Genomic DNA, 72,089 nt, shown 5'->3' with positions numbered 1-72,089 from the left:
AAAAATAATTTATTAACCGATTTAATAAAATGTCCAATTATATTATGACACTTGTACACATCTTTAAAAAAAAGATATTTTTTGTATCTTTATTAAAATGGTGTCTTTGTCAATATTGAACAAAAATACTAGTTTTCTTTTCATACGAAAAATAAATTTCGTCATAATAATAACCGATATAAAAATAAATTTCTTGATCACACATTCACACCACAATTTAAGAACCCTTGAGCCTTGATCACTTGCCAACATAATAATCATCTACATTTTCCGATCCAAATAATTTAATAATTTTATTGATTTGTTAAAGTTGATTTTCTTGAAATTTTTTTGCGCGTTGTATATATTTACCGAAAAGCTTTTTCCATTTTTTCCCAATAAAGTTGTAATCACATATTCTGTAAAGCAACATTAATATATTTACATATGGTTAGTTAATGTAATCACAGAGTCTTTCTATTTAAGTATTCTTAACCAGAAGGGAAAAAAAGAAAAAAAATATCATATATATATAATTCATATTCTAATATGCACGTGATCAGTGGCGGAGCTTAGTTCAGACAAGGGGGCTATGACCTCCCAAACTTTTTATAAAAAATTTAGTAGTATTTTTTCAAAAGATAAAAAATAGTCCAATTGACTTAAATACTTTATTATGACTTAAAGTATCTAATAAATTCAATAAACAACACTTTCTCTATCTTTAAGTTCAAATATAAAAAATTAGATATTTTTATTTATTTAATTTAATATTATTTTATATTTTATTATTTATTTAATTTAATTTTTTATATGATAAAAAATAATAAAATATTTAATAAATATTAATATTATTGTATTTGTATAAATTGATAAAAAAATTTAATAAATATTATAAAATTTTAATATTTGTCTTTCTAACTTCTTCTTTACATATTTTACAGGATATATATTCAAATTTTTATATAAAATAATAATAAAAAATCAAAGAATTGATACATTTTTTAAGAGGAAGACTAATATTTAAGAAGGAGAACATATAACTTTTACAATATCAACACCTGTAGATAGTTCTTCTACTTTAATGAATCACGAAAAAAGTGAGATATAACCTTCAAAAGTTACATATGATGACTTTAACCTTAATTTTTTGGAACGAGATCTTAAAAAACGGCTTTAAATTTAATAATATCACCCAAATTAAACGAACTTATCTTAAATAGAATCTATATTAAAAATATTTTGACAATTATTTTCTATCTGATCATCCCAAAATTTTGTTCCAAGTTCTGCCCATGCACGTGATATTAATTAAATCAAAAGATGATAGTATGATACGATAGAGATGAAGATGATAAAGAGATATAGTCCCAATTATTGTAGACACTTTTGTCGATTTTTGCAATATAGGTAGCACGTGGACTCTGTTTGGATGACCTTTTCAGGTTTTATAAATTAACATGCATGCTCTTCTAATTCATACAAGAGTCAAATAGGTTTTTAATAAATTTTATGTTAAATATTTTTTAAAAAAAATTATTATATAAAGGTTTTTAAATTATATAAAAATAAAAGATATAAATTCTTTTATCATATTTTTAAAAATATATTTATTTAAATAAAAATAATAAATCTAATTAAAATATAAATTTATATGTCTTATTCTTATAAAATTAAAAAAATTTAATATAATAATTTTTTTTTAAAAAACAAAAATATTTGATGTAAAATTTTTTAAAAATTTATTTAAATATATACTCTACCAACTAACTACTTTTAATTTTGATTTGCAGTTAAAGCAGGAAAAATTACTGCGGGTTGAATCCATGACCAACTCTAATTTTTAATATTTTATTTTTTAAGGTATATATGTAACATACTTATTATAAGGAATAACCAAATAAAGAGCAATTTAACTAATTGAACGAATGAAATTTTTTTCTGACTTTTATCTTTTTTTTTTTAGATAATTCACATTCTATCAATTAAAAAATATAATTTGTCTCCTATTTTTTCTTTCTAGCTATTAGACACATAAATCTTTTTGTAAAATTTTTTGGCAAATTTTAACAGAATTTAATGACATGTCAAATTAATTTTTTATGTTAGATTTAATAATGACAACTATGTTACTGAGATATTGAAGACTGTTCTGCATTATTTATGTTTTTTTTTTTTTTCTCTTAAGGTTAGCTTCTTTTAGGTTTAGTAATAGAAATTTTACACAATACATCGTCATTTTGATTATAAGATAGGAATTTAAGTATCCTAAATACATAGTAATCATCTATAGGACTGATAATTTATACCTTATCACAGGTACTCAATTTAGTCCAATCTGTTTAGATAGAGTAGGCTATCTAACTCGTTACGGATAAGATAGAGGTCGGTCTAGATATACTTGCGGGTAGCATAGGGTACGAGTTTAGGATGTATCCTATCCTACTCTACCAACACCTCATATATAACACATATTTTATAAAAATTAGGTATATAATAAAAGAAGTGAGAATTGAACCTACAACTCTCTACTGTAATAAGTTAAATAAGTGAGTAACTACTAAACTAGTTAATTAATTTAGTAATTTAGAACATTAATTTTTAATTTTTATTTTATTAATATGTATGAAATTTGGAATGATTGAATTTTATATTTACTTTGAAAAATTGATATTTTTGCGAGTAGAGTAGGATAGGATAGTGTTTAGAACTTTAGGATGCGAGTAGGGTTAGGGTTGAGAGAGGTAGGGTTAAAATAGGGCCCAAACTCTATCCTACCCTACCCATTACCAGCCCTAACCATCTAGGTCATATATGTATTAGTTTAGAAATCTAATGTAAGATGTCATTAAATTTTATTAAGATTTATTAAAGAATCTCACAAAAAAATTCATGTGTCTAACGAAAAAATAAATAAAAAATAAATTATTATTTTTTATTCAATAAAATACAAATTATCTAAAATGAAAAAAAAATTTAGTAACTAGGGATGGATTTATATACATGGTATGTAGTGGAGGTAAGTGTCTCCACTACAATTTAAAATTTTTTTGAGCAGTATATGATAATAATATTTATTTTTGTCTCTATTAAATTATTAAATTTGATCCCACAATAATTTTTTACTCAACTTTTGGTACTTAATAGTCAATTTAAGAATTTTATATTAAATATTTATTAGAATGATCAATTCTCAATTTAAATGAGATTTGTGTTTTTTCTTAGAAATGAACGCAAAAGATATTATTTATCTTTTTTTAAAATTAGTTTTAGTTTTCTCTATAGCAACTATATTAATCGAAAGAATTTTTCCAACAATGAATATCACTAAGAGTTGGCTTTTGATTGTATGAGAAGTGAATTTCTAAATAATTGTTTAGTGATATATATATATATATATATATATATATATATAAAGACATTTTGATTATATTGTTAAAAAAATTACTCAATTTTTTAAAAAAAATGAAACCTAAAAATAGAATTATAAATTATATATTATTATTTAAATTATTATTTTAGTATTTTAATTTGTAAATTATATATTTTGAAGACTAATCGTGTTTAACAATAACAAAATATAATTATAAAAATAATTATGATATATGTACATAAAAATAACTATTCGTATATAATACATATTGAAAATGAATTAAAAAAATAAATATATTTATATACAAATACATAATGGTTAATGAATAATTTTATAGATAATTTTTATGCAATATAATATTTTTATTATAAAAATTATTAGAGTTTATTTATCTTGTGTCCTAAAGACACATATTAAGATTACAAATTGAGAATATTTTTATTAAAAATACAAAAGATTTAAATTTTTAATGTATTTATTTTACAGTTATTAAATGAAAAAATTTAAAATCTTCTATTAATAATAAGCTTGTTATGTGTTCTTAGAACACATATTAGCTAAACCCAAATTATTTTTATGTTATATATATTTTGTTTTCATTGTCAAAATTTTTTAAATTCGTCACTGTTAACCATCTACGTCATATATGTATTAATTCAAAAATTTAATGTGACATGTCATTAATTTTATCAAAACTTATTAAAAAATCTCATAAAAAATTCATGTGTCTAACAAAAAAATAAAAAAAACAAAAAATAAATTATCATTTTTTAATCAATAAAATATGAGTTGTCTAAAATAAAAAAAATAGTCCGAAAAGAAATTTTACTCTTAATTGAAATCACTATTTCATTTTTTTAATAAAGAAAACCACCGTTGTTTTTTCATACGTTTATTGCGTGCATATACATTCAACTACTATCATTTCTTTTTGTTGCTAAATGTAAAAATGCATTAATATATGATTATATATATAGTTGTGAAATAGTAATATATTAATAATATAGTTAAATTACATTTTAATATATATATATAAGGGTATTACATTATGGCAAATACTCAGGTATTTTTTATATGTTTTTTCTTTATTCGTATTATTAAACTTAGCTAAATTGATAAATATATTTAAATGCTAAATCAATTTTAACATTATTTTCATAGTAATATCAGTTAATTATTAATTTAATTATTTTATATAATCATTAATTTTGTTAAGACATGTAGTTGGAGGTGCTTATTAGCTAATTTTTTTTGTTATGGAAGTAGAAGTGGTGATATACTTTAACATTGTAATTTTTGGTGTTTTTTAAAACTGTGGAAGTACACAAATTGGAGGGTCTGATTTCTGTACTTCCCACAAATCGGACGGTCCGATTTGTGTACATCTAATAAATCAGACGGTTCGATTTCTGCTTCTCTAATTAAACGATTCCACATTTGAGTATAACACCCCAACAATCCACATTTTAAAAAAACACCACTACCACTCCAATATTAAAAATAAAAAATTTGTGCTTATTCGGCCAGCAATTTCAAGTTGACACTTTTTTATTTTACATATTGGGGACTCGTTGGTGTATAACAACGTTATGGGCGTCCATGGTGCTTCACGCAGATGTGACGACTGCGATGAAGAAATCGGACGGACCGATTTCTTCAAGGTAATCGGACGGTCTGTTTTCGGGGCTGGAAGGGTACACAAATCGGACGGTCCGATTTGTGCCCTCCAGCCAGGTGTCACGCATGCAAGTGTCCCCCATCAGAAAGTAGCAACACTTTGGTGATTTCCCTACGCCCCCCTCCCCATTCTCTTTCACTTTCAGCAATGAAACTCTCTTCTCCTCCAACCCCACAAGAAGAGCTTTCATGGCCCTCCATTCATAAAACTGTAAAGAAAAAAATTTTGGACTACTCCTTGACAATGCCCAGAAGAAGAAGAGTAAAAGATGTTAATCGCCGGAGCTCCATATTGCTAATTATCTTGATCATCCTAACTATGTAAGTTTTTATTTTATTTTAAAAAATTTTATTTTAGTTAGAATAATAGTTATTATTATGTTAGAGATTAATAGTTTATTATGATGATAATGTTAGAAATTAGTGTAATAATAGTATTTGACTATTTTAATCTGATTAAAATAATTTTAGAGATTATTAGTAGTAATGTTAGATTATAATGCAGAAATTAGGGGATTAGTGTAATAATATTATTTAGAAGGAAGGATTATAGTATATTATGATAATATAATATAATAAATTAATTATTGTTATTAGTAAGATAATTAAAATAATGATAATAATAATAATAATAATATTGTTATTACTGAATTAATGTTAATTAATAATAAATAAAAGAATTAATGTTAATTAATTATTATTACCGAATTTATTGGAATAATAATAATAATAACTGATACTGATGGTTTAATTATTTTATTAGAATACGGCACTAATAGATAAATCAACGTGTGATAATGATGATAGTAAATAATTTAAGTAGTATTAATTGTTAGTAATAAATAACTTTTTTGTAGTAATAATATTTATTTATGATGATTAAGTATTCGTAGGATAGTAAAATAGATATTATGATTTAAAAATTATTAAATTAACTATTTTTGTTATAAGTATAACTTAAATATTTAATAAATGATTAATGATATTTTGATTTATTGTTGTATGTATGTTGTTAGAATATAATTGAATAGTTAATTTAGTATTAGTATATAATATAATAGTTATTTATTTAATAGTTATTTTTATTGGTTGTGGTTGTGGATACGTTTTACTGGTTATTTGTTAATGAAAGTTTGAGTTGATAAATTTAATTTGTTAATTATTTAATATTATATTTGTGTTTAGGGTTCTCGAATGTTGCAATGTGACCACTACATGCCGCTGGATCGGTACAATCCAATAGTGGAGGGGTATCTACGGGACACAGGCTTTTATCATGTTTCACAGATTGGAGTTGTCCAATGTCAGTCAGCATTGGTTAATGCTCTGGTCGAGAGATGGCGCCCTGAGACCCACACGTTTCACTTTCCGGTTGGTGAGTGTGCCGTGACACTGGAGGATGTGGCGTTAATTCTTGGTCTTCCGACAAATGGTTTGCCAGTTACGGGACCGACACTGAGCAGTTATGAGGCTTTAGAGACTGAATGCTTGGACCAGTTTGGTGTTGCACCTATGAAGGCAGACTGTAGGGGAAGTTTCATCAAGTTGGTTTGGTTTCGAGCATTGAAAGATTGGTTAGAGTTGGTTGATGATATCCAGATTCAGAGGTACGTGAAGTGCCACATAATATTATTGTTTGGGACCGTTATCTTTGGAGATAAGTCTGCAGCAGGGGTACACTGGAAGTTTCTTCCGTTACTCCGTAACTTTGCCGGGATCATACAGTTCAGCTGGGGATCGGCCTGCCTGGCACACCTGTATAGATCGTTGTGTAGAGCAACTCGGGTCGACTGTAAGGAGATTGATGGTCCGCTGACACTGTTGCTTGCCTGGGCTTGGACCCGTCTACCATTCATTGCGCCGATTCCAAGCAATCCTCGAATCTTTCCGATTGCAAATAGGTAAATTTAATTAGTAAACGCTTTTAAATAGTGTATTTTAAATTGTCTCCATAAATGTAAGTTAGCGACTCGCTTGATGTTAGGTGGCGTAACTGGGAACGTCAGAATCGGCCTTACAGATTTCGTACCCTTGAGAACTATAGGAGAGATCTGGATGTTCTGCAAGAAGGATAGGTTTGTTGTAATAAATAAGTAGTTCTTTTCGTTTATCCGTGTTATTATTATATGTGTAATCCTCGGTTACTTGCATAATGTGTGCAGTTTGTTTGGGAGCCTTATGCAATTGGAAGGACCGATCCGGACGTGATTCCTCCTAACATCCGCCAGCATTCTGCTATTTGGAGTGCCACAGTTCCACTTATATCTTTTGAATGTATTGAGTTGCATGCATCTGATAGACTGAGGAGGCAATTTGGCTTGACTCAGGGCATTCCTAATCAGGAGCGAGACCTAGGTGAAGCACACAGTGAAGTTCTGACAGGTTCGAAGAATCAAAATTGGTCTGGAACCCACTCATTCTGGGTTATGCATTGGATGAACCGGTATAGTCATATTCTTGTCGATGACACGGTGCCCTCACAGCATCAGGCAGATATCTACTTTCATTGGTACCGAGGTAGATTTGGTTTACACTTGCATCTGTCACAGATTGAACCACAAGAGAATCAGCCCGGTGATCCTATGCATAATCAGGAGGACCAAGAAGTACAATCACCGCCACCACCATCCCCACCGCAACCACCACCGCCTCCCTCACAAACACAGGCACAACAAGAGCCTGAGCAGTTCACTCCATACATTCCTGACACGCATTCTGCGGATTACTTGACTCCACCAGTATATCAGCAGTACTGGAGTGTCCCGCACCAAGAATCAGGTGAACAGGGTTCTTTTAGCCAGCTACTTGGGTTCATGGCTCCTGTGCCAGGTTACTCATATCCAGCTTACAGAGACATTCCCATCGACCAGATGGCCCAACCGAGTGGGATTTCTCCAGGTAGATTGTCATTGGATACGAGACCTCGACAGCTCACTTCTTTTGGTACTTCTGGTACTGCAGGTAAAACGATTTGTTGGTCATTGATTATTTGACTTGCTTGTTGATTATTGAATTAGTTGTTTGTTAAATTAGTTGATTTAATTAGTTGGTCATTGATTATTTGACTTGATTATTGATTAATCGAGTTGATTATTCAATTAGTTGTTTGTTAAATTAGTTGGTTATTGATTATTTGAGTCGATTAGTTGATTTAATTAGTCGGTCATTGATTATTTGACTTGATTATTGATTATTCGTGTTGATTATTGAATTAGTTGTTTGTTGAATTAGTTGGTTATTGATGGTTTGAGTTGATTTTGATTTGATTAGTTGGTTATCGAATGTTTTCATAGGTACAACTACTAGCGAAAAAGGAAAAGGATACAACCTTAGAGCTAACCCCCCTCGGCAGAGCGCTAGTCGGTATACCCCATCCGCTTTTAAGAAGGTTGCAAAGAAATGCAAGAAATTAGTCAAAGATGTAAAATGGGCGATGAGAAAATGATGTTGGACTTACTTATGTATCTTGTCGTGGACTTATTTATCTAGCATGTGTTGGACTTATTTATGTATCATGTCTTGGACTTATTTATGTAGCATGTTGGACTTACTTATGTAGAATGTATTGGACTTATTCATGGAACTGGTTCAATTTTCTAGAATGTTTGAGATTTGGAAATGGTTGAGAACAGGTTTGAGAAATATTTGGATGGGACCCGAATAGGGTGGCAAAGTCCGAGTTTTAGAGGAGATGCTGCCGAAATTTTATAAAATTGAAAGTTTCGTTTGAAGTAAATATTTAAAAAGATTTGGTTTTAAACATGATGTATTTTGAGATTGATTTATTTAAAAGAAGGAATTATGTCTTGAATTGGAATTGTTAATCACGTCATACAAAAACGTCACATACGAAAGTCATAAAATATATAAAATATTCAAAGTCATACACTAAATCGAGTGTCCATCTACTGCGGATTAGTTGGACCACCACGTTGACGACATCTACTACGGCTATGGCCCTCGGCCCCGCATTGTTTACATCGCCTAGGACCACGCAACATCCGAGTGTCCATCTCATTCAAGAAACGGGTCATCCTTGGCCGACCTTTGGATACCCGTCTAAGGAATGGATTACCTACGAATCGAGGTCCATGATAAACAGGCCATGTTGTTGGATTCCCGAGTGGCCTAAACCTAGCCTTGTACACTCGTTGAACCTGGTCCATCTTGTAAACATCATGTACATACAGTTGCCAATCAAGACGTTGGTTTGCACAACAAGCAAACACATGTCGACACGGAAGCCGGTCAACTTGGAACTCACCACAGTCACACCGTTGTTGACGGAGGTCCACTGCATACTCCACACCACTAGGACACTCACGCACTTCGAATACCTCATTCTGTCGGTCAAAGCAACTCACTTGGATGTTACCTGCTGCCCACTGATTTGCATGTAGTTTGGAGGTTACAAGCTCAGAGAACACATGTCCTGCATTAATTCGAGTCTCAGCCTCGACTCTTTTTCGGGTGAACAATTCATTAAGCCTGTAAAATGTTGTCTTAACAAGTGCAGTGACTAGAAGATTGCGAGCCCCTTTCAGTACCGAGTTGATGCATTCTACTAGATTGGTTGTCATATGACCCCATCGATATCCCCCATCAAATGCTAAAGCGTACTGCTCATGCAGAATTCGATCCAACCAGTTGGTATAAGCCTCACCCCGCTCACGTAAACGCTGATAACGCGTCTCGTACTCGCGAACTGTTCGCAAGTAACCTGTCACATAAAAAAGGACCCACCATAAAAAACGTTCATCATAATAACTGAGTTCAGGAGTAAATGTAATCGTAACTATCATACCGATGTTGACGATAAGCTTCTGCAGATACGGAGCCTTGAATTTCCTCAGAAAGTTGGACTCTATGTGTCTGATGCAAAACATGTGGAATACTCTGGGAGGAGACCAAGCTCCGTGACAACGAGCAATAGCAGACCTAATGGAATCGTGTCGATCGGAGATAAAACCCACACCATCACGTGTCACAACATGCTGTCACAAGTTACTCAGAAAAAAGTGCCAAGCCTTAGATGTCTCTCCCTCAACTATCGCAAATGCAATCGGCACGATGTTGTTGTTGCCATCCTGTGAGACTGCAACCAACAAACAACTCTTGTATTTTCCATACAAATGAGTTCCGTCTACCTGCACTATTGGCTTGCAATGTCTGAAGGCTCTAATACAAGGGTAATAACTTCAGAAGACTCGGTGTAGCACACGAATATTAGGAACCAAGTCATCTCCCTGGTACACAGGCATTGTTTCAAAATGAACAACTGCAGATGGCTCCTTATGACACATGGCCTCAAACCATATCGGCAAGGCTTCGTACGAAGCTTCCCACCATCCGAAAATTGACTCCACTGCCTTCTGTTTTGCCAACCATGCTTTGCGATAACTAATGGTGTAGTTAAACTTTGACTATACATCCGCAATCACTGATTTCACCCTAATAGACGGGTCAGCTTCTACCAATGGCTTTATTGCTTCTGCAACTGTGTTGGAATCCAGCTTCGAATGATCTTGAGAAATGGTGGCCCTAGTATAGGTGTGACTACCATTGTACCTCCTTATCTCCCAACAGAACTTTCTGGACATTTTGCTCACCCTAATTAGCCAATCACATCCTGCACCATACTGGGTGCATTTAGCATAGAATGTCGTCGGTTCTGACTCATGCATCCGATAATCTACACCTCTGCGGATTGTATAATCTTTCATCGCCTTAATCACTGCGTCCCTAGAACTGAATTCCATTCCCACGGTAAATTCACCATCTGGCATAAGGGGAAGCTCTGCGGCAACAACATCACAAATTTTAGACTTGTCAGAACTAATAATGTAATAAACTAATAAGCACAGAACAATGGAAAACGTACTTCTCAAAACCGAACCGGTGATCGAACCGGTCAGATCACTGGTTTAACTGATCTACCCGGTCTTATGTAATTAAAAAATAAAGCATAGTAAAAAATATTCACTAACAATTCAACAATTTTCGTTGCCTTCTGCGGTCTCACCATGAGACCGGACCGGTTAAGATTCAGTTTACCAGTTTGTCGGACGAACCAACCAGTCCGGTCGAACCGGTTTGTCAGTTGAACCGGTCGGTCCAGTCGAACCATCAAGTCCCGTCCTAATGCCCTGCCCGGTCGGACCGGCCGGTCTGGTCTAGATGGCCGGTCCGGTAAAACCGATCATTTTGGTCGAACAAGCCGGTCCGGTCGAACCAGCCAGTCCGGCCCAAATGGCGCAGAAATCATACTATCACAAATCTTAATTTAAATTAACGGCGCACCTGCATTTACATATTCAGGAAACTCCGGTGCATGCATGGCCTCCAAATCCAACGACCGCATGAAACTCGGCTCCACAAATGGCTACTGACTTGCTAGTGCATTTGCCACATCCGCCACATCTGCCACCATAGCCTCGTCAGCTTGATCTTCGTCTACACCCAGATCAACGACCTCGTAGTTACTTTCGAACTCTTCTTCACTATCACTGTTATAATCTTCCAATTCAATATCTCAGTCCGCTGCAGATTGCTCGAACTTGATATACAGTTCAATAAACGTCATTCGCGACCGACTTTCAAGATACACTGAAAATATTTCTTGCATGCTCGCTTCATCGGTCACGTATTTTGTTTGAAATTGCACGAACCCACCAAAGACAGATATAGGATATCTGTACAGAATACACGACACTCTCCTAGATATTTGAGAATCCATCCTCTCACAAATGACCTCTTTTAATTCTTCAAATGACAGTGTGAATGGAATAATAATATCTAACGGATTATCACACACAAATTTCACTCCTTCTGATGTTTGTAATAAAATATGGCCATGATAATACACTTTTAATCTTACTCTATCATCCATGATAATAGAGAAGAAGAGATCTACAAATAAAGAAGAAGAGATTTGCAGAGAAGAGATTTAGAGAGTTGTAGCACCGAAGAAGAGGAATGAAATGAGCTGCTCAGATTGGGTGGGTACATCTATATATATATATATCACACTCAAATCGGACCATCCAACCGCAAGTGTGGCCATTTGAATTTTTTAGAACTAAAAAATCGGACGGTCCAATTAGTAGACAGCCCGCCCAAAAATTTTTTTAAACCCAGAAATCGCTGGGTCCGATTTGGGTTAGCTAGAGTTTTTCTGAAATCAGCCTTTAAATCGATAGGTCCGATTTCCTTGGGCAAAAAAAAAAAAAAACCCTATGCATGCTATAATTCGTATGGTCCAATTTCCATGCATGCAACATCACCACGCACAAATCGGACAGTCTGATTTATGCCCCTCACCCCCTGCATGAAATCAGACTGTCCGATTTCTCTCCGTTAGCTAACCGCTGTCACACACTAGTTAAACACCTCTCAGCGCCATAAACGGGTGTTACACAAACCCTTGGTTCATATCCAAAAAAATTAGCCTCAAGTTGATGGGGCCTTTCCATTGCATTTTTTTTTCCCATGGAAGGGCCTTTTATGTTAGCGCAACCTGTAAAAAACTCGTCTCCTTTATTAAAGTTTTAGCTAAGGAGGCACCTATTGGTTTAGCGCCTACTAATAAGCACTTAATGTTATTTAAATTATTTTTTTTCAAATGAATGAAAATAAAAAACTAAAAAAAATATTTTATGGTTAATCTTATGTATTTCTATTATAATTAATTATTATTAACATTAAACTAAAAAAAAAGTTAGGTAACACTTAAACAAAAAATGAGTAGCATTTTAATAATAAGTCTTGAAAACAATGACATGTTGGTAAAAAAAATCATTTAAACCAGGTATAAGTTAAAAAGCAAGGTTATTCTTTTTATTTATTGATAATTATTCATCAAATTAAAGATGAAATATGATTAAGTGGACATTCCACAATGTAAAGAAAATAAAATGGGATATAGAACAATATAAATCCACTAGAATTTGGGGGCAATAAATAAGTAATAGAATGCAAGCACTAGCATATATAAACCATGTTCTCCCTCTTTTAATTTCTCCTTATCCCCACACAAACCCCATATCTCAATTCCCTTTCTGATAAGGATCTAAGCCATTCATTAATAATGGCTGCAGAACATGTTCTTGAGTTGTTAGATACCTATTGGTTTCAAACAACAGTTCTATCAAGTTTATCCAAAAAAACAGATATTCCAACATCATCACACAACCACCAAGATCATGTTTTGGAACAACTTTGTTTAGATCCAAAAAAGCTTCTTAGAGTTCCAACACTTCAAGTGAGGTCCTTCAGTGACCAAAACTTATTATTAGGTGATGCTTCTTTCTCTGATGATTCTCCGTCACTGGATTCTGTCCTCCTCGCACCACAGAAACTAAGGCCAATTCTCTCTGGCAAGGAAGTGGGTGAAGAATTTTCAATGGAGGAGGACAAAATCAGTGCCAAAATCCATGCAGATGAAGAAGAACATAACAAAGAAGAAGCTTCTACAAGGAAGAAGAAACAAGAAGGTCAAAGAATAAGAAGAAGAAGATTCAACAGAGGGAAAAGTAGTAAGAGCCTTTCAGACCTTGAGTTCAAGGAGCTAAAAGGGTTCATGGACTTGGGTTTTGTGTTCTCTGAAAAAGACAAGGACCCAACTTTGGTTTCTCTCATACCAGGGTTGCAAAGGCTCGGAAGATCAAAAGAAGAGGATAATAATAATGGAGAAGAAGAAGAAGGTGTTGGTGTTGGTGTTGGTTTAGAGAAGCAAAAAACTGATGAAACTGTGATATGTAGGCCTTATCTATCTGAGGCTTGGGGTGTATTAGACAAAAGGAACAAGCTTGTGAAGAATCCATTGTTGAATTGGAGGGTGCCAACACTGGAGAATGAGATTGATATGAAGGATAATCTTAGGTTCTGGGCTCACACAGTTGCATCCATTGTAAGATAACAATAAACAAGGATGTTTCTGTTTTTTTTTTTTTTTTTTTTTTTGGTATTTTCGGTCAATGTTCTAAGTACAATGTTGTTGTTTTCCTTGGAAAGTCTTCAACTGTATAAAAATTTTGATTTGATCTCACTATCACAGCTAGAGTCATGGATGTACATTATCAAATTATCATGTTTATGTACCTAAGAAAGAGTTTCTTTTTTCTTAGTGCAGTTTTGTCAATTTGTCTGCAAAGTTTAGCAGAGAAAGAGAGGAGGTACTTCTGCAATGAGAGATAAGCTTTCATCATTGTTTTGGTATATGGCCCATTTTTCCATGATGTTGATAGGGCAATAATTGAGACAATTTTCTTATTGAGAAGAATTCCATTAAGTCTATTTTATATGTAAATAATTTTCTAATATATACAACTTTTCCAAATAACTCATAACAGGGGATGGCCGTGCAATGACTTGTTTGGAAGAATTATTCAAACTAATTGTAGAAATAATATCTATGTATATTTTAATATAAAATTAGGAATTTTTTAACAAAAAATATTGTTTTGATATACAATTTTTATACATTATACTCACACTTATTTTTTCATTTCTTTTTAAGATCTTACAAAATATTCATTGTAATGTTTTAAATTCTTAATCTTAAGTTTTAATAAAAAAAAAAAAGAAACTGGTGAGTATTAGTTTAAATAAAAAATAAAAAAATAAAAATATTAATTATTTAACATTTTTCTTAAATTAGATTAGATGTTAATAAATACTCCACTTTTAATGTTTAAAAAGCACTCCTCATAAGAATCTTGATTTGTTTAATCTTGGTGCATTAACATACTTTTTCTTTCTATCTTCCAATTATTTTGTTACTCTTCCCATAATAATTGAACATTACAATGTAATTGGCTTATAGTAGTGTGGTTGACAAGGAGTTTTCTAAACCAACCAAAATTAGTAAAATAATGTTATATTTAGTGAATTACAAGAAAGTGTGGGCCTAATTGATAGAGACAAGAAGAGAAATAGGGCCACCAAGTAATTATTTTATTTATACACACTTGAGTGGGGGTACCACTTTTCTAGCATAGTAGTGTTTGTATTAGCAAAAAAGTTAATTAAGACCAATGGCAATGGGAATCACACTTTAATCAAAGATGAAGAAAAGTAGCCAATGGGGGGTTGGGATCACCTACACACACCACTTTCCATCCACTCATGCAGCTCCACTGCCCAATGGCCGAATGGGGTCTCAACTCTCAAGTCTCAATACTCAATGCTTTAGGCAATAACTGATTTTTAGAACATGTGAAGCATTATAAATTTAGGGTTTAACTAATTTATACACTAAGAACGTATATTAAAATCATAAAGTGCAAGTATAATACTCAAATTATATTGGTCCTAAAATTACTCAGTTATATAAATATATTATTATATTTTTTTTATTTTTTAAATTTATTAGCATTTTAGAATAAAAAACTAAAGAGCACCTCTAAATTTTCATTACACATTTTTTTTATTGTTTGAATACACAAAATACATAAGGTATATGTGCCTTTATATAGATAATACTTCATACTAATAATTCATGACTCTATTAGCTTTTTAATACATATATTTGTTCAACTTTACTTTTAATTAGGGGTGTTTATGGGCTAGATTGGGTCGGGTTTAAGTAGAACCAGACCCAATCCTAAAAGAATAACGGGTCAACTTTGATCCGACCTAAAATGACCCAAAAAAATCGAGTTAAACCGAGTCGATTCGATAAAACATTAGTATGTACAAATTTGTAAATTTTCTATATTAAAATAATAAAATTTTATTTTAAAAAAATAAATTTAACAAATATTATATCAAAATAAATTATTTCAAAACAAACTAATACCGTATAACATAAAAAATATTAATTCAATTATAAAAGTATAATATAACATTACTAATTAACTTAAATATATATTTTTTATTGTAAAAAGCAACTTCAGGTCGAGTCGGGTGACCCGGGAAAAAAAAAAAAAAAACCTGAATCCAACCCGAAAATAGAAAACAGGTAAAAAATGAAAACCCAAACTTGACAAAATATATCTCGGGTCTGGGCCAAGTTTCGGACCGAGACAGGTCTTGAACACCCTTACTTTTAACTTTGACTATTTAAATAAGTAACTTTTACATCTTTATTAGTTGGCATCTTGTAATTTCTAGCACAACTACTATAAATATCTTAAAAATTCTTTAAACTTAGTCATCAACTTGAAGCTTCCAATGCAATTCATGATTCTTCTAGTATGGATGTGATGAGTACAACTTGTTATATATATAGATGTTTCATGATTCTTCTAACTTGATTTGTAGCCTCTAACTTTGACTAAGAAATAAAGTTTAACTTGTGATTCTTGTAGCTTCTAGTTTCATTACTTGTAATTTTATAGCTTATATTTTCATGATAGTTCTAGTATGGTGTAAGTTGATTTAGTTTTTACTAATATTACCTCCCTTAAATCAAGCTTGTAAAATTAATCATTTCAAGCATATTTTTCAACTTATAAAATAACTCGATCTTTAACGGCTTTGTAAATATATCTGCTACTTATTTTTCAGTTGGACAGTATTCGATCACAACTTCTTTCTCCTTTACCAACTCTCTGATTTTATGAACCCGAATATCAATATTGCTTAGATCTTCCATGTAATACTGGATTTTTGCAAAGTGCAATAGCTGACTTATTATCACACAATATCATTGTTGGAGTACTTTGTTTCTCATTCAATTCCTCAAGAATTTTTCTTAGCCAAACCACTTGCATTGCACAACTTGTTGCTGCTATATATTCTGCTTCTACTGTAGATAGCGCTATTACTGATTTTTCTTCGATGACCATGAAATTGCACCAGAACCAAGATGAAATACAAGTTTCGAAGTATTTTTTCTTGTTTCTATATCTCCGACCCAATCACTATCAGTGTAACCGACAAGATTCACTTCATTAGTATTTTCATAAAAAATACTATCACTTAAAGTACCTTTATATCGAAGAATCTATTTTGCCGCTTGCAAATGATTGGTACAAGACTCCTCCATAAATCTACTAAGCAAACCAACTCCAAACATAATATCTGGTCTGGTCGCAGTTAAGTACCTCAAACTTCCAATCAAGCTTTTATAATATGTAGGATTTACTGCTCTTCCTTTATCTTCTCTCAACAACTTGAACTTCTCTTTGACCGCAGTAGGAATTGGTTTTGAGTGCTCTATTTGAAATTTCTTCAAAATATCATTTGCATATTTCTTTTGAGAAATAAAAATTCCATCATCATTTTGAATTACTTCAATACCAAGAAAGTAAGACATTAAGCCCATATCCGTCATTTCAAAGTGCTTTATCATAGCCTCCCTAAATTCTACAATTATCTTCAAATTGTTGCCAGTAAAAATTAAATCGTTAATATAAAGACACACGATCAAGATATCTCCAAATTCAATGAACTTGATATAAAAGCGTATGCTCAAATGGACATCTTTTGAAACCATGCTGAGTGAAATAAGAATCAATCTTCTTGTACCACGTTCTTGGTGCTTGCTTTAACCCATACAAAACTTTCTTCAACCTGTAAACTTTATTTTTTTCTCTAGGAACTTCATATTCCTGCAGGTTGCTCAACATATACTTCTTCTTCTAAAGTACCATTTAGAAATGCCAACTTAACATCCATTTGATGTATTTTTCACTTATTTTGAGTTGAGAGTAAAATAATCATACGAATAGTGTCTAATCTAGCAACAGGAGAAAATACTTCAAAGTAATTGATACATAGCTTTTGTTTGTATCCTTTAGCAACTAATCTTGCTTTGAAACGATGAATTTTACCATTGGATTTGTACTTAGTTTTGTAAACCCACTTTACTCCAATCGGCTTCTTATCTGCTGGTAAATCTGTCAGTTCCCATGTGTCATTCTTCTCAATGGAATGAATATCCTCATTCATTGCTTTCTTCCAACTATTGTCTCTAGAGGCTTCTTCAAAGTTCAACGTCTCACAATCTAAAAATAGAGCAAAATTTATGATTTTTCATCGAACGGATCGTTGTCATTGCCAACTTCATAATCTGCTAATCTAGTAGGTAGTCTATGCTCTCTTTGAGGGTCTTCTAGATGATTCTGGTTGTTCAGTTGTGTCCGATTGTCTTTCTTCTTCATCATCACGTGTTTGAAATTACAATCGGCTGCTTTTCTGTCTTTGTGTCCCAGTCCCACATGCCTTTCTCACCAAACGTCATGTCTCTATTGATGATTACTTTCTTTGATTCTGGATTATACAGCTTGTATACTTTTAAGTCTGTGCTATAACCGATAAAGATACACTTCTATAGTCACGGTAAAAAACCGTGACCATAGCTAGTAAAAAGGTGACCATAGATCTATGGTCACGGTTTTTTACCGTGGCCTATTCTGTCGTGGCCATAGGTCTATGGTCACGATTACAATTTTTAAATTCTGACACTTTAGGCCACGTTTTTTTACCGTGACCATAGGTTAATCTATGGTCATGCGTAAAAACTGTGACCATAGCCTTAAACCCTAAACCCTAAACCCTCTATGGTCACCCCTCCTTAAAATCGTAACCATAGCCTTATCTATAGTCACCCCTTCTTAAACCGTGAACATAGCTTTATCTATGGTCACTCCTCCTTAAAACCATGACCATAGCCTCTATGGTCACCCCTCCTAAAACCGTGACCATTGCCTTATCTATGGTCACGGTTTTCACCGTGACCATAGCCTCGGTCACGGTTTTCACCGTGACCATAGCCTATTTTGTTTTATGAGATTTTTTTTAAAAGCATAATCACATCCCAAAATGATGATAATTACAAAATAAATCTAAAAATAAAAAATGATAATTGACAATTAAGATAAGTTGTGATTAAAGTAACCAACTAACATATCAATATAGTTGATACTGATTTTCTGCTTCAAAAAGTATACACATGTAGATCTACTAAAATCATTAATAAAAGTGATAAAGTACCTGTTACTACTGTTGCTTGGAATTTCTACAGAACAGAAATCTGAATGCACAATTTCAAGTAATCTTCTGGTTCTCAATGACTTTCTTGTCGAGAGTGGATCTCTGTGCTTCTTTTCTAATTGACAAATCTCACAAACACAATTGAGAATATGAACCCGTAGTAGATCAGAAACAAGTCTTTTTCTTGACAGATAGTTTAGGCTAGAAAAATGAAAATGCCTAAACTGCATATGCCACAACCAGTTATCATCAAGTATCACAGAACTCATGCAAGAGGAATTAACATGTTGAATTTTTAGTGAAAACATTCTCTTTGAAGTTATCTTTGCTTTATCTATGAACCTTCCGTTGTTGTTAAACACAATGCAATATCCACGATAAGTTATCATCTTATATCCCTTCTCAAATAATTGTCCCATACTCAGTAAATTGTAATTAAGTTCAGGAGCATAGAAAACATCATAAATATAACTCAGAGAACCATCATTCAATCTAATTAGTATGTGCCCTTTTTCTTTGACAGGAATCTTTGTACTATTACCAAACTCCAATAATAGTTTAAAACTGAATCATCTAATAAAAAAATAACTCCTTTTTACCCGATATATGATTACTACAGGCATTATTCAAGTACCATATATTTTCATCTTTAGCACATGAATTACTTGTAAAAAATAAAGTCTAAGTACCCGAATTATCATCAGTATTTTGATACTGATTTTCTACGTGTGCTTGATTGTCATTCACCATTTTAAATATGCAATCTGTTGCTTTGTGTCCATACTTTTCACAATGAAAGTAGTTGAAGTTGGTTCTTTCCTGATAAAAATTGTCTCGACCTCTTTCTTGATTGGCATGTCTGAAATTTGTTCCACCTCTTCCTTAATTAGGCAATGTAAAATTATTATAATTTTCTTGGTTGTAATTTCTGCGACCTCTTTCTCTGAAACTTTTTTTTACTCTACTTTGAAAATTGAAACTACGACCTCGTCCTTCTTGTGTACGGCTTGATTCTGTAACATTGTTTAAATTCACTCGTCTTTTCAGAACTTTTTCGGTTGATTTTTCTGACTTCTCTAATATTTTGCTGATGTGGCTTTCCATAGTTCCTTGCAACTCTACAATCGTCAGGGTATCCATATCGTGTGACTCTAATATTGTAGTCACCACATGGTCATACTTCATCGGCATGGTGCGACGAATTTTCTCCACCACTTTGTTATTGGGCATATCTTCTCCATAGACTCTCATCTTATTGACAAGATCTGTAACATGAGTAAAATATTTCTCAATAGTTTTTGAGCTAGACATCTCGTACCTTTCATATTCTCTTCTGAAAGATTGTAGCTTTGCTTTTTGAGCTTTATCTATGCCTTTGTATGACAGCTTCAATGTATTCCATGCTTATTTTGTACTTTTGGTATTTGCTATTTTGCCAAACATTGTATAATCTACAGTTTGATGAATTTGAGAAGCGCCAATTGATCTCTCCTTTGTTGGGCAGCATCTGCTCCTTCTTGCAAATCCGGTTCAATAAAATTTCACAAGTTCTGGGCCTTCAAATGGGTAGACATCAAAGTCTCCCAATAACTATAATCAAGTTTTTCATCTAACTTGGGACCAGACCATACAATATTAAAAGTGTTTGTAATACCGATTCTATGAATAAACAACTATGTGAGAACTCTCTCACACCTTACAAACTTTCAAACACCAGGCGCTGGATTAACCAGATCTGATACCAAATGTAAGTATAATACCCACACTATATTAGTCCCAGGATCACTCACTCACATAAATAACGCTATGATATTTTTTTATCCCTGAGACTCACTAACACTCATAGAATAAAAAACCAAGGAGCACCTCTCAATTCTCATAACACATTTTTCATTGTTTGGAACACACAAAATACATAAGGCATATGTGATTTTATATAGACATGCTTCATACTAATAATTCATGACTCTGCTAACTTCTTCATACAGATACTTCTCTAATTTTATTTTTAACTTTGACTATTCAAATAAGTAACTTTTACATCTTTATTAGTTGGCATCTTGTAATTTCTAGCACAACTATTATAAATATCTTAAAAATTCTTCAAGTTTAGTAATAAACTTGATGCTTCTAATACAATTCATGATTCTTTTAGTATGGAGGTGATGAGTGCAACTTGTTATATATATATAAATGTTTTATGATTCTTTCAATTTGATTTGTAGCCTCCAATTTTGACTAACAGATAAAGTTTAACTTGTGATTCTTGTAGCTTCTAATTTCATCATTTATAATTCTTGTAGCTTCTAATTTTATGATAGTTCTAATATGGTGTAAGTTGATTTAGTTTTTATTAGCATAAAGTAAATTCTTTTTATTAAAATATAAAAAAATAAATATTTATTATATTTATTTTGTATTATTAAAAAAATTTAAAATTTTTTATTAATAATAATTTTATTATGTGTCTTTAAAATTTTAGGACAAATATTAGTTAAATCTATAAATAATAATTAGATAGATTGGGATGGTAAAATCTATTTATCTAACATTTTAAGTACATTATATAATAATAATTTATTTTTTTGGACTTAGTCTAGCTTATAAATTAAATTTTTAGTATATTCAATATGAAAATTATTGAACAAAAAAGTGAAAAACACACAAACTTTGAAAACCAGGGATTTGATGGTACATAGTCAATTAATACATGAAATATTAACAACATGAAACTTTTTAATTGGGAAAAACTGAAAAATGCTTTAAGAATCTCCGAGTCTTCCGACCAATTCCTGGTACAAAATATTATAGTCAACTCTTATACTAGAGACACTATCTCTAATAATCATGTTGACATTGAACAATCAACCAACAAGAACACGTGTGAAAAGGCCCGTTCATTGTAATAAAAAGAATAAGTATACCTTTTTTTTAAGTTTTTGAAAAAATTTAAAGATATTTGTGATATTTAATTTGTTAATTTTTTTTAATGCAGAAAATATGTTTTAATATGATGAAAATTTATATACAGATATCTTTATATAAAAATAATAGTTAAAATTGTTAAATAATTTAATACATTTAACTTAAGAATGATAATGACTCATTTTAATTAAATTATCTTTTATACTATATTTGGATTAAAGGAATTTGAGAGGAAAAAAATGTAAAAAAAAAAATAAATAAAAAATAAGTTTTTCTTTGATTAGATGAAAGAAAAATTGAGTGAAAGACAAAAAAAAAGTGATGTAAAGTCTATGTCAAAATTTTTTTCACAATTATACAAAGAAAATTGATGGAAAGTTAACAAATTATAAATTTATTCTTTGTGTAATATAAAAAATAATAATAAATTATAATTTATATATAATATAAATAAAAATATTAATGTAATTTCATTTTATTAAAATTTTTTTTATTATATTTTTTTTCATCTAAATATTTTTTTTTATTTTTTCTTAATTCAAATAACACAAATTTTTTTTTATTTTTTTTCACTCAGTTTTTTACATGATGATCACATCAAACAATTCTAAACTCGCATGTCAATAATAGGTCATCATATAATTAATTAATTACCACGTTACAGGATGTCAATGTTTAAGAATATATTTAAAAAAAATTATATAAATATTAAGAATAAAATTAAAGTTAAATTTAAAAAATAAAATAAAATTAATATAAATATAAATGTTTAGAATAAAAAATATTTTATTATTCATAATTTTTTTATTAATAAAATATAAAAATATTCTTAAAGCGTGTCATCTTAGAGCATTTTTATAAAGTAACATTTTTATTAAAAATAATTAAGTTTATGACAAACATCATATATTTTTCACATATTTTATATAATACATATATTCTAACAAAAATATTAAAACTATCTTTTTATGAAGATATTTATTCAGTCATACTTTAAAATATGTCTTATAAAAAAAGTAGCGATTTAAAATAAATAATAATATTTTTAGATAAAAATAATATTTTTATAACATACTAAAATTAAACTCTATAATTCACCATTTAATAAAAAATAATTATCTTCACATAAAAAATTATTATAAAATTTTTATTAAAATATTTCTAAAAAAAATCTCTCGCATATCTTATTTCTCTTCAACTTTTATGTTTGGTTTTAATTTTATTTTAATGTTTAATTTTGATTTTATCTCTTCATTTTAATATCCTTAAATATATTTAGACATTGACCTTTTATAATGTGACAATCGTATGCTGTGTTGTGAGATAAAAGATATATATATAATAGAGATGAATAAATAGAAGATTTTAGTATTAAAATAATTAGCTCAATAATAATTTATATATATATATAATAATATTATATGTTGTAATGTGTATATATATACAAAGATAGAAAGAAGTATTAAAAATAAAGAGAGAGAATCGCATTTGTTTATTGTTACAATCTCAATATAATAAAGATGATTAATATTGCTATTAATATTATATGTAAAGAGTAATAGAAAATAGAATTTAAAATACTTATAAAATAAAAGAAGAGAAAGAATTGTAGTAGAAATATAAGGAGAAGAGTATTTGATTGCAGCATAAAATAGGATTATTTTATTTGTATGAAAAGGAAGGGAGAATAGTATTTTGTTATTGCTTGCTTACTTTTCTCGGAGGCAAAGGCCTCTATTTATACATGTACGAGGGGGATCAATTTCAACATTCATTAATTATTATTCCTTCTTTGAGAATGTGAGTACTGCATGGGAATGGGCATCCACGTCCCATTCTTATCACAACACTCCCCCTTGGATGCCCATTTAGGATTATTGCCTCATTAAAACCTTACTAAAGGAAAACCCTGTGGGAAAAACCTTAGTGAAGGAAAAAGAGTACAATATCCCTTGTGATGGGGACTGCCTCATTAAAAACCTTGTCAAGAAAAACCCAATGGGAAAAAAACCTGACCAAGGAAAAAAGAGTACAGTCTCCCCCTCTTGCCGACATCATTTAATGTCTCGAAATCGGCGCATCCCAATCTTATGTACCAATCTTTCAAAGGAGGATTTTGGGAGTGACTTTGTAAATAAATCTGCCAGATTGTCACTTGAACGGATCTGTTGGACATCAATTGTCCCTTGATTTTGAAGATCATGAGTGAAGAAGAATTTGGGAGAAATATGCTTTGTTCTATCACCTTTGATGTATCCACCCTTAAGTTGAGCAATGCATGCTGTATTATCTTCAATCAGGACAGTTGGAGCTATCTTATGATCAATTAGTCCACATGATGACAAAATATATTGAATTAGACTTCTCAGCCAAAAACACTCGCGACTAGCTTCATGAATCGCCAGTATTTCAGCATGATTAGAGGAGGTTGCTACTATCGTCTGTTTCGTGGACCTCCATGATATAGCTGTTCCACCATATGTAAACAGATATCCTGTTTGAGATCTCCCTTTATGTGGATCAGACAAGTATCCAGCATCTGCATAGCCAACTAGTTGTGACTTGGATCCATAGGGATAAAACAATCCCATATCAACCGTTCCATGAAGATATCGAAAAATTTGTTTGATTCCACTCCAATGTCTTCTAGTTGGAGAGGAACTATACCTTGCTAGTAAATTCACCGCGAATGATATGTCAGGTCGCGTATTATTAGCAAGATACATTAGCGCTCCAATGGCACTAAGATATGGTACTTCAGGACCAAGGATATCTTCATTTTCTTCTTTAGGACGGAATTGATCCTTTTTCACATCCAAAGATCTTACGATCATTGGGGTACTTAATGGATGTGACTTATCCATATAAAATCTTTTCAAGATCTTTTCTGTATATGTTGTTTGATGAATAAAGATCCCACCTTTTATATGCTCGATCTGCAGGCCGAGACAAAACTTAGTCTTTCCAAGATCTTTCATCTCAAACTCTTCTTTTAGAGTTTTTATAATTATTGGAATCTCTTCAGGAGTCCCAATGATATTTAAATCATCAACGTACACAGCAATTATAATGAATCCAGATGCAGATTTCTTTATGAAAACACACGGGCAGATATCATCATTCTTGAATCCGTTTTTGGCCAGATACTCAGTAAGACGATTATACCACATTCGTCCAGATTGCTTTAGACCATATAAAGATCTTTGCAATTTGACTGAGTATAACCCTTGTGAATATTCATTGGATGGTTTGGATATCTTTAGTCCTTCAGGGACTTTCATATAGATATCCCGATCTAATGAGTCGTACAAATAGGCTGTTACCACATCCATTAAATGCATATGCAGTTTATGATATGCAGATAAACTGACCAAATAACGCAATGTTATCGCATCCACTACAGGGGAATACGTTTCTTCATAATCTATGCCGGGCCTTTGTGAAAAACCTTGTGCCACAAGTCGGGCTTTATAGCGCACAACTTCATTTTTCTCATTTCGTTTTCTCACAAATACCCACTTATATCCAACAGGTTTTACATCTTCAGGTGTACGGACTACAGGTCCAAAGACTTCACGTTTTGCAAGTGAGTCTAATTCAGCCTTCATGGCTGCTTCCCATTTTGGCCAATCATTTCTTTGTCGACATTCTTCAACTGATCTTGGCTCAAGATCCTTACTTTCATGCATGATATCTAATGCCACATTATATGCAAATATTTCATTGACAATTGTCTTATTTCGGTCCCATTTCTCTCCTGTAAAGACATAATTTATCGAGATCTCGTCATTTTCACAATTTTCAGGTACCTGAACGTCTTCTGGCGTTATATCAGAATTTTGGACAACTGCCGGTGTCTTTACTATGTCTTTTCCAACAGGAATCGTATTTACCTCTTTTCTCTTTCGAGGATTTTTATCTTTGGAACCGACAGGCCTGCCACGCTTCTGGCGCGTATTTGCTTCCGTGGCTATTTGCCCTACTGGGACATCAATTCGAATTGGGGCATTTTCCGCCCTGCCACGCTTCTGGCGTGAATTTGCTTCAGTGGCTACTTGTCCTACTGGGACATCAATTCGAATTGGGGCATTTTTCGCTGGTATATAAGATTTGGTTATCCTCTTTGTATCAGAAAATGCATCAGGCAATTCATTTGCTATTCTTTGCAAATGTATAATCTTTTGAACTTCCAGTTCACATTGCCCTGATCGAGGATCTAAATGCATCAATGATGATGCATTCCAGTTAAGTTCCTTTTCAGGAAACTTATTCTCTCCCCCTAATGTTGGAAATTTTGATTCATCAAAATGACAATCTGCAAACCGGGCTTTAAACACATCACCAGTTTGTATCTCAAGATACCTCACTATAGAGGGAGAGTCATATCCAACATATATCCCCAATTTTCTTTGGGGTCCCATTTTGGTGCGATTAGGTGGCGCAATGGGAACATATATCGCACACCCAAATATTCTTAAATGGGAAACATTTGGCTGCTGGCCAAAAGCTAATTGTATAGGAGAGAACTGATGGTAACTCGTTGGCCTCAAACGAATAAGTGCTGCAGCATGTAACACTGCATGCCCCCAAACCGAGGTTGGGAGATTTGTTCTCATAAGCAAGGGTCTAGCAATTAATTGGAGACGCTTAATAAGTGATTCTGCTAACCCATTTTGTGTGTGAACATAAGCTACTGGATGTTCAACACTTATTCCATTAGCCATACAATAAGCATCAAAAGCTTGGGAAGTAAATTCACCAGCATTATCAAGACGAATTGCTTTAATTGGATTTTCTGGAAATTGTGCTTTTAATCGAATAATTTGAGCCAGTAATCTCGCAAACGCCAGGTTGCGAGAAGATAATAAGCACACATGTGACCATCTCGAAGATGCGTCTATTAGGACCATAAAATATCTAAAAGATCTACATAGTGGATGAATAGGTCCACATATATCACCTTGAATCCTTTCTAGGAATTCAGGGGACTCAAATCCAATCTTTACTGGTGATGGCCTTAAAATTAACTTTCCTTGAGAACATGCAGCACAACAAAATTCACTAGTTTTAAGAATCTTCTGGTTCTTTAGTGAATGTCCATGAGAGTTTTCAATAATTCTTCTCATCATGGTTGTTCCCGGATGACCCAAACGGTCGTGCCAAGTTATGAATTCATTTGGGCTAGTAAACTTCTGGTTTACAGTGGCATGTGATTCAATTGCACTAATCTTAGTATAATACAACCCAGATGAAAGAGAGGGTAATTTTTCTAATATAACTTTCTTATTTGAATCATGAGTTGTGATATATAAATACTCATGATTTCCCTCATTCATTGTCTCAACATGATATCCATTTCGGCGAATATCTTTGAAACTCAACAAGTTCCTCAGAGACTTGGTAGATAATAGTGCATTATTTATTATAAATTTTGTTCCTCCAGGAAACAAAATTATAGCTCTTCCGGAGCCTTCTATCACATTGCCTGAGCCAATAATAGTGTTAACATATTCCTCTTTTGGCACAAGATGGGTAAAATATATATCACTTTTGAGAATAGTGTGCGAACTTGCACTATCCGCAAGGCATACATCTTCATTACATATCCTTGCCATTCTCTTCAAAAACAAATAATAATAAAATGAGTAGTATGCACAGATAAATTGAATACTTGATCAGAATTATTTTTCTAAGAAATACTGTACATAAAATAATGTCATATACTAAAATTTTATTTTAAAATTTGACACATTTAATAATTTCAAAATTCATATTAATATATCATTATTTATGTACATTACATTTGAAACTTAAATACATAGAAAATAAAACTTTAACAATAAATTTTTTTTACATTATTTATTTACATAAATACTTCACAATTTCACACATTAAACTATTTCATCATTGATCAAATGGCCAATATTTCCTTCAGGGTCCTCAAAGAAATAAGATACATCATAATGAGTGGTGGAGTTCTCAGCATCATTTGAAACAAAATTTGTTTCCTTTCCTTTGTCGTTCTTTTTCAAAGATGCCTGGTAAAGATCGACTAGGTGCCTTGGGGTACGACAGGTACGTGACCAATGACCCTTTCCACCACAGCGGAAACACTTTTCCTCGGTTGATTTATTCTGCCCGATATTCTTTTCTTTGTCCCACTTCTGGTGAGATCCTCTCTTTTGAACATAATTCTTTTTCCTTCCATAATTTTTCTTGTTATTAAAAGCTTGCCATTTACCTCTTCTGGGGTAATGATTTGCCGCATTTACTTCAGGAAATGGGGCGGCGCCAGCTGGGCGTGCTTCATGATTTTTTAATAACAACTCATTGTTGCGTTCGGCAACAAGAAGGCAAGAAATTAACTCAGAATATTTTTTAAACCCTTTCTCTCGATACTGCTGCTGCAGGAGCACATTCGAGGCATGGAAGGTTGAGAAAGTTTTCTCCAACATATCATGATCAGTTATCTTTTCCCCACATAATTTCATTCGTGAGGTGATTCGAAACATTGCAGAATTATATTCATTTATAGATTTAAAATCTTGTAAACGCAAATGCGTCCATTCATATCGGGCCTGAGGAAGTATCACCGTTTTCTGATGATTATACCTTTCTTCAAGGTCTTTCCAAAGATCTGCAGGATCTTTTAATGTAAGATATTCATTTTTCAATCCTTCGTCAAGATGACGACGGAGAAAAATCATGGCTTTAGCTTTATCCTTCTGGGATGCATTATTTTCAGCCTTAATGGTATCTCCAAGATCCATTGAATCAAGATGGATTTCAGCATCTAGTATCCATGATAAATAATTGTTTCCAGATATATCAAGAGCATTGAATTCAAGATGAGAGAGCTTCGACATAATGAAAATTCGTTACCTGAGTCTTCTTAAAAATTTGATCAGAGTCTCGTGCTGATAACGTGTTGTGAGATAAAAGATATATATATAATAGAGATGAATAAATAGAAGACTCTAGTATTAAAATAATTAGCTCAATAATAATTTATATATATATAATAATATTATATGTTGTAATGTGTATATATATACAAAGATAGAAAGAAGTATTAAAAATAAAGAGAGAGAGAATCGCATTTGTTTATTGTTACAATCTCAATATAATAAAGATGATTAATATTGCTATTAATATTATATGTAAAGAGTAATAGAAAATAGAATTTAAAATACTTATAAAATAAAAGAAGAGAAAGAATTGTAGTAGAAATATAAGGAGAAGAGTATTTGATTGCAGCATAAAATAGGATTATTTTATTTGTATGAAAAGGAAGGGAGAATAGTATTTTGTTATTGCTTGCTTACTTTTCTCGGAGACAAAGGCCTCTATTTATACATGTACGAGGGGGATCAATTTCAACATTTATTAATTATTATTCCTTCTTTGAGAATGTGAGTACTGCATGGGAATGGGCATCCACGTCCCATTCTTATCACAACATGCTGAAGTATTAATGACATGCCAGTCTAAGATATACCATGTGTCATTCCCTCATCAGTTTTGCATTGTTTCCTCACCATCTCTGATTATCAATCATGTTAATCCCAATTCCCACAGAATAAATTATAATTTACCCAAAATTAAAAAAAATAAACACAAATGCCGTTGTCTGAGAACACTGCAAAATAACTATATAAATCTAGCTTTCCCATGTATATTACTCTAAATCATCTATATCTTCATGAATTCATCTTCTTATCTTAATTATACATATACAAATTGTTGTTTCACAACCATGCAACAAATGAATTAATTACATATTACATTGGATTGAATGACATAAGAAGGTATACTGAAAGTACTGATCAACTGTCCTTCCCTGAACTTGCCTCTGGAAGTTTGAATGTGGGAGGCTTATCAACACCTTTTCTAGAGTACTCCCTCCATCTTCGTGCCGCTGCGGCAGCTCTTTTTGCTCTTTCTTTAACTTCCTCTTCTGCAAAATAACGGTTTCCATTTCAATGACTAAGTAGGATTACAGTCTAACATAATCTATAGCATTTCAGAGTGTACAAATTTTTGGTAATTTCTCATTTTCCATACCTGAACTTTCATAGTCTTTCGGGTTCCCCCAAAGATTTTCCCAGTATGAGTCTGTTCTATCAGAACGTTGCTGCTTCATCATTCTCATTTTTGCTCGTTCCTGCGAAAAATCCATGACAATTCAACTCTGGAGGCAACTCAAGTGCATCACATATTACAGATAACGAAGCCGGAGTGAAATTTCAAGGGTTGTAAGAATTCAGTATTATTCATCAATTATTGTATTATCTTAAATTGCAGAGCATTTCATCTCTGTTAAAAGAATACTATTCCAGATTATGTACAACTTTTTGTTACTTGTATAGTTGTATAGGGCTGGGATGAATTGGAATGCTTGAATTCATTCATATCAAAGCTAAGATGTCTATTCAAATAATCATTTTCGAAACTGAGACTTACCAAGACTCTCGATTGTCTCTTTTCCCATCGAGAACTAGCCTGTAAAAAGTGCATGCTTCTCATGTTAGACGAGGAAAGAACTTAATAAAAACATGCATTAACCCGAACTCTTAAACATTCAGATAAAACATTTTCTCTGAAACCAAGTTTGAAACTTAAAGAGGCATCTAGTGCAGATTGCAGGACGGAAAATGAAATGTTCTTGTAGATTATAACATTCTAAAAATGCTTCCTCAATCCATGTTATGATGTTCTTTCATTATTTAAGCAGAATATGACAACCACTGCTGTGTTTCAACCGAAGAAATCACATCAACCCAGCACTATCCATTGCATGAATATGAAAAGTTGGCAGGAAAACCTATGAATATTTAAATAATCTAACTGTCAATGCACTAGTCTTACCATTCTGAAAACATCAAATGATGCTCCTCCCATTCCTGAAAGCATTAGGGCTACCTGCTCATGATCAAAGGGACACAGTGCATAAATTGTGTACCAAACACTTAACACAAAAACTTTACTTTATAGGCCTTACGTTGACTCTTTCTATTCGACGCATTTCATCTTCAAGTAATGATAGTTGTGCAGCAGATGTCCAATGAATGCAGTCTACAGGGCTAAAATACCCCAAAAGAAAAAAATGGTCAAATTAATTCTAGTAATCTTGATTAGCTTAGTTGCTACACAGAAATATCATTTCCATGCCAGAACTTCTAATACTCAAATATCTGAGATCCCAATGGAAAAGGAAGGAACTGTGAACTTTTAATAGGCAGAGGCATGGATTTTTTAAGTGTGTTTGGGATTGGAATTATCATCAATAAAATCAATACATGGCCAGTTTCATAATTTTTTTATGCTGTTAGAAAACAGTGAATATCATAAAATGTAATTAGCTTGATTCATGAGAGTTCATTCATCATGTAGCCTGTGACTAAGAACTTAATCTTACATTCACTGTCACCAGAAGTAATCTTGTTCAAGGCACGGTCAAGAAAGGTGCAATAATATTAGAAATGATCGATAAATATAGTCTATTAGAGTGATGTTCATAGACATACCAACTGTCAATCGCCTGCTGAACTAATTCAGGGTTCCCACATTGGCTATATACCCTAGCTCTTCCAAAGTCTTCCTCTATTGCAAACACATCAGGGGCTACATTGGTACAATTTTTGCAGCCTGTTGAAGGATTTGAAGCATAATTACATACATGGAAAATCTTTGGAGACTCTGAAGCATCATCTTACACTAAAAATAAAGCATATTATTTAAAGCATTTTGCACTCAGGAAGTAGTCCCTTTTGCATGACTTGAATAAATCCTACTAATACATTTTTAAATACAATTTTCTATAAAAGAATCGTTACAGAGAGAATCACAGCTCTTCTTTGTTTGTAAAGAGGTAAAATAGGTAGACATTAAGGGCATATGAAATGTGTTTGGTGCTGACATGAATATAAAAAACAACACAGTAACACTGTATATAGAGTAAAGTACCTATGCAGCTGAATTCATCAACAAAAGCATGATCCTTGGGGCTAGAATCATCCACAAAAGGATTCATTGAAGTCAAAGAATATCCATGAATTTCATCATAAACCTTGCGCTGGACGGGATCGCTGAGCACCTAATAAAAAGCACAAGGTATAGAACCTCAATAACATTTGTCTCAAACTCAATTGAAGAAACAAATGGAACTCACTGCATAGACTTCATTGATGAACATGCAGAAATTCGTAGTCTCAAGATCATTGCCACTCAAGTCAGGGTGGCAAGATTTCATGCAATCATAGTAAGCCTTCTTGATCTGAGATGGTGTGGCATCTGGAAGCTATTAACAAAGGACCAACCAAGTATTAGACACTATATATATATATCAATCATGCTTAAGATTCAGTAAAATCCACCCAATTTAACAATTATTACGCAACTTCCAATACTTAAGTTTGAATTTTCTAATTTGTGGGCTAATGACTAAAGCGACAGATATAATATAATACACTAGAGAGTCTATTGATTTTCTAATAGGACAGTACCAAAATCAATGAGATCATGGATAACAATTAAAGCAAAACTCTTAAAAGTCATTAAGACATTTTAATTGAATTATTATTTTTTTTTCCCCTTCAAAATGTGTGAGTACTTGAACTTTCTAGAAGAGTTTGATTGATGCATTACCAGGCCCAAAACTGCATAATAATCATCAGCAACAGACTCACTCCGAGAAACTGAGTCCTCAGCAGCAACTCTAACTCTGCCACCACCACCACCTCTTCTCTTGCCACCGCCACAAAGTGGTGGAGTTACAAAGTTACAAGAACTTGCAACCTTGTTAGAAAGCAAGCGCCATGAGCTTCTAGAACTTGACCACCAATTCAGTGAAGGATTCTGGATTTTGAGAGCCTCAGCAGCATACACTGGAGAGAGCAACTGAGCCATCATTCATTTGATTCTTCTAATGAACAATTTTCCAGTGAGAAGAAGCCACCTTGTTTAAACGGTGGAGTGGTTGAACAAAAGTATGAAAATTTAGAAAAGAACAAAAAAGAAATTGGAAGAAAGAAAAATAAGTAAGCAATTATTATTTATTTATTTGGAATTTTTTGAGGTGGAAGAAATTTTGAGCAGAAAAAAATTGGAAAGGGGAATACTGAATGTGCTGACATGGCACTTCCGCAGCCACAAGACATCCTTAGTAACGTGAAATATGACTTAGGAAAAAGGGCTAAAAATGTAATTTACGCCTACATTTAATTGATTTCTTTTTTTGTTTTGGTGTCTATTTAATTGATTTCTAAATTACTTTTGAATGATATATTTTTAAAAAATATGTAGTCTTTTTTTTTTTCTAACTTAAAATTTTAAGAAGTTAAATTGTATATTCTAAAATTTTAAAAATTAAATATATAGAAAGGAGTTTAGTGATCATCTATCATCTCGTGTATGTATATATGCTATTTTTTTGGAATTGAATCTTTTAAATTTTAAACTTTACTTTAGAGGATAAAGTACAATTTTTCATCATTTATTTTATAAATAGGACCAAAAAAAATATAAAAAAAAAACTATTTAAGAATAAAAAATTATATTTTTTTCTCTAAAATAAAAATTTAAAATTTAGAGAATCCAAATTTTATTTTTTGTGCTAGTCTAATATACATGTTCTTTCAGCTATCTTCTTTCATTTTTTCTCTCTCTCTCTTGATAATTATGTTTTTCCAAATATATTTTTAATTAATGGTTGGATTGGAAACTATTTATTTTGTTAATTTATTTTCTTTTGCCCCTAATTCAATGAGTTTTCTAGGGTTCGCGTCTATGTTCTTGCTTCAAGCAAGAGACAATCTAAACCGATATAGTTGCTGAAGCTGAAGGCAAACAAACAAAAGAGATCTTTCTTTGAATTGCATTTGTTGCGTAAAGGGAAGATCATTGTTGAAATAGAAGATAGTGGATAAACAAAATAAACACCGGTATATATTGGTGTCACTGTCACTTCATCTTTGGCCCCAACTTATCTGTGTCTATTTTTTAAGGCACCATTAATTTACTTTATCTTAGTTAGTTGCTCAAGAGAGGTTTACTTCATTTCTAATTCTTGAGTTCAAAATGTGAGGGGCCCAAACAATATTGTAAAAGGTATAGTAAATTTACATTTTAGTCTTCTAAAAATAACCTAAAAAACAAAAATTCACTTGTGCTACCCTAAGACTAATAGTAATAGTTCTTGATAAAATATTTCAAAATACACTTGTTATTGCTTATATTTTATAGTATTTCATCAAATAATATTATCTTTTAGAGGATTATACATATACTCTCTTTTTCTCCCATAAAGATAAAATTATAATCATGATAATTTCAAGGTTTAGAAAACCGAACCGGTCATTAAACCGTTCTAATTATTAGTTTATTGGTTTAGTAATTTAACCGGTTCAACTGTGGTTCATTCGAAATAACCGTTTTATAGTAAAATAATAAACTTTAAAATATCATCCAAATTAAAATTACTACATCAACCACAATGTTGTAATCTCATCTAAATACAAACTTAAAAACTCAAATAAATAGCAAAGGAAACAATCAAACATGAAAGGCCAACATCAAAATTTGTCATTAATAATCAAAATCCGCAAAAATTTGCTCCAGATTTACCAACAACCTAATAACAGATATAGAAGATATAGTGAATAAAATCCTGTGAGCAAAAATTTAAAGGCTGAGCTAAGGAGAGCTATCAAAATAGCAATAGAAGGCTAGAGAATAATGATGAAGGAGTTAGCCAAGCCAACCAAACTCACCCATCGGAGGTGCCAGAAGAAAGCAATATTGTTGTTCAGGACCATGAACTATTGGAGGAAGATCAAGATAACACCAGTAAGCTCCAACGCACAAGCTGTATAGGTAATGAAGATCTTAACACGAGCAAGGAAACAAAGCACTAGACAATGGAGCAAGATGATGAGCATCTGAGAATGATTAAACCGCGAAAATCAAATTTATTCATTATTATCATCTTTCAACAACACATGATTTCACAATTTAAAACCTTATTCATCAGCTTCTCTTCTAATTCATCTGGAATATGCACTTTACAGTATCCAAATATCCAAATACAACAACTCAATAATCTCAGGTTCTCAACTCTCAAGGACAGCAACAGGTATACAACAAAAAAAAATTAACATCGAAAGACAGAAGCAGAACCATAACAGAATCAAACAAAATCAGTCAATCACTATAAAAACTAAAATTCAAAATAGAAATTAAAGACAATAGAACTACAAATTATCAATCTTAAACCACAGACAACAATAATTGAATAAGAAAAATGAAAAATCAGTAAATCACAAATTAAAAATTATTAATTAACAATATTCAACCATTATTCAACCCATTATTCAACCTAGGAATTCATAGATTAATTAACAATTATTCAACCCATAAGGCCATAACAAGTTCAGAGATTATTCAACAATAATTATTCAACAATTATTGTTAAAAAAAAATAGTAAAATACCTAGAAGAACAGAGCTGGTGACGGAGGCATGAACAGAACTGGCGACGGAGGCAGGAACAGAGCTTGCGACGGAGGAACAGAGATGGCGCCGGTGACAGTGGAACAGAGCTACTCGACGGAGGCAGGAGGCGAGCCCGGCGACTGTGCTTCCACTGCTGAGAGTCTGAGACGTTAGCTGAGTGAGGGACCGAGTGAGCTTTGAAGCTCCAACCGGTGACAGCGTCAGGAGCAGTCCGGCGGCTGAACGAAAGGGAGGGATTGAGCTCGTCGGTGTTGAGATGAACGGCCAGCTCGAGGGTGATGGGATGAACGAGGGAGGGAAAGTATGCTGCGCCGTTGGAGAGTTGGGGGGAGTTAGGGTTGGTAGGGTTGGGGGTGTTTTACTGAATGCTAAACGGTTGCGTTTGGCGTTTTTGGGCAAAATAAGAAAACCGGCCGGGTCCCGGTTCAGTTCGACCTACCGGTTACCGGCCGGTTTAGCGGTTCAACCGATTTTCAATTTTTACGGTTTTAGAATATAATCGAACCGTGATTCTCATTGGTTTACGGTTCAATCGGTTCGACCGGTCGATTCGAACCTGTTTTCAGAACATTGATTATTTCAGACTTCAATCTGTGTTAATTAATGCTAAAAAATGATGTTGCATTCATAAGACAAAAAGAATATCCGAAAATTTTCGACTAATTCTTAGTTTCAATAGAATTAAGCTTTTGGTGGAACTAATTACAACACTATCCGTTTTAATATCCTTTTTTTGTTGTATACCTGTTGCTGTCCTTGAGAGTTGAGAACTTGAGATTATTGAGTTGTTGTATTTGGATACTGTAAAGTGCATATTTCAGATGAATTAGAAGAGAAGCTGGTGAATAAGGTTTTAAATTGTGAAATCATGTGTTGTTGAAAGATGATAATAATGAATAAATTTAATTTTCGCGGTTTAATCTTTCTCAGATGCTCATCATCTTGCTCCATTGTCTAGTGCTTTGTTTCCTTGCTTGTGTTAAGATCTTCACTACCTATACAGCTTGTGCGTTGGAGCTTACTGGTGTTATCTTGATCTTCCTCCAATAGTTCATGGTCCTGAACAACAATATTGCTTTCTTTTAGCACCTCCGATGGGTGAGTTTGGTTAGCTTGGCTAACTCCTTCGTCATTATTCTCTAGCCTTCTATTGCTATTTTCATAGCTCTCCTTAGCTCAGCCTTTAAATTTTTGCTCACAGAATTTTCATTCACTATATCTTCTATATCTGTTATTAGGTTGTTGGTAAATCTGGAGCAAATTTTTGCGGATTTTGATTATTGATGACAAATTTTGATGTTGGCCTTTCATGTTTGATTGTTTCCTTTGCTATTTATTTGAGTTTTTAAGTTTGTATTTAGATGAGATTACAACATTGTGGTTGATGTAGTACTTTTAGTTTGGATGATATTTTAAAGTTTATATTATTTTACTATAAAACGGTTATTTCGAATGAACCACAGTTGAATCGGTTGAACCACTAAACCAGTAAATCAATAACTAGAATGGTTCAATGACCGGTTCGATTTTCTGAACCTTAGAAATAGTCTCTTAAGAGATGTATATTTGTTTTGAACATGACATGTATATAATGATATCAGATATATATCATTATGCACAAAAAAGAAAAAAAAAATTAAATAAACAATTCGTTTCTCAAAAAAAATGAAAAATGACGTTTGTTGTATTACCTTTTAATATATATACCAATGTTCTGAAAATCTGTTCGGACTGGTTGGTCAGACCAGTCGAATCGTGAACCGTCAAAAAAACGATTCGAACAATAGATAAAACCGCAGATTTTAAAAACCGATTGGAGATCGGTTGGTCGAACTGAACTATGACCCGATTGGTTTTTAGAGAAGGCAACTAAACGTCGCCGTTTCAATCACCAGCAATCCAAAACTCAGTCTCGCACACACACTCAGTCAGGGGGAAGGCTCCTCAATCCTCTCAATCTCATCGAGCTCACCTCCGTCCAGCCACCGTCTCGTGCCGCCGCCGTCTTCGTTCCTTCGAACAGCCACCGCCTCGTGCTCGCTCACTTCCCCTCCATCGCGCAGCAGCCAGTTTTCAGAACCTTGGCCCTCACTCACTCACCCCCTTCCCCCAACACCCCCTGTTCGTGAATCACTATCTTTGAACTCAAGCAAAGTTCAAAATCACCCAACCAAAACCCTAGGTTCTCCCTGCAATGGTTCTGAGACAGTGCCGCCGCCGTCCGTGCTGTCGGCGCCTCCGCGTCCTCTCTTGTAGCCCAGGCCCTCTCTTGTAGCTCGGCGTCCTCCTTCCCCCTGTCCCCGTCCTCCCTGGCTTCTCTGTTCGAGGTTGGAGTAGCTTGGCGCCGTCTCGCCGGTCGCCGTTCATGTCTCCATCGAAGGTTAGTGCACTGCTTTCACTTCTTCGGTTCTTCTCTTTCTTTTATGCTCTGTTTGCTGATTTTTGAATGTGAAATTGTGAATGGATTAATGGAAATCAAATAATTGATTTTGTGCTGCTGCTCTTTTTTTTTAATTCCGGAATTTTTTGTTGAAATTTTCTTGTTGCTGCTAAAAATGGAAATCAAATCATTATTGAAATTTTTTTGTTTAGCTTTATTGATTTCAGGTTTAGTGTGATTAGGGATTATTTGTTGCTGTTTTGTAATATTTGTTGCTGAATGTTAAAAATGGAAATCAAATCAAATACTGTTTGTTGCTGAATGATAATTTTTGTTGCTGAATGCTGAATGCTGAATGCTGAATGCTGAATGCTGAATGCTGAATGTTGAATGTTGAATGCTGAATGCTGAATGCTGAATGCTGAATGCTGAATGCTGTTGGTAGTATTAATTTTGTGCTGCTATTAATTTTCTGGCTGTGCTGCTGCTGCTGTGGGTTCTGGGTTCTGGTGTGCTGTGGTGTGTTTTGTGGCTCTGCTGTGTTGATCATCTTTCTCAATTGTGGATGTTCACTCCCCACTCTTCACTTGCTTTGTGTTGATCATCTTTCTCAATTCTCTCACTCGCATGAACAAGAAAACTAACTCTTTTTCTGCCCTCTGGTACCACTTCATCTTTCCTTCTATTTCTGCACTCCTTCATTGTATAGTAAGTCAACTCTTTGGATTGTTGGCATAATTGAATTGGAGATTCAAGAGACACAGTTAATTTCTTAATACTGAAAATTCACCCTTAGTTTTGATCTAATTGTTTTGTTTAGTAGGAACTAATAGAATCACTTCATGGCTTTATCATTGTTGTTTTCCAATTTATACTAGTTTCTTGTAAGAGAATTAAAGCTAGCTAGTCTTGCCTTCCATTTTGCACAAATAGGAATATGTAAATAGGGCCATTTTATCAAAACTATAGTCACAATTAGCAAGTTTAATTTAATAGTATGTGATGTAGATATGCCTATGGTACAGATATTTGAATAGAAACGAAGTATTTGTACATTATAGCTTGCATATGTTGCGGAATAGGATAATAACAATTAAGAGTATCGAGTATTGATATACTTGTTATCTCTCTTTGAAATGTTACTTTCTGTATTTACTGTTTTTAATTTAGCTTTGCATTCTCTCAGGACTTCTTGGAACAGCGATTATAGTGTTGTTTATTGGGTTTCTTTCAATATATCATGGTATTATCTGATATCTTCACACTTTGTACTATTTGAATTGGCATTTCTTTCAATAGTCACTCACAAGCTGCTTCTAATGAAAGTGGTTTTCAGAACATTGGTAATAACGCTCTTTTAATGAGAGTGGTTTTTGTTGGTGTTGGACCAACTTGGATAAAACTTAGATAAAAAATACTTGGATGTGTAGCATAGCCCAGAAAATAATTCATTACCACGTCATATATGACTTTAATTTAATAAAATTGTGACAGAAGTTAAAGTTAGTTTATAAACCAACTAACACATGATATAATTTGTAGGTTGATTTCAGAATCTAAATTCTAAATTCCTCCAACTTCTTCGCGACTTCACCAATAGAGCCTCCATCTTCATGCGGGTGCTGAATTCAACACTCTCACTTTGTGTTGATGGGGATCACAAAACCTCCCTGCACTACTTCTTATGCTTCCCATTCCGATTTATACGCCGATGTTCTCCAATCCGCTATCAAATCCAGAGACCCTTTTGTCAGAAGATCCGTTCATGCTCGAATCATCAAACACGGCCTTCACTTGGGTGTCTTCTTGATGAACAATCTCCTCAATTTCTATGCTAAAACTGGTTCCTTCTCTGATGTTCACCGCGTGTTCGCTAAAATGCTGCTGAAGACCATTTTCTCCTAGAACACCATTCTGTCAGCATATGCCAAAAGGGGGAACTTCGAAGCTGCACAGCGAGTGTTTGATGAAATTCCTGAACCCGATTCTGTTTCCTGGACTTCAATGATAGTGGGGTATAACATGTTGGGTCATTTTGATAATGCCATTCATATGTTTCTCAGGATGATTTCATGTGGAGTGTCGCCAACCCAGTTCACATTTACCAATGTTCTTGCTTCATGTGCTGCAACTGAAGCACTGGATATTGGTAGAAAGGTTCACTCCTTCATTGTAAAACTTGGATTATCCAGTGTTGTTCCTGTGGCCAATTCACTTCTTAACATGTATGCAAAGTCAGGTGATTCAGTAATGGCGAAGGTTGTGTTTGACCGGATGAGGTTAAAAGACAAATCAACTTGGAATACTATGATTTCGATGCATATGCATTTTGGTCAACTTGACCTTGGACTTGCCCTTTTTCAGGAAATGATGGATCCAGACATTGTCTCTTGGAATTCGATCATTACAGGATATACTCATCAAGGACATGATGTCAAAGCCCTTGAAATTTTTTCGCTTATGCTTAACAGTTCATCTTCAAAGCCAGATAAGTACACCTTGGAAAGTGTTCTGTCAGCTTGTGCCAATCTTGAAAATTTGAAACTTGGGAAACAAATCCATGCGTACATGGTAAGAGCTAATATAGACATATCTGGAGCCGTGAGAAATGCTCTGATCTTAATGTATGCAAAGGCTGGTGGCATTGAAATTGCTCATAGGATTGTAGATATTACAGGTATCTCAAAACTTGATGTTATATCATTCACATCACTACTAGATGGCTTTGTCAAAATTGGGGATATAAACCCGGCAAGAGATATATTTGACTCACTAGAATTTCGAGATGTAGTTGCATGGACAACCATGATTGTAGGTTATGTACAGAATGGTTTACTTAGCGATGCTTTGGATCTCTTCAGGAAAATGGTTAGAGAAGGTCCAAAGCCAAACAGCTATACTTTAGCAGCGGTTTTAAGTGTGTTTTCAAGCTTGGCTTCTCTTGGTCACGGTAAGCAGCTTCATGCAACTGCCATAAGATTGCAAGAAGCATCATCAATTTCTGTTGGTAATGCTTTAATTACTATGTATTCAAGATCAGGAAGCATCAGAGATGCAAGGAAAGTATTCAAACAGATATGCTCTAACAAGAATAAATTGACTTGGACTTGCATGATTATAGCTCTAGCTCAACATGGTTTTGGAAAAGATGCCGTAGAACTGTTCGACACTATGCTAAAACTTGACATAGAGCCTGACCAAATTACTTATGTTGGTGTCTTGTCTGCTTGTTCGCACGTGGGATTGGTACAACAGGGTAAGAGTTAATAGTTTAATGAAAAATATTCATCACATTGAACCTACCTCTAGCCATTATGCTTGCATGATTGACCTGTTTGGGCGTGCTGGATTGCTTGAAGAAGCATATCATTTTATAAAAAACATGCCTGTTGAACCAGATGTTATAGCTTGGGGTTCACTTTTGGCTTCTTGCAGGGTTCATAAAAATGTGGATTTAGCTAAAGTGGCAGCGAAAAATTTGCTTCTTCTTGATCCCAACAATAGTGGGGCTTACTCAGCACTTGCTAATATGCTTTCAGCTTGTGGAAGATGGAAAGATGCTGCTATGATTAGGAAATCCATGAAGGACAGAGCAATAAAGAAGGAACAAGGAATCAGCTGGGTTCAAATCCAGAACAAGGTCCATATTTTTGGGGTTGAAGATGGGCTTCATCCACAAAGAGATGCAATATATAGAATGATTTCAAAAATATGGATGGAGATAAAGAAAATGGGCTTTATTCCAGACACTGATTCTGTCTTGCATGATCTAGACCAGGAAGTGAAGGAACAAATCCTTAGACACCATAGCGAAAAACTCGCTATTGCATTTGCTTTGTTAAATACTCCAGGATATGCCACACTGAGGATCATGAAGAACCTTAGAGTCTGCAATGACTGTCATTCCGCTATAAAATATATCTCTAAGCTTGTCGGTAGAGAAATTATTGTAAGAGACTCCACACGTTTTCATCATTTCAATGATGGTTCATGTTCATGTCAGGATTACTGGTAGAAGAAACAGTGGAATTTCATGAAGAATCTGACTAGAACTGGGGAGTAATTTACAAATATATTAAACTGAAAATATAAAAATGTACACAGGAGCTTAAAATCATTCACTTTTTTAGATGAGTTTGCCTGAGGTCTGACTTCAAGTGGACGCGTGCTAGAATGCTTCTTGAGTCAATCAAATGCTTGTGTTCTTGTTCATGCATGTCAAGATATCTTGCAGTTGAGGTCTAATCTTACCAAATTGGAGGCGGCACATTTTCTATAACCCTGGATTTGAATCAATCAGTTCAGATAATTCGGTGGTCTCTCTTTACCTGGTCTGCTTTGGTTCATAGTATCCACACCTATTTTAATTGACTTTCATTTTTTATTTTTTTGGGGTATATTGATGACAGTTAATCATTGTATTACTCATAGTGGCTTAAGGGAAATGTATCCTATAGGAATGTAGTTTGTAGCAAGATTAAGAACATTAAGACGAGCATAAATATGTAGGTGTGATGCTTTCTCGAGAGTATATCTGTAAAGCAGAGTAATGAGTAATATGTAAGATGGAAATGTACAAGAACATAATTGACAGAAGTTGCTGATTTTATGTGTTATTTGTGTTATTCATTGGAATAATGAATATATGTCCATGATAGTTTTAATAAAAGCTTGGAAGATATATCCGTTAAGCAATGTAATTTTGCTTAAAATCATGGACAAGTCAATATTTTATTTTACACAATCATGGATCTGCTATGCCGGTGTTGATAGTACGTAGCTTTTGCTTTTTGTTTTCCAACTAGCGACTGCCTAATCTCTATTATATTTACCGTTCAATTCACTTGTAAAGTGCCATTATTTTAAAGTTGAATTATAAAAGTATTTGTCTACGTGTATAAATTATGATGCATTTCTTCTTTCATTCGTGTACATGGCCGTAACCTTTTATATCTTCCTCTTATCCTATAATGCCATGCCATATTGAAGTCTTTTAGTGGTAAAAATGGTGGACACCATACCCTGCCTCTCCAGCGTGTGCATTAATGACAACAGATAATCATCCAAGAATAACAGTGCGCCATCACATTATTTTTCATTGTTGCTGATGTGTTATACATAGTTACTTCTATAAATAATCTTGACTTGTCTCATTCAGATGTCTTTTTCTTTAAGATCTAAATTGAGAGTTTGAACCTCCTTCATCACCAGTGTTACATTTTGCTGTATTTTTCTTTATTGTATTCATATTTATGTCTAATTTTGATATAAAAAATAGTTAGATGGCTCATTTATAAAGTGGCCATTTAATGGATAGGGACCTAACCTATTTATACCTTAGACCTTCCTATTATATTAATATGTGTATGTATATATACCCTACCAAGTTGGCCACTAGTTATATGCAGCAGCAAAACTACATGGCCGTTGTTATGTTTGTGTGTTCATATTTTGTAGAAGGGTGAACAAGCATCACGCAAATTTGTTGCTTTGTCCTTTGAAACTGCCCCACAATATTTGTCAGAGGGGTCATCTGATCTTTGGCGTTATCCATCAAAATGGAGAATAGTAGGTAGGTGTTGGTCAAGCTACCTTTGTGCATGCATATATAAAAATCTAAGATATTTTTCCCCTACATTCTGGATAAGGTATGCATACAACTCACACTAGGGAAAATTAAAAACTAACAAGAAAGAAGAAAATTATGAATGTATAAGAACTTGTATTATATCAAATAGAGCATTTTATGAACCAAGCATACAAGAAAGCATTTCACAACAATAGCATCTCATAAGTAGGTACCTCTAACTAGGAGATGGAGTTGCAACACAAGGGGAAGATTTTGCTTATATTAATGTGATTGTGTTAATCTGTGTATGATTTACATCTGACTCTTTTTCATAACATGTCAAGTTCGAAGTGATTTTCATAGAGAAAAGGGTGCCTAGAACTACGTACACTAAGTTACATCTGGGTTTTCTTTAATTTTACTTACAATGGTGCCCCATTTAATGATGAGAAAATTATGGAAACTTGAGTGGTTTGGAGATTCTAGACATCTACTGCATCAACAGGAAGAGAAGTGGCCCTGTAAAGGGACTGTGTAAGCAAAGCTCCTGCAAAGAATGAAATAAAAAACGTAAGAAATCAATTTTAAGGAGCAACATAAATATTTACTGCTCCAAAACCACCGTGGATAAACCTAAAGAATATGTATGATATAGGTAATTATAAGTGTCCACAAAAATTAGAAAGTACCACGGTAAAGAAGGAACTCAGTATGTGACTACAGACCATAAGGTGATTGCAGTTTATAGGGCTGTTCTGAGGACAATACCTGCTCAACATTTGTGAAGGTTGTCTCTTCGGGGATGTCAGAGGTTCCATTGGCTAATAACTAGCGAGCACGTTTGCGTGTATTGTATAGTTTGTCCCTCACATCACCAAGAATAACACGATATGGCTCATTTGGAGGAATCTGCTTCCAAAATTCTGAAGGAATGAAGAAATTATTACAATGAATGACATTCAAGAGCAACTGAATTTTACTTGCCAAGTATTCAACTATAAATGAATCAATAGGTGTGAACAGTTCAGTTTTGTAGATTCCAATGAAGATTTCAATAGTTCATTATGCAGTTCAGAGAAAAGTAGAACATACCAATGTAATGTTTTGCATCTCTCCTTGAGGACACATGGAGTTCATCAGCACGAACACGAAGCTCATCATTGCAGTGCCACATAGACAGCTAAAAATGCAGATAGAATCAATAATTTAAGAATCATGCTTTTAATGCTTTCACAAAATTATTACATACCAAATACATTGTTATAATAGCAGCATATTTGATACCTCAAACATGAGATCTTCTATCTGAGAGAAGTATAAATTAGCAGCCATCATTCTAGCCAGCAAACACACATCCCTTGTAACTTCAGGGGATACCCTAGGGTTACCTGTAATGGACATTATACATATGAAGCTGAGAATCAAAACTCAAGAAAAACAAACAAAGAAATAGCGAAGCATCATGGACGAGGTGAAGATATTTTAAATCCATGCCACATGAATATTTTAAAGATTATTAAGTTTGAGATTTAACGAGAAATAAGTTTGTGTGCTAATTTTTGGGAAAAAAAGTAAGGTACCATCACGATCTCCTCCCATCCAAGAAGAGAATTGAATAAGAGGGGCATTGTATGGGACACGCTCATTTATTCCGGTGTTCTTCAGAGCTGTATCAACACGGCGCAAAAACTTTGGTACACCTTTCCATATTGTCTCATGAAAGTAGCTCATTCCTGCCCTCATCTCATCTTGTGGTGTTGGAGGACTACTTCGAATTTCATCTGTGCGAAATGCAGCTTGAATCTGCATGAGAGAAACATCTTTAGAGCCATTGCTTTACCATAAACATAGCCACATATATGTAACCACAAATTTGAAACCATAAAATTTACTGACATATCAAAGGGAAATGGTAATAGAAATCATACACAGCTGACAATAAATAAGAAAAGAAACCCAAATGCACAACAGTACACAGAATCAAGAATGCACCTCTCTTTGGAGAGCCTCATCAAGTTCCTGCTTATCATCCGGTGTTATGTCTTTCGCATACAACTGTGTCAGACAGTTCCTTATCCTGAAAAAAGAGGACAATGATTACCAATGAGATCAATGATTTCCAGATTCTGGTGAATTGAAACGATAAATTCGCAGTTAATGGACTATAATTATTCCTGAGTCCAGTGACAAACCTTCCATGCTTTTGCAGCAGAGATCGACGAATGGACTGAGTGGGATGAGCAGTTAGGACCAAATCTACAGTTTGGTTCTTCAAAGCATCAAACACTTCCTGTGGGAACTTCTTCAGTTCAGTCACAAGCCTCTTGAAGGTTTCTTCAATGTCAGATTCAGTGATGGCAGAGTTCTCATCAGCAAAATCGCCCTTCTTTAATAGCTTAATCCTTCTTCGGTAGGCAATTTGGACTTCTTCTGCCAAGTTAGCCAAATTAAGCATGTGGGAAAATGATTTGGCAATGACAATAGAATCCCCAGCATCAAGACCAGTTAGCATATTCCCAAGTTCCTCCAACTTCTCAGTCTTATGCTTCCCTTCATACTCAGCTGAAAGCTCATAACAATCTTGAACCTATTAAGCATCAAATTGTTGAAACTATAAGCCACAACAGGAAAATAACAAAAAGAAAAAATTACAAAACAAAGCGGAATATTTGGTTCCCCTTTTTGAGTCAGTGACAATCCTTAGTATGTAACATGTTTGAGAGTACTTGTGCATATTAAACTTCTCCCCTCTTTTCTAGAGTCAATAGATCAAAATATTACCAGGAAAGAAAAAAAGGAGCAGATTTTGTGCATCATATCAAAGTGGAACTGAATTTATTTACTTAAGAGTTTGCATTTACTTATGACTCTAAAACAAAATAAAAAAGAGTAAAGGCCCCTGGTTCTAGATTAACGTTTCTGTTGCATTCCAATTGCTACAATTGAAGAAAAATTACGAGTAAATGCAGCTGAAACATTGAAGTACTACCATGATAGTGACACAGAGCAAAAATCTACAGAGTAATTTGAAAACTGTATAGTCAACTAAAGATTGGAAAAGTGAAAATTTCTCAAATCCAGGGACACACTACCATACAAATCAAAAGGGAAACGTCCAAACACCAACAAGGATTAATCTTTCCATGAAATTCGAAATGGGGTTTTAAGAAATCAGCTAAAATTAAACCAAAAGTAAAGTCCTTGATAGAAAATTGAGGTGAATTACCGTTTGCCTGATATCTTCACCATGCAAATCCCGAAGAATGTCAAGGAATCGATCAAGCAACAAAGCATCATACTCAACAAGCTTGTCATCATCAGAAACCTTCCTTGGTACCACGCTTTAGGGTTTAAAAGCGTGGTCATATCTCGCTATCGCCACGCTTTTAAAGCGTGGAAAGGGAGGCTTGCTATGCGATATCCTTTAGGACTTACTCGACTCTAGATAGCCTTTGGAACCTATTCCATTAAGCCTAGTGACATCAATCCCCTTAGTTCAAGCGCAAGGGAATGGATCAAAGAACAAAAAACCTTTCCAATTCAGTCCCTTTACTAGGCAGCAGCTCCTGCTGTACCGTCGCCATATCTCACTATTGCCACTTTTAAAAGCGTAGCCATATCTCTAACTATTGGCACCCTTTAAAAGCGTAGCCATATCTTTCGTTGTTGTCACGTTTCAAAAGCATAGCTGTATCTAGTTATTGGCACGCTTTAAAAGTGTAGTCATATCTTCTTGCATATGGCCACTCTTAAAAGTGTGGCAATAGATAAAAGCGTGGCGACAAAAAAACGTGGTCATAGGTCACCAAAAACGTGGCGATAGAGCAACCGGCACGCTAGCAGATGTGATCCTTTCAAAAGCGTGCCGGTTGCTCAAAAAACATAGCGAAAAGCTATCGCAACGCTTTTTTCCACTTTTCGTCACGCTTTAAAAGCGTAGCAAAATCCTGGTTATCTTGTAGTGAGGGTTTAGAGTTTAGAGTTTTAGGGTTTAGGGGTTTAGGGTTTTAGGGATCTAGTATCAGGGGATAACTTTAAAGGAACCGTAACTTGTTTCGAGTGTGTTTTTCCCTAATTTAAAGGAGTTAGCCAACTCCTTTAATAGTTTGTGATGCACCCTCAATGGCGGGATGTGCATCAGTCCACCAAAACCTAATTTCCGAACAACCGCTTTCTTTGCCTCGCTCATATTTTTAAAATTTTCACTTAATAATCTGGTGGCACAATTCAAGTCTTTGGTTTGCTGTAAAAAAAGTAAAATTAGAGTCATTTAAATAACATATATTTGTATTCGGAAAAATTGATTTGTTCTAAGACATATATTTGTACTTACATTGTATTTTTTTCACTTTGGTTCTTGATTGCCATTTTTACAATTTTACTGCAATGAAAAAGAGATACTGTCATTAGATAAAAAAATAAACCCAAATATCAGAGATATACACCCAAATATCAGTTAGACACACCCAAATATCAGCCACATGCACCCAAATTCAGTCCTATAAATATTTTATTTTTTCAATTAAACGAAATTAAATGAATTCAAAATCATATCTAACTCAACAAAATATGTATAAAATGACACTATAAGGTCAAGTACAATTAGAACAGTACCAGTTAGACTTCAATAATCCTAATATATATATCAGTCCCATACGCCTCTACATTTTTTTGGATTACATGACATTATATGAGTTCAGAAAGATATTTAAGTTTAAAATACCACTAGAAGCAACAGTCGCATTCCAAGTCCGACATATACACCCAAAAATCCGCCATATACACCAAAAAATCCGCAATACACCCAAAAATTATTTAGAAGTGGAAGAGTCTTTCATGTAAACATGCATAAATCTATTTAAAAAACATGTAAACATGCACAAAATATGTACCAAAACAGGTCAAAATATACGTTAAAACATTCACTAGAAGTACGTAAAATAGGGTAAACGAAGAACAGTTTCATCAGAACAGTAATATGATATCTAAACCAAGAACAGTGAAACAGAGAGAGAAATACTGACGATATAGTGCTTCGATTTCGAAATCAGAAACAGAAATGTGAAAAACCTAGAAGAACAGTAAAACAGTACCTTGTATGATGTTTGTTCGTTCTTTTTGGTATTTTTTGATGGAGATTTAAATGATTCCTTCTTGATTTCTTCTACTTTTTGCCAAGAGTTGGACGGTTTCTTCAGAACTTTGTTTTGTTTCGAACTTGGCTTGAATCTCGAGAGTTTGGGTATTGATTGAGGAAGAAGAGGAAGAGTTTTTCATTATGAGTGCGTTTTGGAAAAACGAAACGTTTGAGTAAGGTGCGTGGTTTTTACGTTCGAGTGTGGGGAGTGTGGTGCGCGTCGTTTTTGTTGGGTTCGGGCAAACTTGTAGAACTTGTAACTCAAAAAGGCTTGTATGTATAGCAGGCTTGTAAAATATATTTTTAATAAAATGGCAATTATGATTATTCCTGAGTTTTTTATTTTGATGACTTACTATTGAAAATTTAATATATTCTATCGTATATAAGTTATTAAAATTATTAAATTTGTTTATAAATTTTAATTAATTAATAAATTTTATTTTTATTTATTTTAATTATTTATTTGATATTATAATTTATCTCATAAAATTTGAAATTTTTTTAAATAAATAATTTAATTATTTTAGTTACCAAAATAAATAATTTGTAGCGTATTTATCAATTTACACCACATTTATTTATCTCGTTTACAGTGTAAACGAGAGATGTGTATTTTTTTAATTTTTATATATCTTGTTTACACATAAAAAATTATCTCGTTTATAATGTAAACGAGATATATGTATTTATAAATAATTAAATATAACTTTTGAAAATAATAAAAAATATTAATAATTTAAATTGGACTAAACGTTGTAACAAACTAAGTAGAAAAAATTCTATATTTTATGCCAATACAATTGTGACATTCATTAAATGTGTCATCAAATAAATCAAGTATATTTAAATTATATTTCAAATTTTTATATATTCTCATGTGATAAACGAAATTTGAAATATATATAATTTAAATTTAAAAATTAATACTCAAGAGAGTACTTGAAAAATTTAAAAATTTTGTCAGTTAAAAATTATATCTCAGTTAAAAATTTAAAATATTATTTGAATTGATTTAGTGCAAATCCTAATAAAAAACCATCAGTGATGGAAGTGAGTGAGTGGAAAAAATAATAGTTTTACGAGTGAGTAGTTAAAAAAAAAATAATCGTGTTAATAGTGGGCAGTTTAATGGTGCGCTTAGACGTGTTAACGTGTCCATCTTTTCTATTATTTAAAATAGACGGTTTATTTTCTCTATTATTTAAAATTGTTCATCTTCTCTATTATTTGAAACATTCCATTTTTTTGAGTTTGGTCTAATTTAAATTATTAATATTTTTTATTATTTTCAAAAATTATATTTAATTATTTATAAATAAAAACGAGATCATTTTACACGTATCTCGTTTATAAGATAATGTTGCACGTATCTCGTTTACAGTGTAAACAAGATACGTGTATTTTTTTTTATTTTCATATATCTCGTTTACAATATAAATATAAATTGGTAAAATTATTTATTTTTAAAAAAAGTCTCTAAAATTTGTCTTATATACTACTTTTTTTTTTCATCTATAGCATCATAATTTTAAAAATTAACTATATTATAATGTACCATTTAATTAGGATATATATAAATATATATTAGGAATAGAATTAATATTTTTTTAAGTGTTATTTTAAATTAATTTGTCAAAAGATATTTCAAAAGAAAAAGGAGATATTAAAAACAAATTTAGATTCGTTGAGATACTGTATAAATTTTTTTTAAGATTTTATTGAAGATGTTTATTTTAGATTATTTGTTAAATGTAATTTTAGATTTTTATAGTTAAAACTAAATTTAAAAATAATTTTAAGTAAGTAATCACAATTCAAGGAGCAGAATAATGTTACATTATTATCATATTCGTAACTAGAGTTGTTGCTTCTAATATTTAATCCATGAAATTAGGGTGTAATAGGATTGGTTTGGGTTGAGTTTGAAAGAAATTGAGAACTGAATTGATTAAATTTGATCGTTTTAAAATAGATAGGATAAATATATTTTTGTGATTAAATCCAAAACGATCATATCAGTTGGCATTGATTTGAATACCAATTAGAATTAGATTTCTAAAAAAAAAAAATTACAACGAAGAAAAATAAGAATAAAAGATATATTTTAAAATGATCAAATTTAATGAGTTCAGTTCTTAATTTTTTCCAAACTCAACCTAAGCCCATCCGATTATACCCTAACTTTATGGATTAAACATTAGAAGCAACAACTCTAATTATGAATCTGGCGATAATGTAACACTATTCTACTCTTTGATTTGTGATTACTTACTTAAAATTATTTTTAAATTTAGTTTTAATTATAAAAATCTAAAATTACATTCAACTAATAACCTAAAATAAACATCTCCAATAAAATCTAAAAAAAAAAATGTATACAGTACCTCAATGCATCTAAATTTGTTTTTAATATCTCTTTTTTCTTTTGAAGTATTTTTGACAAATTAATTTAAAATAACGCTTTAAAAAATATTAATTTTATTCTTAATATATATTTATATATATATCCTAATTAAATGGTATGTTATAATATAGTTAATTTTTAAAATTATGATGCTATAGATGAAAAAAAAAGTAATATATAAGACAAGTTTTATGAGATAAATTATAATATCAAATAACTAATTAAAATAAATAAAAAAAATTATTAATTAATTAAAATTTATAAACGAATTCAATAATTTTAATAACTTATATACCAATAGAAGAATATGTTAAATTTCTAATAGTAAGTCATAAAAAAAAACTCAATAATAATTATAATTATTATTTTATTAAAAATATATTTTAGAGATTATAATTAATGTGTTTGTAGTTTTAAAACTCCTCTTAAAAAGTTAAGAATAAGTTACGATTTTGTAGTTTAAATAATATTTTTTTTGGGTAATAGTTTAAATAATGTTTGGGCTAATGTTATTTTTTTATTTTTATTTGGGCCTGTTTTAGGCTTATTTTATTTTTAAATTGCTATTGGATCTTTACAAAATTATAATAGAAACAAAAATTAAAAACTTCTTAACAAAAAAAAATTAAAAACTTTAGAAAGTTAAAAAGACAAAATACTTCTTTATAGTGAATTTGAAAAAAAAAAAGTATAATATGTTTTAATTAATTGCAAAAAGATAAAATATTTTTTTGGGAATTAGAGTTGTTTTTTTTTTTTTCAAAGATAGGGAGATTTAAACCTACAACTTCTTATATGAGTATGGAAAGACTATGCCATTTGAACTATAACTCATTGACTAGATTAAAGTTGTTTGATTTTTAAAAAATAAAATAAATTATGTTTGAATGTAAAAAAGATAAAATTATTCCTGTTGAAGATTTAGTTTAAACTTTCAAAATATCCATTTAAAGTTTAATTAAAAAGATAAAAATATATTTTTAATATTAATGTTGTTTAAATATATTTAAATTTAAAAATTTGAATTTAATATTAAAAAATTAAAATATTATGTTTAAGATAAATTTTAAAAAGACCAAAATTTTTTTAGTATTAATGTTATTTAATAAAAATTAAAATGTTAATTTTTTTTTTTTTTTTTGTCAAGGCCAGTCACCCAGTCCAACACAAACAGAGACCTGAAAACCCCACTCCACCCAACGCCTAATACCATCTCCTTCGTCACTGCAGTTCGTGCACCCTTGAAGCAAGATTGGGATTGGTAGAAAAAGTTTTAACGCGGTCTGTTCTCCATCGCTCTGGTTCTGCAGTCATCTCTGCTCCTCCTTGGTCACATGTAATCTTTCCTCTATACTGGATTCAAGTGCTCCAGTGATCGGCGACGCTTCCTCCACCTCGATTTCAAGAGGTTCACTCTCTGGCGTATGGGTCTTGCCTTCGGCCGACGCCGCCGCTTGTCTTCTGTGGTTCCATGTTGATTCCCTGTTGCTAATTGATCTCCGTCTGCAACGGCTTTAAATCCCTAACGTTTTAAAATTGGCTCAATGTTGTCCTACCGTTTGGGATCTATTAACAGAATTGGCGGTGGGATAAAGTTGAGACGATTTTGAAACGTTAGGAACTTAAATAAGACAAAAATGTCAGGGACAAAAACGATACATAAAAATAAATTTTAATTTTATCTTTCAATAATATCAATTTTTTACGGTATATCGTTATTCAATTATTTTTAACCACATCTAAGTAAATTAAATTTAATCACATTACTTTTATTTTAAATAAATTTATTTTTTTTATAATTTTACTCATCATGAAATTTTTATAAAATGACTTGTACATAAACTTACGAAAAAGAAAAAAATAATACATATACAATAAAGTATAAATTGTACCTTTTGTCTCTAACGTGTCAAAATTCTTTAACGTTTAAGAGTAAAAATTTTTAAAAGTAAAATTATAAAAAAATAATACATATATAAAGTATAAATTATAAAAATCTTCAACATTCTCACTATTTCCTTACACGTGTGAAGATGGAGGTTTTGTGATCCCCATCAACACAAAGTGAGAGTGTTGAATTCAGCACCCGCATGAAGATGGAGGCTCTATTGGTGAAGTCAGCGAAAAAATTGGAGGAATTTAAAATTTAGGTTCTGAAATCAACCTACAAATTATATCATGTGTTAGTTGGTTTATAAACTAACTTTAACTTCCGTCACAATTTTATTAAATTAAAGTCATATATGACATGATAATGAATTATTTTTTGGGCTATGCTACACATCCAAATATTTTTTATTCAAGTTTTATTTAAGTTGGTCCAACGACACCAACAAAAACTACTCTCAAAAAGCGTTATTAATTATATACTCTTTACAGTCTTTTGTATATTTTTTATGGTATTGTTCGGTTGTTCGGTTCCTGAACAGGTTGGGGGTGCTGAATACTCTGAATTGACAGGGGATCTAGATCCGAATCGTTCTCGGGTGATGGGATCTCACGAACTGACGTGGTGGGGAGAGGAGAAGGGCTCGAGGATCTTCCAAACTGGTCGGTGCGACGTGGGGGAAAGCCATCTGCAAAAGAGACTCCGACGCTCAAGTCAGAATCTGTAAAAGGTGGCAGAAAAAATAAGGGATAGGTGTCATACCTCTAGGAGGGGTAGGGCTCTCCCTTTGTATAATCTGTATTGGAGTGGATCTCTCATGGGTAGTCCCACCTTTCAGGAAGTTTCCTTCTCCAGCTGTCAGGTGCCTCGTGGAGGGATATTTGGATCGTTCATCGGTTCGGGTTTTGTCAACCCATCGGATCGACCGGCCGCTCGGACTCGAGCATTGGGCCAGCTGGGCTAGGCCGGAACAGGTATGAAAAATAATTTTTTCATTTTTTATCAATTATTTTTATTGTTAGATATAACAAATGTAGAAGGAAAAAAAAAAAACAAATTCTTAAAAAAATAACGGGAATGGAATAAGCTTCGCTTGGCTACTGAACATGAATCTGTTTGTACATTGTTGATTGTTCCTTCATATGATTAAGCTCTTTATTGTCCTTTTATTCCTTTTAGCTAAGAATACTTAGGATATACTGATATAGCATTCATCTTTATAAAAAAATGTCATTATCAAAGACTATGGCATATATATATTACAATAATAATGCTAGAATCTAAGAGGAAACAAAAGCATTGAATATATGGCATATATACCAAGGACCATTTCTTTATATGATTGAGAATAAGATTATTTTTCATACATAGCACCAGTACTTACAAAAACACACGAGAAGCTTAAATTAAGAGCATGCATATGCATATAATAATAACAATTAACCCTTTATTTTTATTTATAATTATTATTATCACATCATGCATGCATGAACTAGAGTACTTAATTAATTAAGCAAAAGCGACTGGATAAAGAGGATTAATCGCAAGACCACATAAACCCTTGTTAGATTTTATGTCTCTCTTCATCCTCATGTAACCATTTTCGCCCCAATTTTTGCCCCATGAATTTTTTACTATCCAATACTTAGTACCATCTTCGGTTGAACCGTAACCAACTACGGCAACAGCATGGTCGGTCTTAGTTCCACATTTTCCGGCGAAAACCCCGCCGGAGTAGAACTGGAAAGCCTTTTGGCCGGCTTCAATGTCAACTCCGACCGGTTGGTTCGCGACGGCTTTGAGGAGCGCCTTTTCATTGTTTTTAGGAACATTTTCGTAGCCCTTGATAGAGGCTACAGGTTCCTTCTTCTTAGAATTGCAAGTCCTATCAACATGTTTGTAAGGGTATTTTGCTTCACTTGCAATCCCTCCTTTTTTAGCTATGAATTTGAACGCATCTTCCACGAAACCGCCACTACATCCACCAGATTTTCCTCTAACACAATCTACTAGTTCTTGCTCTGAGAGGGATTCTAATTTTCCTGTGCTAATTTGGTGGATACCTTCTACTGTAGCCACGGCTGCAAAAGCCCAACAGCTACCTATAGTGTTGGTTAAAAAAGGAAGAACAAATATCAACGTTACGTTAGCAAATAATTAATTCCATAATGTTAGAGAGTCAAAAAGAAAAATCAGAATTTTTTTTTATTTAATATTTATTAATTATTCAAGTTATAGTTATTTACTTATTTTTAGTTAAATTTTTTTAATTATTAAATAATTTCGTAATTAAATTTTTACATATTAGTGTCTTAACTAATCTAGCTCGTACATTTGTTATTACTGTACATACTTAATTTATAAAAATAATTAGATTAATAGGTATATTAGTGCCTACTAATACATTAATATGATATACATATAACAAAAAAATGTGTATGTTTTAAAATTATATTTCATCTATGTACCAAAAAATAAACAATTTTTCATCATTTTTAGTTTTCAACATTATTTTTAAAACATTCAAATTGAAAATAAATAGCTATATGTTTTTACAATACATAAAAAATGCATATTAAATGTGTTTAAAGAATATCCAAATATCAAATTAAATTTTATTTTTATTTTTATTATTATTATTATTATTATTATTATTATTATTATTATTATTATTATTATTATATATACAATTATTTTATATTAGTAATACAAAATTATCGTCTCAAAAATGTTACATGCAAAAACATCTAATATTTAGATGAAAATATGAAACTCAGTTCATCATGATATACTACACGCACGGAAATTCCTTAACCTGAAATAATAATAGAAATAAACATGAAAAATACAATTATATATGGTAATTACATACCACAATCTTTCTGGTCCTTGATTGGAGTAACAGCACCTCTTTTCCTCCAGTCCATAGTTTCAGGAATGTCTGTGACATTTTCATACTTAAAAGGTGTTTCAATTTCTTCCATGCCCAATAAACCAAGTGACCCCTTTTTACCATTAAGTGATGAAGCCTTAAATTCTTCAAAGGTTTGGTCAGCAAATTGATTAACACCAAGTTTGAAAGTTAAGTTCTTATTATTAGCATTGAATGACTCAATGAACTCAACGTTTTCTTTGAATATTTGGTAACGTTTTTCTTTTTCAGCAACATCTTTGTAATACTTCCCATGTTCTACCATCCATTGCTCGTGTCTCTCGGGTGACCATGCCTCCAGCTCAACAAGCTTGCGAGACATTGTTACCCGAGAGTTCCATAAAGCAAGGATGACGAACAAAGCTAAAACATAAAGGCTTTGGCTAAAGGAAGCCATGGATTGATGCTTGGAATAGTGTAGGGATATATAGGTGATGAGGGTTTTTGTTATGATAAACTGAGAAGGAAAACTTGAATGTAACAAACATATATAGAGGGTGCTATTTATAGTTGCAAACTAAGTGTGTGATGTTATGATTTTCGATTAAAATTTTTAATTTATTTATTTAGTTTTTATGTATTCAAAGAGGACCCGTCCTTATCCAAGTCGTGCGTGCGTCTCATTCCCAATCTCACATTTGGACTCAAATTCTTGAAGATAATCATGGTCTTAATATAAATTTCAATCGAAGAAAAAGTTGAACAAAATAAAAGTTTTAAATTTGAAGTAAGAACGAAAATAAATTATGAAAATATTATAATTAAAAATAAAAAACAAAAAAAGATCACAAATAATAAATACTGCATTTTTCGTCGGGCATGTATATGTATATATAAAAACAACTATATTATGTGTGCACCAGGCCAAAATCAGTCACCAAAATCAATTACTATAAAATATATATTAAAATATAAATAGACATAAAAAAAATAAATTAAATAATACATATATTTATACACAAATATATCTATAATTGATTTTAGTGACTAATTTTAATGTACACATAATATTTTTGATAAAAAATTAAAAAAAGTCTATTTGTGTATCATCTTTAGCCACTACAAATTTTTTTTTTCTTTTAGTTTATCTTTCTTTAACTTACATTTAAGAACTTTAACTGAAAAAAATTCGAATTGAAATTAAAAAAATTAAGAACTTTGTTTAGCATCAAACTTGAACTAACATTCATATAACAATATTTATAATTAAGTTAGCTTGGTCTAATAGTTAGTTCATTAGTCTGTTTAAATAAGTGTTAGGACTCAGAAGTTCAAATCCTGTCTTATGTATGTAACAATTTATTAGCCGACACCTGTCAGACTGAAAAATACTGTGAGAAACCAAAATATATATATATATATATATATATATATATATATATATATTTACAAAAATATATTTAACAAGTACCAATAATGCATGGATAGTTGGTTTAGTTATAAAACACTAAAACATGGCCGTGATTGATCTCAAATTTGAATTCTGTAAATAGAAAATTTGATACTGAAAGCGATTAATTTTTCTTTTATCCAAATTAATGACATTTCTAATAATAAAATCTAAATATCAAATACAAAGAGAGAAAAGTGTATATTATTATAGAGTTTAATTTTAATACAGTATAAATAATTTTATATACATGATTATCTAATTAGATTTATGTATTTAGATTATATTTTAAATAATAAATTTAAAAATTAAGTATTTTTATTAATGTAATAATATATAAGTAATTATTCTATGAAAATTTATACTGAACAGCATGTAAAAATTAAGTTCATTAAATTAATGATTTAATGTAAAGTTAATCTCATATATTTTGGGACTTAATGCTAATAGGTGTCTATGAAATGGGAAGATAATTCCCCATACATAGAGAGTAGTCGTCCATGTATACTTGCTTTAATTTATATCATAAATAATCTTTTACTAAAGATATTTAGTGTCAAAATAACTTTTGTACTATGTATCTATATGACACAAATAGTATGTATAAGAACATTTGTAAAATGTGAAGGAAATACAAAAGAAACTATCTTCTTTTGAAAATAGACAAGTTTACTCCTCAAAAGTCTCTTTTCAAGAGTGGAATATTGATTCTTTCTTAGACTACTATAGTGTAGTGAGCATCTACCACTAATTAAATCAACACCCTTATTATTAATAGTTTTATTACTTCATTTCAAATAACTCAAAAGAAAAAGATGATCAATACAAAAATTAAACTATGTTATCTTATTCTGAGATAAAAATCTACGTGCATGTAAAAAATTAGTTATTAAATACGTAATAATATATTTATATATAAATATATATTATTTAATTTAATTTAACATATATTTTATATGTTTAACCTATATTTTATATGAATGAACTGATTTGGTCAATTGTTAATAATGTATGTATAGAGATTAATTCTCATATATAAACAGTATGTGCTATTCGATCACATTAGCAGACAATTTGACATGGTAGATCCTTAATGATAAAATGAAAAAAAATTGTCTTTTATAAATCTCATATATTATCATGAAAATTAATTTTTTTTAAAGTTTAAATGAATAAAAAAATCATAAAAATAATTATATCTCTAACATATTCTCTTATACAAGAGTTTTTTTTTTGGATTTGTATAAATTTTTTATATAATTTTTTTATTTATCTTATATTATTATTTTTTTTGAAAATAACAATGATCGAATATTAGACATCTTAATCATATAAGTTCTCATATTATATCATGATACTCTTTTTTTTAAAAGTTTAAATTAATAAGATGAGACATGCAAATAATTATATCTCTAACAAATTAAACATAAATTGAATACTAGATTTAATCTCTTTTTAAAATGCATATATTTTTTTTAGATATATCATTATTTATATGTATCTCTATTTATCAAGTAAATTTTTAGAATAAACAATCTTATCATATTCTTGTTGCGATATATATATATATATATATATATATATATATATATATATATATATATATATATATATATATATATATATTTTTATCATATTCAGAATGCATATTTTAATTATAAATATCTTTTTAGGTACTTAAAAAAGCATTAAAACATATTTGAATTATCCTACTAATAAGAAAACTACTATCAATTTTTTTAGGAGGGAAATCCATTGCATGTTGTGGGTCCTTTTTCCTTTTATTGAAAAGTAAAGTGTTAAAATGGTCCTTCAAATTTTGTTTGTTAGTTAAATTGGCTTTTTAAGTTTTCACTCGATCAAATTAATCTTTAAAATTTTCTAACGCTAATCATATTTGTTGCTAGTTAATTTTTTTTGTCTATATTCTTATTTTTTACTCACATAAGGAAGGGGTGGGATTGACAACAGGATAGATATATAGAGATAAATTTTTGTCCTACTCAATTCTATTCCATCTTATAATAGTTTATATAAAATTTGTCCCATTGTTATTTATAAATAGTAAAAATTTATACTTTAATTCGCTTCTGTGGATATTTATCTCACTTTTATCCGTTTCTATTAATTATTAAAATCAATAAAATTAAATTTTAAATTTTATATAATCATAATTATATACATAACATATATTAAACTAAAGCTTAAAAATAATATAATATTAAATATATATATCAGGGCGAGTATTCTCTAAATTTGACTCTATTCTATTATGTCCAAAATTCTGTCCTTATTTCCGACCGTCAAAATTCGCCTTGACTGAGTAGGGATAGGTGGAATACTCGTGATTTCGAAAATAGTATTGTCACTTCTAAAGGAATTTTAAATTTGTAGAAATTTTAAATTCTTAATAAAAACTGCAGTAATATTTTAAATATATTGTAAATTTTTAAACCTCTCACAAATTTATAATGTAATTTTAACATAAACTAGGAATCCTCATAAAATTTTAATGATTTTAATTATTTTCCCAAAGTGTATTCCTTTAAAAAAAAACCCTACACTTGAATAAAATATAAATTGAAAGAAATGGGGATTGGGGAAATAAAAAATAATATAATGTAAAAAGAAAATATTCAATTTCTTTTAAAGTGACCGTGATGTTTTAAAAATTTCATGCCACAAATATTTTTACCAGAGATTTAAAACGGCTACAACTTAGAAACGATAAATTTACAAATTAAATGAACGAAAATAACGCAGCATATACAAAAAATAAGGTAAAAATGAATATGATTAATATTACAAAATTTGGGGGACTAGTTGGTATATAGAGTAAAACTTTACAAGACCATTTTAACCATTCACTTTTAATTTTTATTATTGGATGTTAAATTGTAGTTTCATAAACCATATACAGAAATAGTTGCAGTAGTTGATGCAATTTCAATTATTATCAAGTATTGTCACCTGCTGTCACTGAGATTGTTTAATTTGGAGGGAGAGGGACAAGTTTGTTTGTACAACTTAAAATTATAAATCTATTTATTACTTAACAAACCTTAGTAAGTTCATAAAGCCTTGGTAGTTGGTACAACCTATTTACTGCAATGATGTTGTGACATTCTAAAAATTTAAAGTGAATATGTATCCTATATAGCATTAGGGGTAAAAATGGGTAGAGTAGGGTTTAAAGCTAATCCTAATTTTATTAGTGAATTGAGATTTTTATATAAATTCAATCTTATTTTATTCGTGGGTTAAGAATATCTTAATCCTAACCCTATTTGTTCTTAACTGCGGGTATTCGATCATACCCGTGGGTTACAAAAAAAATATAATGTTATTATATAATTTGATGATAATTTAAAATATAACATTTTTATGTAAAAAAAGTTATTAAATTATCAATTAATGATCTTCTTTTAGTGGCTAAGAATCTTTTGCATTTAATGAGAGATCTTTAGTTCAATATCCACTTAAAATATATTTTTAGGATTAATCTCTACATACAAGTGTTTTGCGCCTACAAGCTTTACAAGTCTGAAGAGAACGAAACCCCATAAACGCACTGCTTATATTACGGGCCTTTTTAACAAACTTTTAAATCAATCAAAATCAATTAATGCGTGAATATATAACTTCTATTTTTCAAAAGATTTCGTTTTCTTTTTCGAATTTTTTGCCAAATTTGTTCGATCTCCTTCATGCGTTCTCTGATTCTCTCTTTGCCTTTGATCTCCTTCTGTTTTTTTTTTTCAATTTTCACGGTTTCTGATATCAAGTTTTGAAATTATTTTGAAGATAATGGAACTTCAGAAATACACCCAAACGATTACAGAAATACACCCAAAGGATTATAGAAATACACCCAAAGGATTTAAGAAATACACCCAATATCAGGGAGAGATAGTATATTTCTTCTTGAAATCTTTTAACGTTTTGCTGGTTAAGGATGAGGCACATACATAGAAGAGACAATCTAAAAAAAAAAACCTAGAAGAACAGTAAAACAGTACCTTGAATAATGTTTCTTCGTTTTTTCTGGTGATTTTTTATAGAGATTTGTATCTTTTCTTCTTGATTTCTTCTACTCTTCGCAGAATCGTAGTTTATTTTGAATGTCGCTTGAATCTTGACGATTTGGGTTTGATTGAGGAAGAAGAGGAAGAGTGCGGCATAATGAACTGTTGTAAAGCGCGTGCGTTGGACTCTCAATTTAAAGGAGTGGTGCCCGTATTTTTTTCTTAAACTTGGGCCAACTTGTATAATTTGTAAGTCAAAAATACTTGTATGTGTAGCAGGCCTCATATTTTTATATAAGTATATAATATGAAAAGATATATAAGGGTAAAATTGAATTTGATTGAAACTTAATCTGCACCGTACCGATCCGCACAAAAATTCTATTTGTATCCTACTCTATTTATTGTAGATCAAATTGATAATTCTACTCGATCGAATAGAGTCAGATTAAATACTCATAGATAAGATGTATCACAATTACATGATTCAACAAGTGGCTTGTAATTTAAAACCATGGTTTATTACAATATTACTCCGTATTTGTTTTCTCCGTTTAGTTATGCAATACGGATTATTATTCTTTTTTTCTTTTTATATACATAACTCTATTTATACAACTTTTACCATTCATTTTAGTATATGGTTGGCACATTATTGGTAACAGGCGTACTCATTCTATGCGGAAGACAACAATTAAACAACTTGATTAATAACTTTGACTACATACCAAGATATTCTATATGAAACAAAACGGGACCATGAAGTCCCTCTCGAAATAGAAAAGCTACAAATAAATGAAATAATACAAGAAAGGGGATCATGAATATGGCATATAAATCAAAAGCAATTTGACTTGGAAAAGGATGTTAAATTGAAGGCAAAATATTATGATGAGAAATAGTTTTTTAGAATTGCGTTTGTTTACAGAGACATGACACTGAAACAGGGACACAAAGACACAAAATCGTGTTTGATAGAAGAGACATAAACAGAGACAATGTGTCCAGAGATACTAAATTAGTGTATTTTGTGTCTATCCTAACAGAAAGGATACAAAGACACTAACAAGAGACACAACTTTTTTTTTTTCATTATTCTTGTTGATTTTTTATAATGATATTTTTTATTATTATATTTTTCATCTCAAATATTTTGAATGAAAAAAATGAAAATAAATTGGATTTTTATAATTTGTTCTAGTTTATCACCAAACAAAATACAAAAACATAAAATTTTATGTCTCTAATCCATCAATGTTTTATCCTGTTCTATTCTTAATGTCTTATCCTATTCTGTTCTCAGAAACAAACGCAGTCCAGATGTTCTGATTGTAAGCTAATATTTTGTTAAATTAATTATTTTTTATATCAGTATTATGAGTTCATTATTATTTTTAATTTAAATTTTAAAAACATTAATAAAATATAAACTAACCTCATAGTAACAACATAATAAATAAACATACAGAGAACAAATACATTTATTTATTTAAACACAAAAAAATACATTTATTTATTCTCAGAGCATCCAATAAATTTTCCAATATTATATATTGATTAATGCTATATAATATTCTAGAACTACTCATTATATGATTGTTGTGCACGTGGATGGCGACTACTTAAGTGATAGTGTTTCAACTTTTAAAAGAAAATAAATATTCAAATTAATATGCTCTAATCAAAATAGTATCGATATCCATATCCTTATATTATTTGTGGTTGAAAAATTTACTATTTGTCTTACTTAATTAAACTAACAATTTTATAAGTTTATCATATATTAAATCCCAACCGTTAATTGCATTTCTTTTTATATTAAAAAAACACTACTCACATGCAAAATTAATATAAGACATGAAATAATTAGTTACACAGTTAATATAAAAATAATTATTTTTATTAATATAATATTATATAATTAAATATAAATATAAAATAATTTTACACTCTTAATATATTAAAATTAAATTTGTAACCATACCCTCTTTTTATTAGCTACTTCTTATAAGCTATTACGCATAACCTACACATCATCACTATCATCATCATCATTATTAGACGAAACAAGTACCCTTTTTTCCAATAAAATTAATCACGGTTAAAAAGTGGGGAGAAAGAGAGCAAGAATGCATGGGGATATATATATATATATATGCTATTATTAGTTCTCAATTTTCACGCAATTAAAGATGGATACCAACAATAAAGACATACAATAAGTCGCTGGTAGAAGCCTTACTACGCATGATAATATAATTTTTGATAAATCATGTAAAAATTGGACAGGTAATTTGTTGTTTTTAATATAAGAAAAGTTAGAAGATCATTAAAATTTATTATTTTAAAAATTATATTATATATTTAAATTTTTTTATAAATTTAATTTATTCAAATTAAATAATAAAATTTAAAATAAAAATAATTATAATTAATTTTATTATGTTTGATTAATTTAATTAAATTTAATTAACAAAAAAATTTAGATATATAATATTATTTTATTTATAATTATTAATTAATTATTAATTAATTATTAATATTTAAAAATAAAAGTTAAAATATATTATTAAATTATTAAATTAAATAAATTAGATTGATATTAAAAATAATAATTAAAAATAATAAATTTTAATAATTTTTTAATATTTTTCTTTTAATAATTAACTTTGAGGGGACTATTTGGTCTCGTTGTCGTTGACCAGTCAGCGCGCAACTTTTCTGTTTGAAACGCAATTCGCTGCATTATTTGATTGAGATCGGAATCTTGAAATTCTAGAATGAATTTAATTTACAGATATGGACATTCAATTGTATTGTTATTTTAGTAAAAATTGTTTATTTTAATTTATTATTTAAAAAAAAATCTTGTTAATATATATATATATATATGTGTGTGTGTTCTTGATATATATGTTTAAGATTATTAAAAAAATATTTTTATTAAAAAATATTCTTTTTTAAATTAATTTTTTTATTATTATATTTTTAAAATATATTTTTAGAAAAAAGACTAAATTATTAAAAAATAATCTAAAAATTAATTTTATATTGTGAATATATAAAAAATATTGGTATTATTAATACTTTACTAGACTTGATCAAATTCTAGAATATTGCTAGCGTTTAACACCTAGAATTTATTAGTTAGGGTGTCATAGTTTAAAATATAATTTGATTCGTACGTGAATTTACTACTGAAAAATTGTAATTATTACTGCTAGAGAAGGCATCGAAAACTTAATTTTACAGACAGCCACAACCTTGATAAATATTCGTCGGTTGTGTTGGTGTTGAAAAATTTCGACCTATTTTACGATTTTGGTTCCTATAATTTTGGCTGAAAATTTTATTCGTTATCAACTTTATTTTACATTTAAATTCGTCTTTAGTGTTCAACTTAATTTTAAAATTATTATTTTTACCCGAATCTTAAAATTTTGGACCTAATGACCTCTAATAAAAAATTATAAAATAATAAAAAAAAAAGAAAGAGAGAGAAGTTGTCACCCGAAAGAGAGAGAAAAAATGGAAAAAGAAAAAGAAAAGGAGGAGGAGAGAAAGACACTATTCAATACTGCGACCTCCTTACTGCTTCTTTCGATGTGCTTGTCGTTGAGCAAGAGAGCAATGGAGATGGAGAGGGAGTTTGATGGAGTGGACGGCGGCGATAGAGCCACAGAGGTACACAAGGTCGAGGGTTAAGGCGATATGGATGAGGGAAGGGTCGCAGACGGTGGTTAGGGTGCGGTTGTTGGGACGACATTGCTCGTCATTGCGGAATGAAGAGGCCTTGCGGAAAGAGAAGCGGTTCTGTAGGTCTGGCTGGCAGAGGTAACCGTCGAGTTGCAACAAAAATCAGATTGCCTCTGCTGGGTGGAACGATTGTAGGGAATGGGAGAGAATTATCTCCAGCATTATATTGCGGCTGAGAAGAAGTCCGAGAATCTCATTGCCCACGACATGTTGTTCCTCTTCCTCTTTTCCCTCTTGGAAAATCAGAATTTGACACTCTAGGGTTTTGTGTTTGAATCTAATTGGAGATGGGATATTATTGGACAGGGAGAGAAGGAATGTGGTGCGTAGTATTGAGTGTGAATCAAAGCAAGGACATCGTGGGCACGAAGAATAGAATTAGAAGGTGGCGACAATGCCGACGAGGGAGAAGAGGGTTGTTGCAGAAAGGTTGGTAAAAAAGGGTATTTGAATCCGAAGGATAATTTTAAAACGGATTAATCTCTACATACAAGTGATTCTCCTATACAAGTCTTACAAGTCCTCTAATTGATATTACGCTCAAACGCGCCTCTAACAGATTTTTAATTTTTGAAAGGAATTTGTTTCCTTTTTCGAATTTCTTACCTTCTCTTTCTCCTTCTTCATTTACGTGCTTTTCTCTATGTTCTCTTTCTTCGTTATTCTCGATTTTCATTATTTTTTGACATCAATCTCTGAAATCATTTTTGAAGTGTTTCATCTTCATCGTTGTGTTTCTCCTCATTCTTCTTTTGATTTTGCAACATTAGGTATTTTTTTTCTTCTTTGTTTGATTTTTTCCTCCCAAAAAGAATTATGAGAATATAAAATAAGAAAATGAAGATGAAGAAGCAACAGAAGATGAGGAGGAGAAAGAGGAAGAGTTCTGAATTATGCATAAGGTGTACTTCAACGAATTTTAGGTGTATTTCTTAAATCCTTTGGGTGTATTTCTTAAATCCTTTGGGTGTATTTTTGTAATCTTTTGGGTGAGTTTCTGTAACCGTTTGGGTGTATTTTTGTAAACCTTTGTGTGTATTTCTGTAATCTTTTGGGTGTATTTCTGAAGTTCCATTATATTCAAAACGATTTCAAAGCTTCATTTCAGAAACCATGAAAATAAAAAAAAAACGAAGCAAGAATACCAGTGATAAACGCAGGTAAAACAACGAATGAAAAGGCGAAGAAAGAACGCACGAAGGAGATCGAACAAATTTGGCAAGAAACTCGTTTTCATGGAGAAAGAAGAAGAAGAGTCGTTCATAATGCATGGTGAGTAGCGAGCTTTGGAAACATGAAGTGGTTGAATAACGTGCGTGTATTTATTCTTGAATGTGGGAGTGTAATGCGCGTGTGTTTTGTTGGGCTTATGCCAACTTGTAAGACTTGTAAGCCAAAAAGGCTTGTATGTGTAGTAGGCCTCTTTTAAAACCAAGATGAACCTTAGGGATGGATTTTATGCAAAAAAAGTTGGGGACGAATAAAATTTTTCGTCTAAATTTTAGAGACCAAAATCGTACTTAACCCTTGTTATTAATATCGACGCCAGTAATTATCAATAAAATAGATTCGTCGATGATTATATCTATATTATTACCAATGAACTTGACATCCATAATAATTTAAAAAAATAGTTTTTAGATTTTATCGATAACCAATAAGTAACAGTACAAGTAAAACGCTAAGTACTGTCAGAAACATAATTAAAATCCGAGGGACCGTCGAATAGAATCGGATAGTATAAACCTTGCCGGTAAAGTAGTTACCGTCGGATTCTGTGATAGAATACGTGTATCCAGAAAATGAAATCGTATGCAACATACCGTCAAAATTTTCTAACAGAAAAGTTGGCACGAAAAACCGCCATCTTAGCAGTGGACTTATCCGAAGGTAATTCCGACGGAAATATTTTTTTTTCTTTTTTTGGAAATTTAACTTCGCTGTTACTGTCGGTATATTCCGATGGTAATTTCGACGGTAGCTTTTTTATTTTTTGAAATAATATTTTTTTGTCCATCTATAATGTACCCCGATAATTAATAATTGAAACATTGCTTTAAATCTGATGTGAAATATCAAATATAAAATTAAAAATACAGTATAATGATGGTAATTAGAATATCTAAAACAATGCTAATCATATTACATTCTCCTCAAAGTTTGGTAAAGAAACACATAAAACAATGCTAATCATATTCCATTATTCTTAAAATTTGATAAAGAAACACATAAGATAGTACTATATGTACATTAAACCTGATCAAATTCATCATCTTCTTACTCTAGTTCACCATTTTCATCTTCTGAGGTAGTTTCATGATCATCGAACTCGTCTTCCTCTTCGTCGTCATCAATCTTGTCTTCTTCTTGGAGACCATCGTCCTCTTGTGGTAGTGTGGTGCCATCATTTCAATGATGTTATCATCCATAACAGCTGATAAGGTTCCTAACCCTGTGTCCCATCATCAGACTCAATGCAGCATCTTGGCTTAGTCTTAACCATAACCACCTAACTAAACTTGCATGAACTCGGATAAAGCAAATAGTATACCTGTTGTGCGTTTTGCGGCAGAATAAAAAGATCGTAGTGCCTATATTTCCTGGTTACATTAATTTCAGTGATATAGTAGTCCTTGTGCTTTCGTATTTCTTGTCGCGAACTTGGATCATATCATTCATGCACATTTAACACACACACACCTTGTACGTAGTGCGACAGAAATACTGTTATTCAATTATGTTGTGCAACACACCAAACCAATTAGAATGACCACCACCTGAATCCCCACGAACCCAAACTTCTGTGTTATCTATTTTTCTTCCAATTGACCAGTGTAAAGTGTTAGAATATAATTAAGATCAATTAGGATCAATTAGTATTATTTATTATATCTGAATATTTATTATAAGAGATTACGTCTTTATTATTACGATTCTCTTATTACCTATAAATACCCTTTTATATTGTATCATTCCAGACAACTTGAATACACTCAATAATACACAAATTCTTTCTCCAGTTTAGTCTCTTGTTTCTAATATGGTATCAAAGCTATGGTATCCTCCTTGAAGAGGATATGTTGTTTTCCTTGTAGTGAAATCACCGTAGTTTTTACACTTTTTTCTATTCCATTTTCCCTTTCCTTTTGTCACTCCTTTGATACTTTTTTCGAGTCGAATGATCAAATACCATTGTCATCCGCTGCTTACCTATTCTCATGAAGAAATCATATAGTTTTCACTCTCTTTCGGCATTTCCATTTGCGTTCTCTTGTGTCAGTTCCGTCTGCATTTTCTCGTGGTAGTTTTGTCTGCGTTACGTCTATGTTTTCTTGTGGCAGTTCCGTCTGCGTTTCTTTTTGGTAGGTCCGTCTGCACTTCCTTCAGATAGCGGCAGTTCCGTCTGCGCTTCTTTCAGACTAGCGGCAGTTCTGTCTGCACTTCCTTCAGACAAGCGGCAATTCCATTTGAGATTCCTTCCGGTAGTTCCGTTTGCACCCGTTTTATCAGTTTATGCAGTTTTTTTTCTCTTTATTTCGTTGTTTTAAATAAGTTTCAAACTCAAGTTGTCACTTGAGTTTGAGGAGGGATGTTAGAATATAATTAGGATCAATTAGTATTATTTAGTATATCTAAATATTTATTATTATAGGAGATTACGTCTTTATTATTACGATTCTCTTATTACCTATAAATACCTTTTTATATTGTATCATTCCAGACAACTTGAATACACTCAATAATACACAAATTATTTCTCCAGTTTAGTCTCCTGTTTCTAACATAAAAAATAGAGCTGATATCCATTAACGTTGTACATTGGGTAGCTAGTGCCCTTATTCATTGGCCCACAACTAAGTGCATACTGACGTATTCTCTGAACCAATATGAAAAGTTGTTCAATGATGTATCAGAATTTGTCTTTTGGAATAACCTATATGATACAATAGAATAAAGAAGTTTGGATTAGATTACGAATTTAGTATCTTATAAAGTTGTTGAATATTAATGAAGACTTAAAAAACTCACATGAGGTAAGGTGAAATCTGGTCACAGTTAAGTAACACATGCAAATGTGCGGCATCGATTTTCTTCTACTCTAACCAGTAATTATTATTGCCTGCACCTGTTACAGCTCCTTCTAGAGCAAAGATTGGATATGTCGTTGTTCTACTTGACGAGGATTCTCCCCTCTCGTCGTTCTATCCAACCTTTGTTCTACGTGACTCAACATGAGGCTGAAAATAGAATGAGCAAAATGTGAATCTTTCCTTAGCTAGAAATGCTTCGCAGATGTTGCCCTCAATTCGAGTTTTGTTCTTTACCGTGCACTTAAATGACCCAATCATCCTCTCAAATAGATACATCTACTTAAATTAGACCGGCCCATATAGTATTGCTTCGTATGGTAGGTGGACTGCTAAGTGTTCCATAACGTCAAAGAAGGATGGAGGGAATATCCTCTCTAACTTATAAAGTATGATGAGAATGTTCTTGTCCATAACTGTGAGATCATTAAGGCTAAGTTTCGTAGCACATAACTCACTAAAGAACTCATTTATTTCTGTGAGGGATTTTCAGATGTTGGTTTGAAGCTCTCTGAACACAACAAGAAGCAAAGACTCTATAAAGACGTAATAATCATGACTCTTTAACCTAGTAAGCCTATCCTGTGATATATTTGCTCACCTACTCATGTTAGATGCGTAACCATAAGGAAACCTTAATCCTCTAATCCACTTACACACATTTTGTCGGTGTTCCTTTGTAAGAGCGAACACCACCTTCGGTTTAGCCCACCACCCATTCTTAAGTCTCTTTAAGTTCAGATCTGACTGCCTGCAAATGTCCACCAAGTCCAACCTAGCCTTATCTATCCTTTATTTGTGCATCGTCCATTACTATATGCTTGATGTTATCAAACACGTTTTTCTCAATGTGCATCATGTCAAGACAATGTCAAACCAAGTTGTCTTTCCGATAAGGCAACTTCTAAAATATACTCTGTTTAATCCAATTATGCTCCCTACCATATCCCGGTGGTCTCACACTTGCCCCGTTATCGACAATCCTTGGTATTTTACTGACACATTGCCAAACTTGCGTACCACCCAACCTCACAAGTTCCTCTTCTTGTTCAGTTTTATTCTTTTTAAACGAGTCTTTGTTGCGCTGAAAAGGATGTCCATGTCAAGGAATCTTTTATGGCAATCAAACCATGAGTTCTTACCGCCATTCGTCAACCAGAATGCCTTTATATCTTTCATACAAATGGGACATGTCATTCTTCCTTGAGTTGACCAACCTGACAACATCTCGTATGCAGGAATATTTGTTAACGGTCCACATCAATGCAGCATGCAGTTAGAAGTTTGTCTTCTCGTCAAAATACCATATGTATCTACACCATGGATCCATAACTTCTTTAACTCATCCACCAAGGACTGTAAGAAGACATCTATTTTGGCTTTCAAATGCTGAAACCAGGTATGATGCAAGTTAGGAACATGTATGGCTCCTTCATACACATTTCGGGACTCAGGTTATAAGGTGTCACAATTACAGGCCAACAAGAGTACGCATTACTGAAATTAGAATTTCATGCAAAACCGTCAAAGCAAAAAGCTAGTCTAACATTTCTAGGCTTGCTCGCAAATGTAGGTTGCACCCTATCAAAATGCTTCCAAGCTTCTCCATATGACAGGTGCATCATAATTCCATCTTCTCTCTTGTTGGTACTATGCAGGTCATGTTCAGTGCGGAACTCATTAATACATACAATCGTTTAGCCTAGGGATTAAGGGCAAGTAGTGCATCCGTTTCATTGGAACTCTCTTTAACCGCCATTTACCGACCTGTTCTCTCTCGCCTCGAAACCTCGGTGATTGACAAAATCTACATTCAGTTAGGTCTGCATCCCTCTTATAATACAGCATACAATCATTCAGACAACAATCAATTTTCACTGAATTTAGACCCAATTTCGAAACTAACTTCTTTGCTTCATAGTGATTTCGAGGGATGCCAGTAGTCCCGACAGGTACCAGTTCGTTGTAAAGGGTGGCCCACTTATCAAAAGAATCTTGAGTATGATTTGAATCCGACTTAATACTCATCATTCTAACACATGCAGACAACTCCGAATGAATGCACCCCTCAAACAAAGGTTTTGTCGTGGACTCTAACAGATGATGAAATCTCTTTGCCTCTGGGTTAGACTCTTGTTTAATATCTTCTAATTCTGTAACACCCATTGCATCAAACACCATTTCGTTGAATCTCTCTTGGTTACCCACCTAATTTATTTCTTCCATCTTTAGTTCTCTCACCAACCGAACCTTCGTTGTTTGAAGATCAGAACTATTCAAATTTGAGGCAAACTAGTTAATTCCATGCTCGTCCATTTCTTCGTGTTCCGTCCATATCCAATACCCATCATTGAACCCATTATGATAGAGGTGAAGCATTATATCCGCAGGCCCTAACCACTTAGTCAGCAACACTTATGACACAGATACCTAGATACCCCTTTAGATCTAAATGGTTCTATGATGAAGACATGCGTAACAAATGTGTTAACCCCGTCAAATAATTCAATTTTTAAATCCCCCGTCCATAGTTATCCTTATTATACATCCATAGACGATGACTTGGAAACATATTGCAACATACGCTCTATAATTCAACTAACAACACAACTTATTATTATTTTTAGAATATTCGACAGAGTGTACCCTATAATTAGAACTCCCGCCAACAATAGTTATCATTTCTTGACAAATCAAACATGTTTTAAACAATTTAAATGATCATTCGGCAGAACTTTTCCTTAATTCAGAGACATCCATCAAATAAATATAACATTTTTCATAGAGAAAACAACTGCAGATATAAATTATAACATACATGCACTCAATAAAACATTAAATCCTAACCTTTCTAGTGCGCAACCCTTTATAACTCCACAATTTTTCAGTAAACAAGGTTTCAAAAAGGCGCCACTATGCAACCTTCTCATACTTCTGTCATAAAACTTTATCCTAGAAAAAATAAGTCCAACATAAAATTTAAACAATTCATTATATTTAGAGATAGAAAACTGACCTGGAACATTAATGCACAGACAACAAAAGAAGAAAACTCCAAATAAGCTAAGAGAAAATAGCACCGTCCTAATAAAAAGAATAACTTATTAAATTCAC

General features: G+C 31.9%; 4 protein-coding genes and 1 pseudogene across 4 annotated transcripts; 2 read left to right on the top strand and 3 right to left on the bottom strand.

Moving 5' to 3' along the window:
- Window positions 1-12,706: 12,706 nt before the first annotated feature.
- LOC112772505 (uncharacterized) lies at window positions 12,707-14,234 on the top strand. Its single transcript, XM_025817472.3, has one exon. It carries the CDS (start codon window positions 13,116-13,118, stop codon window positions 13,944-13,946), a length of 831 nt encoding a protein of 276 aa, XP_025673257.1. The 5' UTR covers window positions 12,707-13,115; the 3' UTR covers window positions 13,947-14,234.
- Window positions 14,235-29,539: 15,305 nt separating this feature from the next.
- Window positions 29,540-35,777, bottom strand: LOC112772218 (uncharacterized). The gene is made up of 10 exons (XM_025817117.2): window positions 35,382-35,777; window positions 32,540-34,757; window positions 32,064-32,192; window positions 31,859-31,988; window positions 31,420-31,540; window positions 30,894-30,975; window positions 30,761-30,814; window positions 30,356-30,394; window positions 29,957-30,056; window positions 29,540-29,849 (listed from the first exon to the last, which is right to left on the bottom strand). Exons 2-10 carry the CDS (start codon window positions 32,801-32,803, stop codon window positions 29,719-29,721), a joined length of 1,050 nt encoding a protein of 349 aa, XP_025672902.1. The 5' UTR covers window positions 32,804-34,757; window positions 35,382-35,777; the 3' UTR covers window positions 29,540-29,718.
- A 2,580-nt stretch (window positions 35,778-38,357) lies between these two features.
- Window positions 38,358-42,412, top strand: LOC112771841 (pentatricopeptide repeat-containing protein At2g22070-like; annotated as a pseudogene).
- Window positions 42,413-43,485: 1,073 nt separating this feature from the next.
- LOC112769599 (phosphoenolpyruvate carboxylase 2-like) lies at window positions 43,486-46,925 on the bottom strand. Its single transcript, XM_072225657.1, has 8 exons — window positions 46,579-46,925; window positions 45,545-45,939; window positions 45,345-45,429; window positions 44,933-45,155; window positions 44,637-44,740; window positions 44,445-44,532; window positions 44,121-44,275; window positions 43,486-43,899 (listed from the first exon to the last, which is right to left on the bottom strand). Exons 2-7 carry the CDS (start codon window positions 45,862-45,864, stop codon window positions 44,181-44,183), a joined length of 915 nt encoding a protein of 304 aa, XP_072081758.1. The 5' UTR covers window positions 45,865-45,939; window positions 46,579-46,925; the 3' UTR covers window positions 43,486-43,899; window positions 44,121-44,180.
- Window positions 46,926-54,099: 7,174 nt separating this feature from the next.
- Window positions 54,100-56,194, bottom strand: LOC112773299 (senescence-specific cysteine protease SAG39). Its single transcript, XM_025818380.2, has 2 exons — window positions 55,657-56,194; window positions 54,100-54,886 (listed from the first exon to the last, which is right to left on the bottom strand). The coding sequence occupies exons 1-2, from the start codon at window positions 56,111-56,113 to the stop codon at window positions 54,294-54,296; spliced, it is 1,050 nt and encodes a 349-aa protein (XP_025674165.1). The 5' UTR covers window positions 56,114-56,194; the 3' UTR covers window positions 54,100-54,293.
- Between the last annotated feature and the right edge of the window lie 15,895 nt (window positions 56,195-72,089).

The sequence above is a fragment of the Arachis hypogaea genome, chromosome 18 (genome assembly GCF_003086295.3).
Source record: "Arachis hypogaea cultivar Tifrunner chromosome 18, arahy.Tifrunner.gnm2.J5K5, whole genome shotgun sequence".
NCBI lineage: Eukaryota > Viridiplantae > Streptophyta > Magnoliopsida > Fabales > Fabaceae > Arachis > Arachis hypogaea.
The sequence above is the reverse complement of the archived record's forward strand: the minus strand, read 5'-3'. Positions and strand labels throughout refer to the sequence as shown.

What these genes read in the sequence shown, in the direction of transcription:
- LOC112773299 (XM_025818380.2), bottom strand. Translation starts at nt 56,113, where the DNA reads ATGGCTTCCTTTAGCCAAAGCCTTTATGTTTTAGCTTTGTTCGTCATC. An exon ending in CAAGGACCAGAAAGATTGTG is followed by an intron (nt 54,887 to 55,656) that starts GTATGTAATTAC and finishes CCAACACTATAG; the next exon opens with GTAGCTGTTGGGCTTTTGCA.
- LOC112772218 (XM_025817117.2), bottom strand. Translation starts at nt 32,803, where the DNA reads ATGATGGCTCAGTTGCTCTCTCCAGTGTATGCTGCTGAGGCTCTCAAA. An exon ending in CAGCAGGCGATTGACAGTTG is followed by an intron (nt 30,976 to 31,419) that starts GTATGTCTATGA and finishes GGGGTATTTTAG; the next exon opens with CCCTGTAGACTGCATTCATT. An exon ending in GTCGAATAGAAAGAGTCAAC is followed by an intron (nt 30,815 to 30,893) that starts GTAAGGCCTATA and finishes GATCATGAGCAG; the next exon opens with GTAGCCCTAATGCTTTCAGG.
- LOC112772505 (XM_025817472.3), top strand. Translation starts at nt 13,116, where the DNA reads ATGGCTGCAGAACATGTTCTTGAGTTGTTAGATACCTATTGGTTTCAA.
- LOC112769599 (XM_072225657.1), bottom strand. Translation starts at nt 45,864, where the DNA reads ATGCTAACTGGTCTTGATGCTGGGGATTCTATTGTCATTGCCAAATCA. An exon ending in ATGAGGCTCTCCAAAGAGAG is followed by an intron (nt 45,156 to 45,344) that starts GTGCATTCTTGA and finishes TCTCTCATGCAG; the next exon opens with ATTCAAGCTGCATTTCGCAC. An exon ending in TAGAAGATCTCATGTTTGAG is followed by an intron (nt 44,533 to 44,636) that starts GTATCAAATATG and finishes CTGCATTTTTAG; the next exon opens with CTGTCTATGTGGCACTGCAA.